Source organism: Delphinus delphis, chromosome 5 (assembly GCF_949987515.2).
Source record: "Delphinus delphis chromosome 5, mDelDel1.2, whole genome shotgun sequence".
NCBI lineage: Eukaryota > Metazoa > Chordata > Mammalia > Artiodactyla > Delphinidae > Delphinus > Delphinus delphis.
The window spans coordinates 53,028,933-53,101,021 of record NC_082687.1 but is presented as its reverse complement, the minus strand read 5'-3'; the positions used below and the strand labels follow the sequence as shown (position 1 = coordinate 53,101,021).

The following is a 72,089-nucleotide window of genomic DNA, read 5'->3' as shown; positions in this document are numbered from 1 at the left end:
CTGATCTTAGTAGAAATCATTTCAGTTTTCACCATTGAGAATGATGTTGGCTGTGGGTTTGTCATATATGCCCTTTATCATGTTGAGGTTAGTTCCCTCTATGCCTACTTCCTGGAGAGATTTTATCATCAATCGGTGTTGAATTTTGTTGAAAGCTTTTTCTGCATCTATTGAGATGATCATATGATTTTTCTCCTTCATTTTGTGAATATGGTGTATCACATTGATTGATTTGCATATGTTGAAGAATCCTTGCATTCCTGGGATAAACCCCACTTGATCATGGTGTATGATTTTTTCAGTGTGCTCTTGGATTCTGTTAGTTAGTATTTTGTTGAGGATTTTTGCATCTATGTTCATCAGTGATATTCGTTTGTAGTTTTATTTTCCTGTGACATCTTTATCTGGTTTGGGTATGAGGGTGATGGTGGCCTTGTAGAATGAGTTTGGGTGTGTTCTTCCCCCTGCTATATTTTGGAAGAGTTTGAGAAGGATAGGTGTTATCTCTTCTCTAAATGTTTGATAGAAATTGCCTGTGAAGCCATCTGGTCCTGGGCTTTAGTTTGTTGGAAGATTTTTACTCACAGTTTCAATTTCAGTGCTTGTGATTGGTTTGTTTATATTTTCTATTTCTTCCTGGTTCAGTCTCAGAAGGTTGTGCTTTTCTAAGAATTTGTCCATTTATTCCATGTTGTCCTTTTTATTGGCATATAGTTGCCTGTAGTAATCTCTCATGATCCCTTGTATTTCTGCAGTGTCCATTGTTATTTCTCCATTTGCATTTCTAATTCTGTTGATTTGAATCATCTCCCTTTTTTTCTTGATGAGTCTGGCTAATGGTTTATCAATTTTGTTTATCTTCTCAAAGAACCAACTTTTAGTTTTATTGATCTTTGTTATTGCTTCTTTCATTTCTTTTTGATTTACTTCTGATCTGATCTTTATGATTTCTTTCCTTCTGTTAACCTTGGGTTTTTTTTTGTTCTTCTTTCCCCAGTTGCTTTAGGTGTGAGGTTAGGGTGTTTATTTGAGATATTTCCTGTTTCTTGAGATAGGATTGTATTGCTATAAACTTCTCTCTTAGAACTGCTTTTGGTGCATCCCATAGGTTTTGGGCCTTTGTGTTTTCATTGTCATTTGTTTCAAGGTTTTTTTTTTTTTATTTCCTCTGATTGCTTCAGTGATCCCTTGGTTATTTAGTAGTGTATTATTTAGCCTCCAGGTGTTTGTATTTTTTACAGTTTTTTTTTCCTGTAATTGATATCTAGTCTCATAGAGCTGTGGTAAGAAAAGATACTTGATATGATCTCAATTATCTTAAATTTACCAGGGCTTGATTTGTGACTCATGATATGATCTATCCTGGAGAATGTTCCATGAGCACTTGAAAAGTGTATTCTGTTGGTTTTGGATGGAATGTCCTATAAATATCAATTAAGTCCATCTTGTTTAATGTATCATTTAAAGCTTGTGTTTCCTTATTTATTTTCATTTAGGATGATTTGTCCATTGGTGATAGTTGGGTGTTAAAGTCCCATACTATTATTGTGTTACTGTCGATTTTCCATTTTATGGCTGTTGGCATTTGCCTTATGTATTGAGGTGCTCCTACTTTGGGTGCATAAATATTTACAATTGTTATATCTTCTTCTTGGATTGATCCCTTGATCATTATGTAGTTTCCTTCTTTGTCTCTGGTAATAGTCTTTATTTTAAAGTCTACTTTGTCTGACATGAGAATTGCTACACCAGCTTTCTTTTGATTTCCATTCCATGGAATATCTTTTTCCATCCCTTCACTTTCAGTTAGTATGTGTCCCTAAGTCTGAAGTGGGTCTTTTGTAGACAGCATATATGTGGGTCTTGTTTTTGTATCCATTCAGCCAGACTATTTTTTTTTTGGTTGGAGCATTTAATCTATTTACATTTAATGTAGTTATCAATATGTATGTTCCTATTACCATTTTCTTAATTGTTTTGGTTTTTTATTGTAATTTTTTTCCTTCTCTTGTGTTTCCTGCCTTTAGTATTTGCTTTAAAGCTGGTTTGGTGGTGCTGAATTCTCTTAGCTTTTACTTGTCTGTAAGGGTTTTAATTTCTCCATTGAATCTGCATAAACTCCTTGCTGGTTAGAGTTATCTTGGTTGTAGTTTTTTCCCTTTCAACACTTTAAATATGTCCTGCCACTCCCTTCTGGCTTGCAGAGTTTCTGCTGAAAGATCAGCTGTTAACCTTATGGGGATTCCCTTTTAAGTTATTTGTTGCTTTTCCCTTGCTGCTTTTAATATTTTTTCTTTGTATTTAATTTTTGATTGTTTGATTAATGTGTCTCTTGGCATATTTTTCCTTGGATTTATCCTGTATGGGACTCTCTGCACTTCCTGGACTTGATTGACTATTTCCTTTCCCATATTAGGGACGTTCAAATGTAATCTCTTTAAATATTTTTTCAGTTCCTTTCTTTTTCTCTTCTTTTTCTGGGATCCTTATAATTTGAATGTTGGTGTGTTTTATTGTTGTCCCAGAGTTCTCTGAGACTGTGCTCAATTCTTTTCATTCTTTTTTCTTTATTCTGCTCTGTGGTAATTACTTCCACTATTTTGTTTTCCAGGTCACTTATCCGTTGTTCTGCCTCAGTTATTCTGCTATTGATTCCTTGTAGAGAATTTTTAATTTCATTTATTGTGCTGCTCATCTTTGTTTGCTGTTTATTTCTTCTAAGTCTATGTTAAACGTTTCTTGTATTTTTTCCATTCTATTTCCAAGATTTTGGATCATTTTTACTATCATTACTCTGAATTCTTTTCTCTTAGACTGCCTGTTTCCTCTTCATTTGTTTGGTCTGGTAGGTTTTTACCTTGCTCCTTCATCTGCTGTGTTTTTATGTGTCTTCTCATTTTGTTTAACTTACTGTGTTTGGCATCTACTTTTCACAGGCTGCAGGTTCATACTTCCCATTGTTTTTGGTGTCTGCCCCCAGTGGGTATGGTTGGTTCTGTGGGTTGTGTAGGAATCCTGGTGGAAGGGATTTGTGCCTGTGTTCTGCAGGATGAGGCTGGATCTTGTCTTTCTGGTGGGCAGGACCACGTCCAGTGGTGTGTTGTGGGGTGTCTGTGAACTTATTACCATTTTAGGTAGCCTCTCTGCTAATGGGTGGTGTTGTGTTCCTGTCTTGCTAGATTTTTGGCATGGCGTGTCCAGCACTGGAGCTTGCTGGTTGTTGAGTGGAGCTTGGTCTTGGTGCTGAGATGATCTCTGGGAGAGCTTTCACCAATTTATATTACCTGGGGCTGGGAGGTATCTGGTGGACCAATGTCCTGAACTCAGAGCCCCCACCTCAGAGGCTTAGTCCTGACACCTGGCCCAAGCACCAAGACCCTGTCAGCCACATGGCTCAGAAGAGAGTGGAGAAAGTAAAAGAAAGAAAGAAAAAATAATAAATAAAATAAAATAAAGTTATTAAATTAAAAATTATTAAAATTAAAAATAGTAATAAAAAAAGAGTAGAGAGCAACCAAACCAATAAACAAATCCACCAATGATAACAAGTGCTAAACACTAAACTAAGATAAACATATAAATCAGAAACTAGTCAGTCACATACAGCAAAACCCAAGTCTACCGTTGCTCCCAAAGTCCACTTCCTCAATTTTGGGGTGATTCATTGTCTATTCAGTATTCCACAGGTGCAGGGTACATCAAGTTGATCGTGGAGATTTAATCCGTTGCTCCTAATGCTGCATGGAAAAGTTTTCCTTTCTCTTCTTTTTTCGCACAGCTCCTGGTGTTCAGCTTTGGATTTGGCCCTGCCTGTGAATGTAGGTTCCTCTCTGGCATCTGTTCTTCCCCCAGACAGGAGGGAGCTAACAGAGTGCCTGATTAGGGGGCTCTCACTCACTCAGGCTCTGGGGAGGGAGGGGTACCGAATGTGGGGTGAGTCTGTGGTGGCAGAGTTCAGCATGATGTTGCAACAGCCTGAGGCATGCTGTGTGTCCTCCCGTGGAAGTTGTCCCTGGCTCATGGGACCCTGGCAGTGGCATGCTGCACAGGCTCCCAGGAGGGAGGCCTTGATAGTGACTTGTGCTTGTACACAGGATTCTTGGTGGCTGCAGCAACAGCGTTAGCATTTCATGCCGGTCTCTAGGGTCCGCACTTATAGCTGCGGCTAGCTCCCGTCTCTGAAGCTAGTTTAGGCGGTGTTCTACCTTCTGTGGGCAGACAGGGAAGGAATCTCCTCTCCTCACGCACCCCAAAGCAGTGGTCTCTTGCCTCTTAGGCAGTTCCAGACTTTCTCCTGGACTCCCCCCCAGCTAGCTATGGCACACTAGCCCCCTTCAGGCTGTGTTCACACAGCCAACCCCTGTTCTCTCCCTGGGATCTGACCTCCGAAGCCCGAGGCTGGTGAGTGCTGGTTGGCACCGATCCTCTGTGTGGGAATCTCTCCACTTTGCTCTCTGCACCCCTGTTACTGCGTTCTCCTCCGTGGTTCTGAAGTTTCCTCCCCCACACCTGCTCACCCCCTTTCTCCACCAGTGAAGGGGCTTCCTAGTGTGTGGAAACCTTTCCCCCTTCACAGCTCCCTTCCAGACGCGCAGGTCCCGTCCCTCTTCTTTTGTCTCTGTTTTTCCTTTTGCCGTACCCAGGTACGTGGGGAGTTTCTTGCCTTTTAGGAAGTCTGAGGTCTTCTGCCAGCATTCAGTAGGTGTTCTGTAGGAGTTGTTCCACATGTAGATATATTTCTGATGTATTTGTGGGGAGGAAGGGGATCTCCACATCTTATTCCTCTACCACCTTGATGGTCCTGTCTAAATTCTCCTTTCTGAAATTGTATACTGAAATCAGAAGTTGTTTAAATTTACTGCAAAATATTTCTAAACATAATCATAAAATATGTTTGAAATAATAAAATATTTTACAAAATATGTTTAAAATATTAAAATAAGCAAAATATTTAAACATTAAAACATATAGAATGTTTGGCACTTCCCTGGTCATCCAGTGCTTAAGACCCTGCACTTCCTCTGCAGGGGGAGCGGGTTCGATCCCTGGTTGATGAACTAAGATCCCACATGCAAGATCCTGCATGCCACATGTGGCTAAAAAAAAAAAAAGTATAGAAAGTTTATATGTGTATATATACTCTAATGTAAATCCTTTATATAGGCAGTTTAAAATTTTTTTATTTGACTTTAAAAAGAAAAGACAATTGCATTAATTTTCCCTCAGATATAGCCTCCATCTGATTGCAGACTTTTCAAAATAAGAAGTGAGTTTTTGTGATTTAAGATAAAAAGTCCCACAACTGCTACATGTGTTCACTTATCAAGTGATCTGCATGTCAGTGGGCTTACATATATGGATCAGTAACTAATCAGCTAGTACAAACAAGTGAAAACATCTTACCAGTTTGGGATAGGTGGAGATCAGAAGTTCATCTGGTCAGCTTTCAAATGACTCCACCTGGGACCACTTCTCAACAGTGCTGCAAAAGAGGGGGACACCCTGAACGTCCACTAAATCTGACCTGAAGATACCCATCCAGCTTGCTGTCCATTTTTGAAACACTAGATTTTTTCTTTTTTGCTTTCAATTTTATATTTTTAACATCTTTTTCGGAGTATAATTGCTTTACAATGGTGTGTTAGTTTCTGCTGTATAACAAAGTGAATCAGCTATATGTATACATATATCCCCATATTCCCTCCCTCTTGCGTCTCTCTCCCACCCTCCCTATCCCACACCTCTAGGTGGTCCCAAAACACTGAGCTGATCTCCCTGTGCAATGCGGCTGCTTCCCACTAGCTATCTATTTTACATTTGGTAGTGTATATATGTCCATACCACTCTCTCACTTCGTCCCAGCTTACCCTTCATCCTCCCCGTGTCCTCAAGTTCATTCTCTACATCTGCATTTTTATTCCTGTCCTGCCCCTAGGTTTTTCAGAACCATTTTTTTTTTTTAGATTCCATATATATGTGTTAGCATACAGTATTTGTTTTTCTCTTTCTGACTTACTTCAGTCTGTATGACAGACTCTAAGTCCATCCACCTTACTACAAATAACTCAATTTTGTTTCTTTTTATAGCTAATATTCCATTGTATATGTGTGCCACATCTTCTTTATCCATTCATCTGTCAGTGGACACGTAGGTTGCTTCCACGTCCTGGCTATTGTAAATAGTGCTGCAATGAATATTGTGGTACATGACAATTTTTGAATTATGGTTTTCTCAGGGTATATGCCCAGTAGTGGGATTGCTGGGTCATATGGTAGTTCTATTTTTAGTTTTTTAAGGAACCTCCATACTTTTCTCCATAGAAAATATCTGCAAATGAAGCAACTGACAAAAGATTAATCTCCAAAATATACAAGCAGCTCATGCAGCTCAATATCAAAAAAACAAACAACCCAGTCCAAAAATGGGCAAAAGACCTAAACAGGCATTTCTCCAAAGAAGATATACAGATTGCCAACAAACAAATGAAAGGATGCTCAATATCACTAATCATTAGAGAAATGCAAATCAAAACTACAGTGAGGTATCACCTCACACCAGTCAGAGTGGGCATCATCAAAAAGTCTACAAACAATAAATGTTGGAAAGGGTGTGGAGAAAAGGGAACCCTCTTGCACTGTTGGTGGGAGAGACTAGATTTTAAACAAAGGGGAACAGGTTAAATGGTCTTTATTTTAATAGTATCAATCAAATTAAAAATCAATTTATATTGTATCAAATAAAGTAACACTTCATTACTCTAGATCTAGCAGCCTAGATCACAGTACTGTGCATTATGAATCAGTGGAAAAAGAAGGTATTATAAAAACTAAAGAGGTATTGCACAATTCATTTCATTTATGTGCTATGTTAAATAATAGTTACTGAACTTTGGAGTAGGAGAAATTGTCTTTACAACAGTGCTCCAGTGCATCACAATGGACATTTGAACAAGCCCCTTAACTGCACTGGACCTTTTTAACTGTAAAATCAGGAGTGACCTAAGTTAGTACTTCCATCCCCTTAGATTACAGAGTGGATTGGTAAATTATTCTATCTAAGCTCATACATACTGATATAAAGAACACTGTCATGAAAGCAAAATAAATTAATTAAAAATTTATTGAATATTACTATTGAATATTATTATTTAATATCTGGCAGTCACTGTGCACTGGAGAATCTAATGATGAGGGGGAAAAATGTGGCTGTCTTCATGGTGCTTAGAAAAGTGGGTGGGAAAGATAAATACTTATCAAACAATCATGCCAATAAATTGAAATTTTCATCAGTGGTAACTGCTATGAGGCAGAGGTGTATCCACAAATTGAGGGAAATTGACAGAGTCAAGCTGCTTAGAAATGTTTCCCCTGAGTAATGAGCAAGAGTTAATTTGGAAAAGAGAACTTTCCAGCCAGGAAATAGCATGTGCAAAGACCCTGTGAGGGGAAAGAGAGTAGTAAGGTCTGTGTGCCTGGAGTATACAAAGTGAGGAGTAGTGTGTGAATACTTTGCCAAATTATGTAGTAAGAAACTAGAAATTTCAGGGTGATTAAGAGTGTCTGGGATATACTAAGTTTCTGGTTAGAATCTGCCAGAATAGGGATGTCCACTAACCTGCCATTATGCATAGTTTCAACAGCAGTTTTGTCTTCGTGTAAGAGCCTGGTGATATGCAACTGATTCTGGGATGTTTCTGAACATCACTGGGAGAGGAATATATAATTAGGTATTAGTGATATAAGTTGGTTTTTTTTAACCAAAATGTTTGGGGATTTATAAAAACCATATAGTTTCAATACCAGTAGATAATGAAAAGTTACTTTTTGTGTTTGTTATACCTCGAAAGTAAATTTATGACAACATTGGGGTATGGTTTAATCATACTGGTACTGTAATATTTCTTGTCAATTTTGGCTAAGTTTCATGAATTCCTAACTGTGAAAAGAAAGCATAAGAAATGTAAAGTTTAAAAAGTGCACAGTTAGAAGTTGTTTCTTTCCCGTCCTGTCAAAATAACACATTTTGATATATTTATTTAATAGTATTTGCTGGAAACTACTGGATACCAAATACTATTTCCAGGCACTGGTGATAGAACAGGGGCTGGGGCAGGAAAAGTGCTTTGCATTCACAGCACTTTTATCTCTTTCTGAGCATAAAGACTATGTTTCAGTCTCCCTCGCAGTTAGATTGGGAGGATGTGACTGAGTTCTAGCTGATGGGCTGTGGATGATGTAAAACCATTCCTCCACCCTGCGGTCCTCTCTTTCACTGCCATGGAGCCCTTGGAGAGTGTGTGTTCGAATGCTTAGGTACAAGATTGAGATGATCTTCCTCATACTGTGGCAGTGAAAAATAATTATTTAATATGTTAAACCATTGATATTTTGCTGTTTGTTTGTTTGTTTTGCAGTAGTATAGCCAAACATATTGTGGATAATATAGGACCACTGTCACATTGATCTCCCATCTCTTTGTTTATTCTCAATTTCCAAAAAAATATTTCTACCTATTTAGGTCAGAAGTATTGTTTTTCCTTTGAGTCCCATGGTTGACTTCCTTATTTTACTCTTTTCCATGGTTTGAACAACCACCTGTAAGCTGATGCCTCCAGAAGATAATCTTTTTTTTAAATTTTCTGATCTGAGCTCCAGACCTATATATCCAACTGCTACTGCTACTGCCTGTCTTTCCCCAGAGTTCCTCAGCCAAGTCTAATTCAGTAATTACAAATTTAACTCATTAGCCTTGCTCTCCAGTGAACAAGTTCTTGTCCTAGATTCCCTACATACCTCATATTTTGGTGATACCACATTCACTCCACCACTTAAGTCAGAAAGCTGGAAGTCATCTTAGATTCTGCCTTCTCCTTGACTCTTCCAAATCCAATTGGCTCATAAATCTGATTGTTTTTATCTTTCAAGTATCCCTGGGAAAAGCAGCTTCTCTTCATGAGCTTAGTGGTTAAGACTAAGATCTCTAGATTCAGAATTCTATGCCAAATCTGTCATTTACTATCAGTGGGACTCTGGACAAATCATAAACTTAAGCTCAACTTCCCAATCTTAAAACAGAGGTAATGACTTATTTACTTTATAGAGCTATTGTGATGGAGAAATCAGAAGATGGATGTAACATGAATGTTCATAAAACATGGTGGGTGTATTTGGTAAATGGTAGCCATTATTAATATTATCATTATTATTATCCCCCACAATCTGCCTTAATTTATGTCCTTATCATCATTCACCCTGTACTCAGGCAATAGTCTTAAAATTAGTCTCCTTATCTCTAAGCTCACTTCCTCCCTTTCACCTGCTAACTATCATGATCTCTGTAACACCTGATCACAACCCCACGTTGAAAGGATAAAGTTTAAAGAGCTTTGCCATAGTTTTTCCAATTAAACTTCTCTGACCCTCTCTAGTTTTTTAAAATGATAGACCCACCCCCTTACATCTAGGTGTTGCATGTGCATGTTTCTGTCTTTGAGCTGATACTCTTATTTCTCTTGTCTATCCAGGTAACTCATTCTTTTCTCAAATTCTTGTACAAGTTTCACATCCTCTGAAAAGCTCTCCTGGTGACCTAAAGAAAAATTAATTACTCTTTCTTCTCCATTTCCATATACTAAATATACTGATATTATTTTATATATTTTAGTATGTTGTTATTATCTGTTTACAACGTGTTTCCCTGATTAGAATTTAGGTTCCTTGTCCGTAGATTGAAATATATATTTGACTTTGTAATTCCAAGGCCTTTACTGTAATGAGGTTAATAAATGTATATTGAAATGAAATGAAGTTTCTCTAATATTCTAGGTGGAATAATCAGGGTTTTAATTCTTTTATCTTCCCATTATAATTTTGATTATCAAGTTAGCACTTTGGGATATACTGGGACGTATCAGTAGGTCATAGACCCAATCAACAAGGAGTTTACATTCTAATTCGTTATTCAAAATACATACACATTCACACACACATTTATATACACACACAACCCTGCTTTCAGTGCATGTATTATGTTATTCAATCATTGAAAAAATCTTCTAATTTAAGTTCTATTATCCCTATTTTACCAAGAGGAAAATCAGTATAGAGAAAGCTTAAGTAATTTGCCCAGGTCTCATTATCAGTTAGTGGCAGGACTGGGTTTGAACCTACATAGTCTGACTACAGGGCCAGCAATCTTAATCACTATTGTACACTACCTTCTAAATATAAACATTGAAATTTTAATACAACATGATATAGGAGAAGTGCCAAGTTATGGTAAGGTGGTTGGTTGGTAGATCTCTAGAACAAGCTGTGATTTGATTTTGACCGCAACGTTTGGCTAATTAGAGATTCAAAAAATATTCAAGGTAGAAAAAATAAAGAAACAGTATTCTTTTTTGCTCAATATCACACACACTAAAGTGCTTCATATATATGGAAAAGACTACTAAAGTGCATAGGAAATTACTTTTAGAAAAACTGGATCACACTAATGATTTCTTTTAATAATATTTGTTTTCCTTTAATACTCATATATTTTTACCTGATTATATATAATTTCATTCAGAACCATTTCTAAAGGGAGATATTATGCATTTTAACCTTGTTTCATGTATGAAAACTGTACAATGAAATGTTTTAATTTAATTTATACACAGGTTTTTGTAACTTTTGGAATATTTGTGTTTTTTCCAATATCTGGTTATTATGGATCATACATTGAAGGTGAACTAATCACATCAGTGTATTTTAATAATTCCTGAACTGGATTCAAATTTTGCATGAGTTTAATATTCTAAAGCAACATTATGACTCTTAAAAAACTGAAAAGTATTATTAGAATAAGTACAGTCAAATTTAACTTACCTTTAAACTCCTGAGAGCTCTTTTTTTTTCTTTGCCGTACGCGGGCCTCGCAGGGAAGCCCCTCCTGGGAGCTTTAAATGAATATCCTCAAGTTAAGAATCAGGGCCAGGGCTTCCCTCGTGGCGCAGTGGTTGAGAGTCTGCCTGCCGATGTAGGGAACACGGGTTCGTGCCCCGCTCCGGGAAGTATTCCACAGGCCGCGGAGCGGCTGGTCTCGTGAGCCATGGCCGCTGAGCCTGAGCGTCTGGAGCCTGTGCTCCGCAACGGGAGAGGCCACAACAGTGAGAGGCCCGCGTACCGCAAAAAAACAAACAAACAAAAAAACCTGAAGGTCCAGATTTTGTTTCTACTGCAATTGGTTAATGGAAGCTTTCACTCTATATGTTGTTTCAGTCAACTGAGATAATCCATCCTATGCATTAGGAAGGCAAAAAAAGGAAGTCTATAGAACTGTATGAAGTTGATGACTAAACTGTAAAAACGTCTGTTGTTATTTTAAGCATTAAAAGCTTACCAGAAGGCTTTTTTGTTGTCTCTTGTGGTGGTAAATAAAATGAAACAAAGAGCCCATGGAAATCTACTAAGTTTAGCAACTGTAATTAACTGCTCTCAGATGATTATGTGCAGTAAGTGAAGGCCCTTTACTTTTGCTTTGACTTTTGCTTCTGATTTCAACAATAAAGACCAAGTAAAATACAGATGCTCTTTCATGGCTTCAGGGCTTCTATTAAAAACCCTCACTTAGGGCTGCCCTGGTGGCGCAGTGGTTGAGAGTCTGCCTGCCGATGCAGGGGACACGAGTTCGAGCCCTGGCCCGCGAAGATCCCACGTGCTGCGGAGCGGCTGGGCCCGTGGGCCATGGCCGCTGGGCCTGCGCGTCCGGAGCCTGTGCTCTGCAACGGGAGAGGCCGCAGCGGTGAGAGGCCCGCGTACCGCAAAAAAAAAAACAAAAACACGAAAACCCAAAATCCTCACTTAAACGTGATTTATCCTTACCTCTAGAAGTGCCAGCATAAATTCAACAAGCAAGAGCATGCTCCCTGTGTAGGATCAAAGGGAAAAGGAAATGCAGCCAAGAAAATGTGGAGCATAGTGTGCATATTAGATAAGGCCTGTACCATCTAGAGGCAGGTCTCTATATCACCTTTCTTAGCCACCTAGTAATAGTGGTGACTGTGGTAAAAAACACCTGATTCAAAATAGAAAAAAAACTTGTTTGAAACTCTTGTCATTTTCCATATGACCAAAATATTTTCTATTACTTGGTTCCTTTTTGTCTCTAGATACTGAAATCATGATACTGACAAAGGACAAAGTTTTTAAAATCTTTGAGTTTTTAGATCTGTACAATAATGGAATTTGAAGTTGAAACCTCTCATTCAACAAAATATGAAGATGTAAATATTTTTTATTGTCATCTTCTGTGAACATCCTATACAAATATTTTATTTGAATCCCTTGGAGAAAATCTAGATTAAGATATTTTCTGTCCTGTGATTCAGGGAAGAAAACAAGAAACAACTTGAATGTCAAGCTGCTACAGAGTTACAGAAAGGCAGAACAACTAGAGGCAATTAGATGCTTTTACAGTTTAGTCTGAAAAGCAAGGGAAAAGCATTCCTAGTTTGCCTGTCTACATGCCTTGTAACCAGAAAATGATCCTCAGGTTCTCAGCATGCCCCATGTCTGCCCCATTTCTCTCATTGCAGGAGACTGGGGATTTATAGTCTAGAAAAATGGCAGTGTAGGGATTCAGGCATTAGGATCACTAGATATAGCCAAGGAAAAATGTGTCATAATGAAAACAAGGGAATTGTGGTAATATTACTGAACATGAGGGAAAACTAATATTTAGTTTGTCCCTTATTTTCTTTCGCATTTAGAAACAACCAGCTCTAGGACAAAATTACTCTCTTTTTCTCTTAACAAAAATATTTCCACTTTTTAGATTGTATTTTTGCAGACAACATATATCTTACATTTTTCATATATTGAAATACTATTATTTTTAGCAGCTTTCCTAATTATATATGTATTACAATTTTTAACCTTTAAAAACTTTAATCTCTAATGCAAACAAAGAACTGTTTGTTATATTAGCATTTTTTGATTGGCAAAGTTATGAACAGATCTTAAAACCTCTAAAAATATGTATAGTTTCACAGCATAATTTCTCTCTTTAATGTGATACAAGATGTCCGTTTAACAAATCCAAATATCTTTTTTTTTAATTGAAGTATATAGTTGATTTACAATATTGTGTTTGTTTCAGGTGTACAGCGAAGTGATTCAGTTTTATATACATATGTATTTTTTCAGATTATTTTCCATTGTAGGTTATTATAAGATATTGAATATAGTTCCCTGTGCTATACAGTAAATCCTGTTGTTTATCTATTTTATGTATAGTAGTTTGTATCTGTTAATCTCATACTGAAACTGCACTCCTTCTCTGGTGGGACTCGAAACCAACCAAAACTCAGATTGGGACTTGAACCCATGATCACTGAATTAGGAGAGGACTCAAACTCATTGTTTTTTTTAATTGAAACTGCTCATCTGGTGTCAGGACTTGTGGAAGCTCAGGTTCTTTTGTCTCAGCACAGAAAGATTCTAGCCAGTGGCAAAGTGGCAGGCAAAGATTGAGTTTATTAGCATTCAGGACGCATGTGAGAAATACTAGCCTGCAGGCGAGAAGGCTCTGCCCTTAGGTCTGAGAGGACTTTATTTTTATAAACAAAAGAAAAATGGGGAGGGGGAGAAGACCACCTCCTTCCTTATTCTTTGGCAGACATCAAGGCTTACATCATTAGCTCCTCCTTTGACCTTATAAGGTTTAACCAAGACTGTCATGGTGCTATTTAAGTCATATGCATATTTAGCTGAAGGGTGGTAACCTATACTGATATATAGTAATTCATCTCAGGTTTCAGTACAATGTCCCCTTTCACCTAGTTTTTTTTTTTTTTCCCCCTTTCACCTATATTCCTGTCTTGGCTATATACAGAAATGCTACTCTTCAAGGACTATTAACTCCCTGACTTACCATGTAAGAAGATTCAGACCCCTTACCTATCGTTTATCAGGATTTGTGGTTTGAGTGTGTCTGGTGATTGGTTGCACCTGGTGTTCCTGCAAGGTAATGTAAATTGTTTCTAGGTTACTGGATTCTTTTCTTGAGTGGTCATTAAATTACAAGTCTCCCAAACCCCCTTAAAATTCCCTTTCTTTAATATGTTAGTGTGATTTCTAAACTATTTAATTATCCTACTCTATTCTTATAAATATTCTTAATTCATCCCTCCTCCCCCTCCCTGTCCCCTTTGGTAAGCATAAATTTGTTTTCTATGTCTGTGAGTCTATTTCTGTTTTGTATATAGATTCATTTGTACTATCTTTTAGGTTCCACATATAAGTGATGTCATATAATATTTGTCTTCTCTATCTAAGTTACTTCACTAAGTATAATATTCTCTGGGTCCATCCATGTTGCTGCAAATGGCAATATTTCATTCTTCTTTATGGCTGAGAAATATTCCATTGTATACATACCAAATCTTCTTAAGCCAATCATCTGTTGATGGGCGCTTGGATTGTTTCCATTTCTTGGTTATTGAAAATAGTGCTGCTATGAACATTGGGATTGCATGTATCTTTTTGAAGTAGAGTTTTTGTATTTTCTGTATACATACCCAGGAATTGGATTGCTGGATCATATGGTAGCTCTATTTTTAGTATTTTTAAAGAACTTCCATACCATTTTCCACAGTGTCTGCACCAATTTACATTCCCACCAACAGTGTTGGAGCGAACTCATCTGAACATACTAATTACTAGTAGTGAAGTTGAATTTGTAATAAACAAATTATAAATATATACACACAAGACAACAAAGTCCCCAAAATATATGAAGCAAACCCCTGCAGGGTCCTTCTCCATTTTAGTAAGACTTTTCCAGTTAATTTGATTGAAGTATGCAGCTCAATTAATTTGACTTCATGGGAAAGAGTCAAGAATTAATCAACTTGACTTCACCATCTTTATTCCCTCAGATGTCCGGGCAAATAGAAACCAGAGGGCCCAGAATCCTGTTGATGTAATCCATATGCATCAGCCTCCAGTGCACAGAACAGGATGAAAAAAAAGTGGGGAATGAATCTGGAGGGATGAACTAAAGATATACAGCATGGCAAACTTGTCCCATTTTTCAGAGGGAAAACCCTAACAAAACTATAATTATTATTTTCCTAAAAAGCATTGTCAATTTGATTGGTGAAAAAATGTGTTAAATATTTTTCTGTATGGATACATTTTGTAACTAAATATTCTCTCTAGGAATAAATCTTATAAGTTTGCGTCTCCCTAGGAACATATATATGTGTATAACAGATTCACTTTGTTATAAAGCAGAAACTAACACACCATTGTAAAGCAGTTATACTCCAATAGAGATGTTAAAAAAAAACAAAATAACTAACTAAATAAATCTTATAAGTTTGCAGATCATATGTGTGTGTGTATAGAAATCAAGATTGAAATAAATGAAAATACATACTTAAAGATGAATTATTCATAGCATAAGACTGTGAGTTTTTGAGAGAGAGTATCATATCAGTGGATTTTATCAACACTATCCTAGATTTGATAAGGCTGAACCTAAGGGTAAGATTATCTCAAAGCATAGATCTCTAGCTTCTCATCACTAGATTTTATTTCAAATCACTAGATTTGTCATTATGTACTATGGATGATTTTTTTTTTTTTTACACTGGATAGATTGCCACAGAGATGATCATCTCATGGCAAGTTGACTAACGTGACCTTAGCCCAGCTAATACCTCCCTTGTTTAATTTGCTTTCTCTTTTTTTAAAAATTGAAGTATAGTTGGCTTACAATATTATATTAGTTTTAGTTGTACAACATAGTGATTCAATATTTTTATAGATTATACTCCATTGAAAGTTATTACAAAACAATGGCTATATTTCCCAGTACTGTGCAATGTGATATAGAGAACAAACTAGTGGTTACCAGTGGGGATAAGGAAGAAGATAGAGGTATGGTTTTAAGAGTTACAAATTAGTATGTATAAAATAGATAAGCAACAAGGATGATCTTTAAGGTGTGGATCAATTTGATGTTTTCACTGTGGCCCAAGAGTCACAAATGGTTCTTACACTTTGGGCCAAATATTGGGAGACTCAGAGGCCTTAATGTGAGTACTGTGTGATAAATTCAGCATTTTCTTAACAGGAAAATAAATAACTGAATTTTAGGGATGGCAGGGGGTTAAGAATGAAACTACAAAGTGCTTGAACTCTTGATAATGCAATTCTTCCTGTAGAATATCAGATAGATAGCAACAGTTCTGATTATGAAGGCTATAAAAAGGTAAGAGAAGATTGTGGAAGTTGATGTTAACCTTGGCAAATATTCACTGTCCTCCACTTTGCTGGGAAAGGAGTATATACTTTCCTGCCCAATAACTTTGGACTTGGCCATGATATCTTTGCCCAATTAATTGTGAGCAGAAGTGAGAACACGCCAATGATGCTTTAAGAGGCATTGCATTTTACAACGGATCTCTTGTTCTTTACTGTGTCTAACTTGAGAATGAACATGTACCCCAAGGGGGCTGCTTCTTCAGCTTGGGTCCCAGAATGAAAAACATGTATCAGAGTCTCAGCCTGTCTAAATCCTGGAAATACATGGCAGTATAAAGGTAATATGAACTAGGACTAGCCCTCTGTTATTGTAGGTAATGAGAGATTTCAGATTGTTTTGTTTTTTTAGTAAAGCTGGCTAACATAATTGCTTCTCACAGACCTTCCCTAAAATAGTTGCTAAGTTGGAGACTGGTTTAACATTTTTCCTATAAGTAGTTGTTCGAAAATATGTACAATTAATCTTTCCCTTTATAGACAACTTTGGTCTTAATATTTAGAGATTTGAACAAAAGTACTATATAATTCAGTTAAAATTAATGTTCGATGGTTTCAAGAGTTGATATAAATGAGAAAAATGACATTTTCACTGGTATAAGTAAGGAATTTATTTTTTAAACTCTTTTTAATAACAGAGATGTACATATGTACCTGGGTAGACATTCATTCATTCATTCATCTAATATTCATGAATATATACTGTACACAAGTCACCGTACACAAGGCTTTGTATTGATCAGTGAATAAAACATAGTCCCTGCCTTCGTGGAGTTTAACTGTATTTAGATTGGAGAGAGACAAAATAAATGTTATCTTTGATTATTGATCAAGTTGGAGTCTGATAGGTTATGTGCATCTTAATGTCACCTTTCTCTCTTTGTAATTGATTAGCATTGTCTGGAGAGGTACACTTAGTATCTGCGATATCCAGTTCTACATTGGATTCGTTATATACTATAGTGTAACAAATTACATACACTAAAATCTAGTAGCATAAAGCAACAAACATTTATTATCTTACGCAGTTTCTAAGGGTTTGGAATATGGGAATGACTTAGCAAGATAGTTCTGGCTCTGGGTCTCTCACAAGGTTATAGTCAAATTGTTGGTTGGGGTTCCAGTCATCCAATGGCTTGACTAGGATTGGAGAATTCAGTTTTAAGTTCTTTGACTTGCATGGCTGTTGACAGGAAGGCTTAGTTCCATTCCAGTTATTGACAAATGACCTAATTTCTTTGTCATGAAGGAATGTCCACAAGGTTGCTGAGTATACTCATGACATGGTAGCTCTCTTTCTTCCTTTGCAATCTGTGTGCTATTTATTTATTTATTTATTTATTTATTTATTTTTGCCTTATTACAGTGGCCAGAGCTTCTACTACCAGGTTTAATAAGAATGATGAGAACAGGTATTCTTGCCTTGTTCCTGATTTTAAGATGAAAGGATTCAGTCTTTTCACAATTGAGTGTGATATTAGCTGTAGGCCTTTTACAGATAGTCTGTATCAAGTTGGTATAGTTTTCCTCTATTCTCAAATTGCTGAGAGTTTTTTTCAATGAATTCTATAAAATGATTTTCCTACATCAATTCATATGGTCATATGATAACTCTTCTTTAGCTTATTAATATGGTGATCTATATAGATTGATTTTCAAATGTTGAAAACTCCTTACATATCTAATATGAATTTCAATTGGTCATATTGTGTGTTTTGTTAATATATATATTGCTAGATTCAGTTCACTAGTACTTTTGTTGAGGATTTTTGTGTTTAAGTTCATTATGGATATTGACCTATGGTTTTCTTTTTTGTACTATGTTTGTCTGGTTTTAGTATCAGGATAATATTGGTTTTATGAGTTGGAAAGCATTCTTTTCTTTTTTGTATCCTAGAAGAGATTGTGTAAAATTGGTCTTAACTCTTCTTTAAATGTTTGGTAAAATTCTGCACTGAAGTGACGTAGGAATGGCTATTTCTTTTTCAAGAGTATTTTAATTAAAATTCAATTTTTAATAGTCACAGGACTATTCAGGTTATATATTTCATCTGGTCTGAGTTTTGATAGCTTGTAGTTTTTAAGTAATTGGTTCATCTTTTTCTAAGTTGTCAAATTTATGTGCATAAAATTGTTTATAGTATTTTCTTATTATCTTTTTATTGGCTATGTAATCTATGGTAACATCTCTTCTTTCCATTCCTGATATTGATGATTTACATCTTGTATCCTTTAATCTTTGCCACTCTTGCTAGAGGATTGTCAATTTTATTGACTTTTTTTTAAGAACTAGTTTTTAGTTTATTAATTTTCTCTATTTTTTTTTTCTGTATTCAATTTCACTTATTTATGATTTAAACTTTTATCATTTCTTTCCTTCTGCTTCTTTGGGGCTTATTTTACTTTGGTGAAATAATGAAAATACTGTTCCATAAATCCAGAAGAAACAGAAATCTAGAGAATCGAACCCTACTAATCCCATAAAGACTTCTGATTTCCTGAAAGGTGGCTGAGAAGCTGAGCATAGCTTTTGACAGCCCTATCGGTTTAGGAAGATAAAAGTTGGATTCTAGGCCCCAGAAAAAGATAGGGGAGAGGCCTTGTATAACCACTGTGTTTTCAATTGAATCCTGAAGACCACATAAGTTCAAATTCATATTTCTTTTCTTCATATTTCTTTTCCTTGAAAGTGGTAACATTACTAAGGGCTAAAGAGTTACTGGGGTCTAGCGGGCAACAGCATGCCTGGGTGAGGAAAAAGTGGCAGTGAATCTAGGGGTCAAGTAGGTGGCAGGCAAGAGCAGATAGTAGCATAAGCATGAGGTTGGTTACTATGGGGAAAGAGGGGTGTGATTAAGCAAAAAATAAGTACATTAAAGATAATGGGAAATAATTTAGAAATTTGGAAAATGAAAAGATTGTATAGTATTATTGAAGTTATAGGTGTAGATGTAAACTTGTATTTTTCATAGTATATATACTTTGATTCAAATTACATATATATATATAGATTTATCTATTCATTTACCCCTATGTATCTATATGTCTATCTATCTATAGAGAAAGATATTGAGAAATGAAGAGTGACATAGCTGTGCACTAAGGTGACTCAGAAGCAATGACAGTCTAGAAACAATGAGCACACAAAATACTCAAATCTTGATTTCTAAATGGTATCTTCCACTAAATTAACTCAAATTCCTTGGAAAAAATAGCTTGTTCCAAGGCCGATGGAAGGAAAATACATAAGTCAGATAATAAGTTCTCAAAAGATGAAAAGGGAATGTCAAGAAGGCACAGAGCCAGTTTGAAGGGACTCCCACTGGCCAGAACTGAGATAATTTGAGTATCAAATAAATTTTGATATGACATATAATAACTTTTGAATTAAATGGGAAGTCATGAGTTCATATTGATATGAATAAATAAATGAGGGGAAAGAAAAATTCCTTTCTTATAATATAATGCCATGCAATAAATTAAGAATGATAGAAATAGAAACTATTGACAGAATTTGCAATCATTTTAGTGGTGAAAGATTTAGGCTAAATAATCAATGGATGCCAAATGCAAGGGAGTGAATTATAGCCTTAGATTATCTCCCCACAAAATACTAATCAATCACAAAGATAGAAAAGCTGACATTATGTTAGAGAAAAAGGGCAGACACCAATTTAACCAAATGATCAAGTTTGACAACACCAGTGTGCAACAGGCTGGTATTGCATGCCCTCTGATGTGATGTGCTGAGAGAGCCACAATTTTTCTGTATGTCCTGAGAGTTGAGATGGGCAAGATTGGAAGATATTGTGCAAAATTAAAAGTCTATATTCTAAAACTGCAAAGGTCATGAAACACAGAAAATACTGAGCAGCTGTTGAGACTGAAAGAAATCTGAATTATGATAATAAAATGCAACATGTTATCTCAGATTGGATCCGGGACCAGAAGGAAAAAACAAAAAGCCTTTGATGAAGCAGTTGGGATGGATGTGATTGCAATATATGGATTGGACGGTAGTACTGTGTCAATATTGATTTCCTGATTTGGATAGTTGTGATTATACAGGAAAGTGCTTTATTTGGGGGAAATAGACACTGGCATATTTAAGGGTGATTATGTCTTTATCTCAGATGGTTCAGAGAAAGAATAATGATAATGAATGAGTCTGAATGTGTGTATAGGTATATTCATGTGTGTATGTATGTAACAGCTGTTCCCTCCAGAGACTGAGATTCTAATTACCACCTCAACCCAAACAAAATCTTAAAAGTTTTCAAGACTCTTCAATTTTTGTATAATGCATAGAAATATTACACTAAAAATTAGCTTTTATTCTGAAAATCATAATTATTAAATAGGGGGCTGAGAAGTTCCTAGCCTTTCCCCCAAAGAATAAGAAAACATATATCACTTTCTCCCTAGATTTGATCTTTGAGTTTAGGAAGTAATGACATTCTATTCTACTAAAGACCCATAGTGAATTTTTTAAGATCTTGTGTGTCTTCTGATTTAGAGAAAGGAAGCACTGACTGTTAAAAGAAACATGCTATAGAAAAAAATGATCAAGAGAATAGAGAAAAATAGGAGACATAAGCCAAAACAACATTGTTTAAATAAAAAAAAATAATTCTTCTTTTACTTTTGTTTGTATTTTATTTTACCGGCATATATCACGTTCTTTAAAACTTTACAGAGCTTAATTTTATTATCTTGTGTATATGACAGAAATAATACTAAAGCATAACTATATCAAATTAGCTAAAGACAGTCAAGCATAAATAACACTCGTTGGGATTATTTATAAAGGTCTGGAAATCAGTTCTGTTATGCCCCAAATTTACATTAAACTAAGGTAAATTCCAAATTAAGCCATTTTGCAGAAAGTGAAAGAAAATATCAGGAAGGAAATAACAGATCTATTTATACCCTCATATTTATTTATTCTTTAGTTCTTTCTGTCAAGGTTTTCAAATTCCATGTAAATATATATATTTATGCATATATGTATATAAATGTATATATATATATATATATATATATATATATATATATATATATATATATATATACTAAATGTACTAACGAATGGAAAAAAGTAACAACAAAGTTAAAGAATTTGGAATGTTTGGTTATTTTTGATGAGGCTTTAACAACTTCAAAAATTTGTGTGTTCCTACATCATTCTCATAGGTTATAGATTTGTGTAATAATTTGTAATAAAGAAAGAAAAGGAAAAACATTTTAAAGATAACAGCAGGGAAAAAAATCTTTCTTGCTTTTTTATATGAAGATCTCAATAATCATGTGAACCTGATCATGATCTTTCACATGACTCGCTCTCTACCAGTCTAAAATAAAAGAGGTAAGGAATGATGAGAAGAACACTTTAATCTCAGATGTGTCAAGAAAACCCTTCCTAGATCTCGGTTCGTAACTTCAGTGTAGACCCCTTCATTTGCTGCTCATAGTGCATGTCAAATTTCTCATTTAGGGCTACTGTAAAGTAATTCTTCCAGTCTCCTGCAATCCCTGTAACAAAAGAGAAAAAAAACAATAAATATTATGTCTTCCAGCCAGAATAATGAAATTTTCTAATATTCATCACTTTCATTAACACTAATCAAATTTTATTCTTGTAATCCTTAATTATAGAAATAAAATATATACCATAAATACTATATATTTGAGAGTGCAAGCAAGGATTTGTCCTGATTGTTAAAACAAAACAAAACAAAACAAACAGCAAATTTATTTCTCTGAACTTCCCTGTTATGCTATCAATACTTCACTTAATTTTTCTTCTCCAATTTCCTCTGAAATGCTGGGGCTCCTGAGATCCATGTTTTACCTACTCCCAAGATATTAAATATCATCTTCATGCTGATAATATTAAAATGCAGACTTACGTCTTCATATCCAAGTGCCTACCTGATATGACCACTTTCATTCCATACGAGCATCTCAAATTCACCCAGTTTAAAAATAAATTCATTTCCTTCCCTACAAAATTGCATTTTATTGGTGACCTTTTCCATAACCTGGTTAATGGCAACAGCAGGTATCCACTGCATAAACTTAACAGTTATCCTTCAACCACAATATCTAATTCTTTATTTATATTCAGACTTTCTTCATAGCCATTGCCTTCTCTCCATTTCTGCTGCCAGCTACAGAGAAGCTCCTCAGCGTTTCCCACCTGTGTGTTACAATAGCCTAGCAGGCTCTTCTTTTTGCTTTTCATCACATCCAACCCTCCCCTGACAGAAGGAAGTCACCTTGTATTTTAAGTTAATCAATTGTTCAATTGCCCCGTTAGCTCAAGGAGATCTAAACTTTCCCAATGACAAGACCCAAAAAGCAGAAGATAGAAAATGTGTCTTGAGAATCATGTGGGGTCTGAAGGTATAACAGTACAAAGCCCTTTACAAACATGGCCATTATTTTAAGTTTGTTGTTTTATCTTAAAAATATATGAGGACATTATGGGAAAAGAAACTGAGATAATCTGAGGATTCAATAATTTAAATATACTCTGCATGTTAACTCTCTTTCATGTGTGCCCTATTTTCACCCAGTGGCAGGTTTGTTATTCCAATTGTTTAAAAAATCCCTGACCCTCTCAATGACAATTTGGTTCCAAGAGCAAGATTTTCTCTGTTCTGTTTCTGCTTCACATATCAGTAAGACTGGATGTCCCAATACTCTGCATATCCTACATGCCTTTGGATTTATAAACTGACTATATCTCATCAAGACCACCATGCCTCCTCCCAATAGATGTCACTTCATTGTATTTTGATATTTTTGCTAAGCCAAGCTGTATTTACCACTAAGTGTTTTGAAACTTAGTCTTTTTTAAAACAACTTTATTGAGGTATAATTTATATACAGAGAACTGTACATATTTAAAGTATACAATTTGATAAGTTTGGAAATTTGCCATTTAGTCTTGAAAAATGCCTTCCACTTGGTTAAGGAAAAGCTGACTAATTGTTCTAAGCTTGTTTCTTCATCTCAAAATTAGATTATAATAGAATTTTCTCTTAACTCTTGCATTAGAATTTTTAAAAAATTAGAATTTACAATTTATATGATGTATGTGATGCAGCACCAAGGCCCAAAGACTTAATAAGTAATAGCTAGTAGAGTGTGGTATTAGTGCTAGTACTGAGGCTGGGTGGCTGCTGGTCATTCTTAATATAATTTGCTGCATATACAAAGTAATCAACAAGTAATAGTAATTTATTAGTAGTAGTACTAATATTTTATGCTTCTGCAGAACTGGTCACTCAAATGTGAAACATCTCTGAAGAAAACAAGCAGGGTCCACAGGCATGAATAGACCTTAATAGATGTTTGCCTATAACTATTTCAACTTATGATTTCCTACAGCAATGGAGGCAAATAACATGACTATCTCACCCTTTCTCATGAAGGGAGATACTTTTTGGTTCATGACTTCATCCGGTAGCATTGTGTAATTGGTAGATGGATTGTTCTTCATCTCCTGGAATGAAGTGTGTTTTATAATCTTGTCCACAAGCTCGTCTGATGCCTTCCTTCCCAGAAATTCTATCAATTTCATCACCTCTTTTCTGATATTCTAAGAAGAAAAAAATATTTTGAAGACTCAGTTACTAAAATTGAATACATTACTTTGTGGATAAAAAAGGACACAGAAAGAAAACTTTTCTTCCCTCCTCTTCCCCCCACTGATATTGGAATTAGGATTCTAGTGAGCAAAAACATTTCTTGGGGAAGTGGTATTTTTTAACTTCTCTAAGCATAATTTTCCTCATTCATAAAATGAACATAAAAGAAACTTCAAAGATTTTTAGAACACTAAATGAGATGCTGTTTATAAAATATTTATTTTAGTCATTTATGCATAATACATGCTCAATAAATACTATCTATGAATATAATATACACTCTTAAAAACTACAGTCCCCTTTGACAGATCAAGTTTGAGGTTGAAAATATGCAGACAGCTTTCAATTTTCTTTTAATTTATTGATGTAACTAGTGAGAAGCAAAGGAACCAGAAAGATTAAGAAAGGGTGTAAAAAGTCAAATACTCAACATGGAACAATATCAGATTTTCATGAACCATAGCTACAAACATCCCCATCTCTAGTCACTTCTATAGCATACCCTATTATTCGGCTTAATCATTCAATGCAACGATTCTCAAAACCAACTATAATGCTTATTCTGGTGTATAGTTCCCTTTACACAGAATGCTGTTCTCTAATTCTCTGTTCTACAAATTACAGCTTGCCTGTCAAACTTCAGCTTAAGTATCACCTTCTTTGGGATAATTTCCTCGACTATTCCAATTTGAGTTAGATAACTCTATTTTTGCTCCCATAAATCCCTATATAAATCCATTGTACCATATACGTATTCTCACGTTTTTTATTTACTTGTTTTCCACAAAAAAAGGTAGTATCTCTACATAACAAGGTTACTGTCTTTTTCTCTTTCTACTTGATATGTTGTAGAAACAAGAGAAAACATTTATTCTTCTGTTCCTCATTCACTCAAATAGAGAAGAAACATAAACACGGCCATTTTTGACCAAAATAGGGAGTAAATGGACATGAACAATTTGCAAGGGTGAAATGGTTGGATTAACTAATACATTTTTTTCGTGTGCCTTTTAAATTTACTGTCTTCAATATTCTCGTTACAGAACACAAATTTAAGTAATAAAATAAACTATAGATCATGGCTGCTTCTCATTCCAATTTGTTCTGTGTTAAATTCTATCAAGAAGTAATAATTCAGTTTCTAAAATAATACTTATGATTTTATTTTAAATTTGTCCTCATCAAAACAACTCTAGAATTACTGCCACATGAATCTTAATAATTGTGCAAAGATGTGGATAAGACATGGATATCAATTGCTTTCTTGGTACTAATAAAGAATAAATAAAGAAAGAAAGAAAGAAGATATTTCTTACCCTTTAATAAAAAGACCCAGTAATTTGTCTTTCATTTTAAAATTATTTGATATGTGCACATATGTGCTTTAAAGAATAAAAATCAATATAGCACCCTTACCTACTACCGAATGTATGCAATAAGACATTCATAATTGGTTGAGTTTTTCCATTTGCAAGTTTCCAACTTCATTCTTTTCATTCTCCATTCCAATTTCCACAAACAACAACAAACTTGCTATCCTGAAATTGACCTAATCAATCCTGTGCTTTACTCTGTAGATTTGAGGCTCATGTATGTAACCCTAGACAACATATGGTTTGGTTTTACCCAATTGATGTGCACATTTGAAATGTATTCCTTTTCATTGCAATATAATATTTAATTGTAGAATAATAGTATATATCGTGTATTGATTCCTGAATATATGTATATTTGGGTTGTTTCCAATTTTTATGGTCATGGGGAATGCTGCTATGAAGGTTGCTCTATATATAAACTACTACACACAAGTCAGTGTTTCTCAAGAGCATATATCTACTAGTGGAATTCCTGAGTCTTAAATTATGTGCATGTTTGCCCTCCCTAGGTAACACGTTGTTTCCATAGTGTTTGTATATTTTTATACTCTTAACAGAAATGTGTTACTTCTCACTAACATACATCCTGACTGGTATTTATTATTGTCAGACTTTTTAATTGCTGTCAAGCTGGTGGATGTGAAAAGGCATCCTAGTAATTTTTATTTTGAATTACCCTGATTATTAAAAAAGCTGGAAAAAAACCAGATTATGAAGAAATTGTGATGTCCTCACTCTTTTTCATATTGTTGTTCCAGCATTCTCTTTACTCTCTTCTTCTGGAAGTTTGAGTTGATATATGTGAGACCTTGTTAATCTATCTTATATATTCATTACCTCTTCTGAAGTATTCTGTTTATCTCACTGTGGTACATCCTGTGGACTTTCCTCAGCATCATCTTCTACATTAATAATTCACTATTTAGCCATGTCTTATCTGTTATTTAAACTATGTTTTAATTTTCTAATTTTAGTTTTTAAAATTTATTTTAGAAATTCTATTTTGCTGGGGGTTTTTCAAAATCTGCTTTATCAATTTTAGTAATCTCTTGTTTCTTTGTAAAATTTTTAATTTCTTCTTTTGTTTCTTTAAATATGTTCAGCATAGTTATTTTATGGTCCTTGTCTGATAATTCCTACCTCTATGGATTTGGAGACCAGTTAACTCTTCTTGCCCATTGTGATTCCTTGTGTGCATATGTGTGTGCGTGTTGTTGTTGTTTTGTTTTATGAACTCAAATTCCTTCTTTTATCTTTGGTAAATTTTTGAGACTTGGGTTTATATGTATTCACTTACAGAAGGTTTTTATTTACTAGCTTCAAACCTGTGCTAAAGTATCTGGATTATTTTAACTTTTGGAGTTGGCTGCATCATTTATTTAAAGGCAGAATTTTGTATTTACCATGGTGTCAAATTCTAACATTTTGAGAATTACTAAGTTGCCATATGTTTTGAGTTTCTCACCTCCTTCATGTCTTCATAGAAAAGAAATAGCACTTGTGGATTCTCTCTCTTTTCCCACCAAGATTTTGTGTGTTCATACCAGGAACCATAAGGAACTAAAATTAGAGAGAAAAATAATGTGAGGACATAGCATCATCTTTATATAGCTTGAAAATGAGTCTTCAGACAAAGAAATATAAATAAATGATCATGGAATGAAAACTAGAGATCAGCTGCACATCTGAAGCAAATTTCTCTGCAGCAAAAGCAGCACAGTATGTTGAATAAACTATATACAGAAACATATTCCCAACTTTCATTATTATGACATGGTTTATGACTCAGAGGAAAAGTGAAGGAAGACTCCATCCATTTGATTCAGAGCTTATGAAAGCATTTTTGAAAATGGTGTGTGTGTGTGTGTGTGTGTGTGTGTGTGTGTGTGTGTGTTTGTGAAATCAGGTTGTTAGTGAAATGAGTTGAGTAGTGGAATTATCAACATTATTATGATCAGAATTCAGTCCAGGTCTCATATGTACCATTTAAAAACTAGCTTTGGGGCTTCCCTGGTGGCGCAATGGTTGAGAGTCCGCCTGCCGATGCAGGGGACACGAGTTCGTGTCCCGATCCGGGAAGATCCCACATGCCGCGGAGCGGCTGGGCCCGTGAGCCATGGCTGCTGAGCCTGCGCGTCCGGAGCCTGTGCTCCGCAACGGGAGAGGCCACAGCAGTGAGAGGCCTGCGTACCGCAAAAACAAACAAACAAACAAAAAAAACTAGCTTTGGTAACTGAAGCTAGCAGCTATATAATTTTTGTTACACCACTCACAGTTTAAATGGTAAGAGGTGCCCTCTTAGGGACGCTTAGTATCATTCTCACTCTAAAAAATTAGAAGATTTTGGAGATGATGTGGTATGACCATATACGGTTTCTTCCTTTCTCTTCCCTCATCTTCTCTCACATATATCCAAGTATTTTACCCAGTAAAAAGCTGACATGATAATATAATGATGTGTGAGTCAAAGTACTCTGCTTTGCATTAAATCGTTACATACCTCTTCTGTTCTTTGATTCTACCGACAATTTATTTATTTATTTATTTATTTATTTATTTAGTATAGTTGGCTTACAATATTATAGTGGTTGTACAACATAGTGATTCAATATTTTAATAGATTATACACCGTAAAGTTATAATAAAATATTGACTATATTCCCTATGTTGCCCATTACTTCCCTGTGACTTATTTATTTTATAACTAGCAGCTTGTACCTCATAATCCCCTTCATCTATTTTGCCCCTCCCTATCCCCCTCCCCTGTGGTAAACACTAGTTTGTTTTCTGTATATGTAGGTAGGTCTGTTTCTGTTTTGTTACATTTATTTCTTTACAGAAAAAGTCATATAATGATTTTTATAGTGATCTTATTCGTTCATTTTGCAGAGGTACATTATCTTTCTCTTCCTTATAACACCTGTTTGATAATCTTGAGGCATGTATTTTATTCATGATGCTTTAGCATAAAATTTTCCAAATGTAGAGATAAGCATAATGCACATATACCACATTTTCATTGAGTCAATATTAAATTTTGTGGATATAAAAATGGTGTTATTATCTTTTTTCCTTACAATTATTACTACAGGATTAGAATGGCCTTCTTTAGTTAATACTAGATTCTCCTGAACCCTTTATTTCTCAAATTTGAATACTCAAGTTGCTTTAGTTGGGAGTTAAATAAAAAGACAAAATTTCCCAGAATTTCTGCTCAGGTAACTCTTACACTGTTCTGAGAAATCTAGTTGAATTATTCAGACTGCACAGTAGTTAGAATGAGTAAGAACTTTGTAGATATTCAGACTTCTTTGTGAATTCTGGCCCCATGTAGTATCTGAAATTTTTCTTAGAAACAAATGAACATTTTCTCTCCTCTGTCTTTTTCCCCTCTTGTTCAATGAAGTTGAAATAACACACTGTGAAGTGCTTCTGTAATAAAAAGAGATGAGAGAGAATTGGACACACATACATCTGTATACTTATTTGTAGGCACCAAACTAGAGTATCCAGGTTCTGCAATTTTCCATCCGCATCTGGAAACTCTATGCTTGTTCTAAAGTTCAAGGCCTTCTAGAATTTCTGTGTTTTAATTAAGGACTAGGAAGGATAACAGACCAGAACGGACAATAAAAATTTTTGCCCAGAGATGCCATTTGTCTTGTATCATTTACCTTGAAAGAATTCAGAAAAAGAAACTGTTCATACCTTCTCCATCCATGAATTTTTCCACAAAATCTTGAAAAGAACCAGGATCTGGATTAGCAGTCACCATTAAAAAGAAATAATAATAAGAAACAACCACATCCTTGGCATTCCGGCAAACATAGATGATCTAAGAAGATGAAATTAGACATTAAATCAGCTAATATTTTTCAAATATAGTCTCACCAAGATTTAAAAAGGAAATGTTTATGTTTTCAACTATAAACATAACACATATTTATTGTAGAAATATATAAAATATATAAAATTATAAAGAAGAAAACTCCTTAAATAATCTAAAGTGACAGCATCTTTTGCATTGTTGTTCAATGTTAGCTCTCACTTTTCATTTTTGTGCCATATTCATTTTTATTTCACATATTTCATTTGAGTGTCTCAAATTCCATTGATATAAAATGGATGAGGCAGATTATTATCCCCAATTTATAAGTACAGAAACTAAACTGAAGCTTAGTCAGAATACATGGTTGAGAATAAATGTACCCAATGAGAGTAAAAAGTCTTCTGGCCTTTATGCTACACCACTATTCCTTATAGCAATAAAAAAAAAAAAGTCCTGTTATTTTCTTGCTTGCAATCTTGAAGAAAAAATCATGTTTATGAGGTTCTTTTTAAGTGCATGTTGCTGTCAGTGAAAAAATATAATCTTCACTCACACCTTGTTTAGTTTCCATTTTATATAGCAAGGAAACATCAATAAATGAACAGACAGGAAGCCTTGGTTTTAGACGCTGGTTCTGGCACTAATTTCTACCATCTTGTGCAAAGCACCAATCATTTTGGACCTACATTTTCTATCTACTAAACAAATGAGTTACATCAGATCGTTACAGTCTTTTCTAGGTCAGACACTCAGTGCTGCCAGAAAAGAGCTGCAAAAGTAAACTTCATCTCTCTGGTCTTCCACTTCCTCCTTCAGGCACCTGAGAAATGCCATTGGGAATGGCTGCTCTTGACTCTCCACTCTTTCCTGGATATGATTAGGCTCATAACCTGTCTTACTAAAGTTAATACATTTTCAAACAATTTTAAAGAAATCTTTTTGTTTACTCTAAGAAGTATGGTTTTCATTTTTAAGGTCCCACTATAAAACGCTCCAAATGCTACAGTAAATAAAGCGAACTTTCTTTTCTCATCAAAGCTATCATTAGCCATATTGAACTTTTCCAACCTTACTTAAAACTCTCCCTAGTCCTTTTTGCCTATTAGCTGAATGGAACTCTTTGCCACTATTTCCAATACTTTACTTCATAATTTTCATCCCTTTTTTTATTTATGCTTTTCCCTCTGTCTTGAATATTCTCTGCATCTCAAAATACTATCCATGGATTGGTTTAAGATGGAGGAGTACAAAGATGTGTTCTTACTCTCTCTTCCAAGAGCACCAGAATCACAACTAACTGCTGCACAATCATTGACAGGAAGACAGAAAGACAAAGAAAGATACCCCACCTCAAAAGACAAAGAAGCTGAAATGAGATGGTTGGAGGGGAGCAATCATAATAAGATCAAATCCCATAAATGGGGGGTGGGTGACTCACAAACTGGAGAAAAATTATACCATAGAAGTCCACCCACTGGAGTGAAGGTCATGAGCCCCACGTCAGGCTTCCCAACCTGGGGGTCTGGCAAAAGGAGGAGGAATTCCCAGAGAATCAGACTTTGAAGGCTAGTGGGATTTGATTGCAAGACTTAAACAGAACTGGGGGAAACAAAGACTCCACTCTTGAAGGGCACACACAAAGTAGTGTGCACATCAAGACTCAGGGGGAAGGAGCACTGACCCCACAGGAGACTGAACCAGACCTACCTGCTAGTGTTGGAGGGTCTCCTGCAGAGGTGGGGGGCATCTGTGGCTCACTGTAGGTACAAGGACACTGGCAACAGAAGTACTCCTTGGCATGAGCCTTCCTGAAGTACACCATTAGCCCCACCAAAGGACCTGTAGGCTTCAGTCCTGGGTCACCTCAGGCCTCACAACCAACAGGGAGGCAACCCAGCCCCACCGATCAGCAGACAAATGGATTAAAGTTTTACTGAGCTCTGCCCACCAGAGCAACACCCGGCTCTACCTACCACCAGTCCCTCCCATCAGGAAGCTTGCACAACCCTCTTAGATAGCCTCATCTACCAGAGGGCAGACAGCAAAAGCAAGAAAAACAGCAATCCTGAGCCTGTGGAAAGAAAACTACATTCACAGAAACACAGACAAAATGAAAAGGCGGAGGACTATGTACCAGATTAAAGAACAAGATAAAACCCCAGATAAACAACTAAATGAAGTGGAAATAGGCAACTTTCCAGAAAAAGAATTCAGAATAATGATAGTGAAGATGAGCCAGGACCATGGAAAAAGAATGGAGGCAAATATTGAGAATATACAAGAAATGTTTAACCAAGACCTAGAAGAATTAAAGAACAAACAAACAGAGAAGAACAATACAATAACTGAAATGAAAAATACACTAGAAGGAATCAATAACAAAATAACTGAGGCAGAAGAACGGATAAGTGACCTGGAAGACAGAATGGTGGAATTCACTGCTGCGGAACAGAATAAAGAAAAAAGAATGAAAATAAATGAAGACAGCCTAAGAGACCTCTGGGACAACATTAAATGCACCAACATTCGAATTATAGGGGTCTCAGAAGGAGAAGAGTGAGAGAAACGATCCAAGAAAATTCTTGAAGAGCTTATAGTCGAAAACTTCCCTAACATGGGAAAAGAAATAGCCACCCAAGTCCAGTAAGTGTAGAGAGTCCCAGGCAAGATAAACCCATGGAGAAACATGCAGAGACACATAGTAATCAAATCAACAAAAATTAAAGACAAAGAAAAATTATAAAAACATTAGGGGAAAAATGACAAATAACATACAAGGGAACTACCATAAGGTTAACAGCTGATTTCTTAGCAGAAACGCTACAAATCAGAAGGGAGTGACATGATATACTTAAAGTGATGAAACAGAAGAAACTACAACCAAGATTACTCTACCTGGCAAGCATCTCATTAAAATTTGATGGAGAAATCAAAAGCTTTACAGACAAGCAAAAACTAAGAGAATTAAGCACCACCAAAACAACTCTACAACAAATGCTAAAGGAACTTCTCTAAGTGGAAAACACAAGAGAATAAAAGGATCTACAAAACAAACCCAAAACAATTAAGAAAATGGTAATAGGAACATACATATTGATAATTACCGTAAATATGAATGGATTAAGTGCTCCAACCAAAAGACACAGGCTCACTAAATGGATGCAAAAACAAGACCCATCTATATGCTTTCTACAAGAGACCCAATTCAGATCTAGGGACACATACAGACTGAAAGTGAGGGAATGGAAAAAGATATTCCATGCAAATGGAAATCAAAAGAGAGCTGGAGTAGCAATACTCATATCAGATAAAATGGACTCTAAAATAAAGAATGTTACAAGAGACAAGAAAGGACACTACATAATGATCAAGTTATCGATCCAAGAAGAAGATATAACAATTGAAAATATTTATGCACCCAAACAAAGGAGCACCTCAATACAAAAGGCAAATGCTAACAGCTATAAAAGAGGAAATTGACAGTAACACAACAATAGTGGGGGACTTTAACGCCTCACTTTCACCCATGGACAGATCATCCAGACAGAAAATTAATAAGGAAACACAAGCTTTAAATGACACAATAGACCAGATAGATTAAATTGATATTTATAGGACATTCCATTCAAAAACAGCTGATTACACTTTCTTCTCAAGTGCACATGGAACATTCTCCAGGATAGATAACATCTTGGGTCACAAATCAAGCCTTGATAAATTTAAGAAAATTGAAATCACATCAAGCATCTTTTCCAACCACAGTGCAATGAGATTAGGAATCAATTACATGGAAAAAAACATAAAAAACACAAACACATGGAAGCTAAGCAATACGTTACTAAATAACCAAGAGATCACTGAAGTAATCAAAGAGGAAATCAAAAAATACCTAGAGACAAATGACAATGGAAACACGACAATCCAAAATGTATGGGATGCAGCAAAAGCAGTTCTAAGAAGGAAGTTTATAGCAATACATTCCTACATCAAGAAACAAGAAAAATCTCAAAACACAATGTAACCTTACACCTAAAGTAACTAGAGAAAGAAAACAAACAAAACCCAAAGTTAGTAGAAGGAAAGAAATCATAAAAATCAAAGCAAAAATAAATGAAATAGAAACAAAGAAAACAATAGCAAAGATCAATAAAACTAAAACGTGGTTCTTTGAGAACATAAACAAGATTGATAAAACTTTAGCCAGACTCATCAAAGAAAAGAGGGAGAGGACTCAAATCAATAAAATTAGAAATGAAAAAGGAGAAGTTACAATGGACACCACAGAAATACAAAGCATCATGAGACTACTGCAAGGAACTCTGTGCCAATAAAATGGACAACCTGGAAGAAATGGACAAATTCTTAGAAAGGTATAGCCTTCCAAGACTGAACCAGGAAGAAATAGAAAATATGAACAGAACAGGCACAAGTAATGAAATTGAAAATGTGATTTTAAATCTTCCAACAAACAAAAGTCCAGGACCAGATGGCTTCATGGGTGAATTCTATCAAAGATTTAGAGAACAGCTAATACCCATCCTTCTCAAAGTCTTCCAACAAATTTCAGAGGAAGGGACATTCCCAAGCTCATTCTATGAGGCCACCATCACGCTGATACCAAAACCAGACAAAGATATTACAAAAAAAAGAAAATTAAAGACCAATAACACTGATGAATATAGAGGCAAAAATCCTCAACAATATACTAGCAAACAGAATCCAACAATACATTAAAAGGATCATATACCACGATCAAGTGGGATTTATCCCAGGGAGGCAAGGATACTTCAATATACACAAATCAATCAATGTGATACATCATATTAACAAGCTGGAGAATAAAAACCATATGATCATATCAATAGATGCAGACAAAGCTTTTGACAAAATTCAACACCAATTTATGATTAAAAAAAAACTCTCCAGAAAATGGGCATAGAGGGAACCTACCTCAACAAAACAAAGGCCATATATGGCAAACACATAGCAAACATCATACACAATGGTGAAAAACTGAAAGCATTTCCTCTAAGATCAGGAACAAGACAAGGATATCCACTCTTGCCACCATTATTCAACATAGTTTTGGAAGTCCTAGCCATGGCAATCAGAGAAGGAAAAGAAATAAAAGGAATACAAATTGGAATAGAAGAAGTAAAATTGTCACTGTTTACAGATGACATGATATTATACGTTTAGAATCCTAAAGATGCCACCAGAAAACTACTAGAGCTAATCAATTAATTTGGTAAAGTAGCAGGATACAAAATTAATGCACAGGGCTTCACTGGTGGTGCAGTGGTTGAGAGTCCGCCTGCCAATGCAGGGGACACAGGTTCATGCTCTGGTCCGGGAAGACCCCACATGCCATGGATCGGTAAGGCCCATGAGCCATGGAAGCTGAGCCTGCGCCTCTGGAGCCTGTGCTCTGCAACGGGAGAGGCCACAGCAGTGAGAGGCCCGCATACCAAAAAAAAAAAAAAAAAAAATTAATGCACAGAAATCTCTTGCATTCCTACACACTAACAATGAAAGATCAGAAAGAGAAATCAAGAAAATAATATCATTCACCATTGCAACAAAAAGAATAAAATACCTAGGAATACACCTACCTAAGGAGGCAAAAGATCTGTGCTCAGAAAACTATAAGAAACTGATGAAAGAAATCAAAGATGACACAAACAGATGGAGAGATATAGTATGTTCTTGGATTGGAAGAATCAATATTGTGAAAATAGCTATACTACCCAAAGCAATCTACAGATTCAATGCAATTCCTATCAAATTACCAATGGCATTTTTTACAGAACTAGAACAAAAAATCTTAAAATTTGTATGGAGACACAAAGGACCCCATATAGCCAAAGTAGTCTTGAGGGAAAAAAAACGGAGCCGGAGGAAGCAGATCCCTGAGTTCAGACTATACTACAAAGCTACACTAATCAAGACAATATGGTACTGGCACAAAAACAGAAATATAGATCAGTGGAACAGGATAGAAAGCACAGAGATAAACCCATGCACCTATGGTCAACTAATCTATGACAAAAGAAGCAAGGATATACAATGGAGAAAAGACAGTCTCTTCAATAAGTGGTGCTGGGAAAACTGGACAGCTACATGTAAAAGAATGAAATTAGAGCACTCCCTAACACCATACACAAATAAACTAAATAAATAAAACAAAATGGATTAAAGACCTAAATGTAAGCCTGGACACTATAAAACTCTTAGAGGAAAACATAGGAAGAACACTCTTTGACATAAATCACAGCAAGATCTTTTTTGACCCATCTCCTAGAGTAATGGAAATAAAAACAAAAATAAACAAATGGGACCTAATGAAATTTAAAAGCTTTTGTGCAGCAAAGGAAACTATAAACAAGACAAAAAGACAATCCTCTGAATGGAAGAAAGTATTTGCAAATGAATCAATGGACAAAGGATTAATCTCCAATATATATAAACAGCTCATTCAGCTCAATATTAAAAAAAACAAAAACCCAATCAAAAAATGGGCAGAAGGCCTAAATAGACATTTCTCCAAAGAAGACATACAGATGGCCAAAAGGCACATGAAAAGCTGCTCAACATCACTAATTATTAGATAAATGTAAATCAAAACTACAGTGAGGTATTACCTCACACTGGTTAGAATGGCATCATCAGAAAATCTACAAACAATAATTGTGGAGAAAAGGGAACCCTCTTGCACCGTTGGTGGGAATATAAATTGATGCAGCCACTATGGAGAGCAGCATGGACGTTCCTTAAAATACTAAAAATAGAATTACCATATGACCCAGCAATCCCACTAGTGGGTGTATACCCAGAGAAAACCATAATTCAAAGAGACACATGCACCCCAATGTTCATTGCAGCACTATTTGCATTAGACAGGTCATGGAAACAACCTAAATGCCCATCAACAGATGAATGGAAAAAGATGTGGTACAATGGAATATTACTCAGCCATAAAAAGGAACGAAACTGGGTCATTTGTAGAGACATGGATGGACCTATAGACTGTCATACAGAGTGAAGTATGTCAGAAAGAGAGAAACAAATATCCTATATTAACGCATATATGTGGAATCTTGAAAAAATGGTACAGATGAACCGGTTTGCAAGGCAGAAATGGAGACACAGATGTAGAGAATAAACATATGGACACCAAGAGGGGTAAGCAGGGTGCGGGTGGTGGTGGGATGAATTGGGAGATTGGGATTGACTTATATATACTAATATGTATAAAATAGACAACTAATAAGAACCTGCTGTATAAATAAATTAATTAAATTAAATAAAAAAATGCTATCCATATTTAAACCTTTGCTCCAAGTCCTCCATAAAAGTTTTTATTCTCCAGGATGTGGGGCGGGGGAAGGTGGGAAGTTAAAGCAATTCCTCTTTCCTTAAACTTCCATCAGTTTGTCTTATCTCTTTTTTGGAAGATCCTATTCTCTTCCCTAACTTTTCACTGCACATGCTCTTCCTGCCTTCGAGGTAAATCTAGGTCTTTCCACTCACTTCTCTCAAGTCAAAGTTTCTAGTTTGCCCACAATTCACTTGGGATCATAATCTATCTTAAAATTCCTACACTTGAAAACCCCCGGATCACTCACTTCTCTCAAGTCAAAGTTTCTAGTTTGCCCACAATTCACTTGGGATCATAATCTATCTTAAAATTCCTACGCTTGAAAACCCCCTGATCCTATAATAATTCATACTTCAACCAGCTGTGACATTTTTAAGCTTGTGGTCATTGCCTTGTTTTAACTGAAGATTTGAACACCTGCCTTATAGTGTTACTCTCCATACCAAAACTTTTCACCACACTGTATAATTTTAGTGTCTGTATGCATGAACCATCTGATTCTCTAGGTTCATGTGGTCATTGATCATTACCTCTATTTTACTTCAACTAACAATATTTTTAGCCAAATCTTGAAACTTGTCAGTACCCTAAAGTTTCTGAAGGCTTGTCCTTGAGCACCATGTTTTCTTCCAAGACAGTCCTGTTTCTTTATTCTTTCTTTCTTATCAGGAATATACCTCTTCTGCAACAACTCCAAGTTCTCAAGTTTATTGGCCTCAATTGTTTCTTTTATCTATTAGCCTGTTCCCTTTCTTTTTTACTTTCTTCTTTTTTATCACTTAAAGTTTCTAGTCCAACACTCCAAACACACTTTTACTAAGAGTCTCAATCCACTTCTCTTCTTGTCTACCAGTGAATCACCCTGGAAGTACTCAGGATGTGAATCCATCCAGTTGTCTCCTAGTCTTTGATGATCTCTGAGATGATCAGCAGTTTTGTGAAGACTGAGGCTATTATAAAGGTACAGTATGTATTTTCATTTAAAAGTAAAGGGGGGGAGTTCCCTGGTGGCACGGTGGTTAAGAATCCACCTGCCAATGCAGGGGACATGGGCTGAAGCCCTCGTCTGGGAAGATCCCGCATGCCATGGAACAACTAAGCCCATGTGCCATAGCTACTGAGCCTACATGCCACAACTACTGAAGCCTGCGAGCCTAGAGCCCATGCTCTGCAACAAGAGAAGCCACTGCAATGAAAAGTGGTCCCCGCTCGCTGCAACTAGAGAAAGCCTGCGCACAGAAATGAAGACCCAACACAGCCAAAGATAAATAAATTTATAAAAAATATACTTTTTTAATTTTTAAAAATAAATAAATAAAGGGGTACCATCAAGGCTTCATCCCATTCTCAAAAGAAAAAAAGTAACTTGGCCAAATCTCTTGAAAAAATAGTAATCACATGTTTCCCAAAAAATACATGAATAATGTTTATTAAAGAGAGAGCTCTTGTGTATGGAATGATTTCAGCAGCATGTATGTGATCTTTCTAAGATTGCCTATGATAAAAACAAACAAACAAACAAACAAAAACTATTGGAATCTTCAAAATTTTGCACCATGGATCTCCAGAAAATGTCATATATGCCCTGTTACGTCAGTGTACAAAATGGAAATGTTTCATGACTCAGATCCCCTTTTTGTCAATAATGACTACGCATAGTACTTTAATATCTTATATGTTTAGTATGGGTCATAGTGTGTCCTAATAAAGCTAGTAAGGTCTTGAGAAATGGCTTCAGTGTTTTAAGACAATGTTTTGCCTGTACTTTAGGATTCCATGTATTATTCTTTCTAAAAAGCAAAATTGATCATATAAATCAGCAGCTTAATATGGCTGTAACTCCTCATTATCATCAAAGTGGAACCCAAACTTTCTAAATTGGCTTCCATATCTGTTATAAACAAACCCAGCTTATCTCCCTTCACTCACCCAGCCAGTATGGACACTCAGCTTTCCAGCTAAATTGAACTGGTTTCACATCCCGCCTTGGGTTGCCTCTGGGATTATATAGACTAATTCCTATACATCCTTCATATATCAACTGAGATGTTACTTGCTCCTGGATAACTTCTCTGCCCTCAATGTCTGGGCTAGAATTCTTCTCTTACTTGACTTATAGTACCTTATGTATTGTTTCTTTATTTGTCACTTTCCCCCTGTGGACCATGTGCCCATGAAGACAAGGATTGCATGCATCTTATTAATTGTCATATTGCTGGCTCAGGATAGGCACTCAGTAAATAATTATTATGTTATTTTTGTCTGGTTTGTCCTTGTCTAGTTCATTTGCATACCTCACAATGCCAAGCACAATAATTTTCAAAAAGAGTATATTGAATGCAATTACTAATAACAGCAAATACAAAAGTAGCTACCATATATTATTTATAACATGCTAGGTACTATGTTAAGCACTTTACAAGAATTATTTTAGTTAATCCTTATAACAACTCAATGCAAAATGCAATTATTATCTCTCTTTTATAGATGAGGAAACTGAAGCTTAGATAGTTTACCTGTTTTTCTCAGAATTACCTCTGGAGTTAGAACTGAAATCTAAACTCTTTGACTATACTGACTATGATCCACACTTTAAAAATGTCTATAGATTCAATGAAGGAATAAGTAAACAAGTGTGTATAAGACACAGTTAGGATGTTACATAACTTTATCATTGTAAAATTCTTTGAGTTCAGTGAAGTTCTAATAACACTTTACTCTGGTTACCTTACAGTTCTTTTCCCAAAATGAGGCTGGAAGAAGCTCAGGTGGCAGATGAGACTTCACTATTCTAGGAGATGCCATCTGTTTTAATTGTTTTACTCCTAATTTTTTAAAAAAACAAAAGTTAGACAACTTCAAAAATTATAAATATTTATATGGATTTTCATAGATTAAAAAAATAAAAGTAACTATATACTCTATATTGTTTTCATAATAATAATACATATTCACTATGACAGAAGTTTAGGTAGAGAAAATTATAGAGAAAAAATAGATCAAATAAAATTTCACCTTTGAAAAAAATCATTATTAACGTTTTGGTAAGCATCCTTCCATACAAAGATGTCTATACGCCCAGACTCACAGCCATACAAATACCACACACACAGATGAAATATTTAATATCTTCTGATCGCATTTTTCTTTTCTTTTAAGATTTTTTTCATGTGGACCATTTTTGTAAGTCTTTAATTTGTTATAATATTGCTTCTGTTTTATGTTTTGGTTTTTTGGCCGTGAAGCATGTGGGATCTTAGCTCCCTGACCAGGGATCAAACCCACACCCTCTGCATTGGAAGGTGAAGTCTTAACCGCTGGACAGACAAGGAAGTCCCCTAATTGCATTTTTCTCGATATATTATAGTAACACTTCAATGTCAAGAAATATATGTCATTGTAACATGTTTAATGATTTCATATCACTTTTAACTCTTCTTTTGTTGATTAACATATATATTGTTTCTAATTTTTCGTAATATTAAAAGAATCTGTGATAAAAATATTTTTGCATATATCCTTGAAAATTTTATGGATATCTTCCTGGCATTTAAAGTACTGTTGCATACATCCCATAAAGAGATAAATGCTCACATATTACTAGGCTCTGCTGAAAGCATGTCAGAGCTATCCTATTCTCTCTATTCCAGGCATATGCTATACCATAAACTCTGTCAAGATTTAAAATTAAATTTACATTCTTTCTTATGTAGAAGACATAATACTAATTGCCACTTTTGCTTATAGTCTCTTTCCTTGCACCATTTACATCCACACTTAAAATATGTGTATATAGCTTTTAAAATTAACTTAAGCATTACCATTCATCACCTTTTCGGTTCTGCATTCCAGGTAAGGAATTCGATTAAAAATGGCATCTTCTTTGCACTTTTCCACATCACCCTCTGTATAAATCATGTATACAATTTCACTAACCCATGTTGTGCCTGAAAAAATTAAACAAATCTGAGTCTCCCACTGATGATGCATAGCTGATGATGCAGGGAGTGATAGATTTATAGTTGGATAAAGTAGGAAGTTACCAATGCAATAGTATTTGAAAGATGCCAGAATAACCACAGGACTCAAGAAATATTTCCTCTAAAATTTAATCTTATAGGATCTTAACATAGCATCAATAAATAAAGAACATTGTAATAAGATACACCTGTGGTAGAAATCTGAATGTGTCGATGATGAATTGTGACATTGTACAATCTGATAACAGTCTTGGAACTAAATTTTTACATCTAAAAAGTAACCATGCTTTCATCCACAAATTTTCTAGATAGCTTCTATGCCTCAGGTTGAGTCCTACTACAGAGTATATAGAAAAGAATAAATCTGGTCCTTGTCCTGTGATGTTCAAAGGCCCTCTGAAAAGTCAGAAAGAATGCTCAAAAATTACAACACTTCTTTTTCCTTAAGATGTTGTAATACAGATGGTCACAGGGATTCAAAGGACTTTAAAGGAGGAACTTTGTGTGCTTCTGCTGCTTCCGTGATGTTTCCACAAGAAATGCCTTCAAGATACCATGATAATTGAGCTTAGCTTTAACAAACAATTGGCATAAATTCACAAGTTTTGTAAGGTAGGAAAGTGGTCTACCAGACAGAAAATCTGTTTGTTTGTTTTTCTTAATCAAAGGCCAGATACTTACAAATAGTAAAGAGGCAAGGAAACAAATTGGATGTAGATTATAAAGACTAAATCAGAGGCTACCTGAAGGGATGTGTGGAGATGAGCTTACAGCAGCAACCAGACACTGAGCCTAAAAAGCCTTCATACTAGAGTTCATACTAGAGTTCAAGTTGTTTTCTAAAAGTTTTTCAAAGGCATTAGCATACATTAAGCAAGAAAGCAAGATTATCATGGTTATATTTTGGAAGAATTCCTCTAGAGCCAAAGTAAATAAAACAATGGAGTGAGGAGTCAATAAGAAAGGTGACAAGAGACCTGTAAGAGACTGACTGTGAGGCATATCTAAGAGACTAAAAGGGCAAAACACATTGATTGACTGAATATGGGAGATGCAGAAGTAAGAGAAATTGACTCTGGAGTAGCTCTCAGGTGTCCTCTTCATGTGACTGGTTTTGTGCTGACATAGATCTAGACAAGAAAGAGAAATGCAGGAGCTCTTTACAGTCAGAGTAGTCAAAGACATATTTAGTGTTTGACATACTTGTGTTAATTGGAACAGTTAGAGAAGATAGAGATAGAGAAGACAGAGAAGAAGTCTGTACTGGACCTTTCTAATTTCTAAAGATCTAGGATTGTAAGACTCCAGAGTTATGACTAACAAGCTAATTTCAGGAAAAAAGACATTGCTTGCAAATAGAGTTTCAGAGATGGACTTTATAAAGAGGAGCTCGTTAGCTGAAAAAGTGTTAAGTTTTAAAAAATCTGTGAAAATTGCTTATACTTTGTCTATACAACGACAATAATGAAATAAGGTAAACACAGTGGGTAGTTTTAAATTTTAATTATGGTTCCATATTCATCCATCTATATTATGTGATTTTCTAAAGTGGTCAACAATACCCATTTGTCAATGTGCTGCTCAAATTATAGGTACAGATTGTGGTCTTAGAATAGAGCTATCGTATGCCACTTTTTGTATGTCTATACCAAAACTGCTATATTTGTCCTTATTTAATATAGAGAATGAGTGTGGGAGGGGTGAATGGCTCAATATTTACCAGTCAAGGTGGGTTTGTCATTTCTAGGTGAAAAGGGAAAAACTTTGACCTAACAAAGAGACTTACCAGATTTGGGATAGGTGACAATGACAAGGTCATCTGGCCTTGCCTCAAATGCCTCCACATCATGCCAATATTGGATAAATTCTTTATACAGTAGAATTCCATGGATTCTGCCAAAGTAATCTAAATAGGCAGGTTTGGAAGAATTCATCATAGAGTGGTACACTGAAAGAAAAAAAGGTATGCTTTCTACTTTGTATGTACTTTAAAATGTTTTAACATTAATAATAGCCCTGTACATTGAGTTTCTCTTGGGTGTCTAGCATTTCTTAGCTGTTGAGCATATGGGGTAAATGCATATTAAAGAAGGATATAACATAGCCCTGGTGTTTTAAGAGTTTCTAATCCTATTAATAAGTCTAACATATGAAAGAATAAGTACAAAGCACAATAAAGTAAGATGTTTCAAAACTATGTACAAAATGTGTGATACATTCAACAGAGCCTTCGATTTCTCTGTCAAAATTGATGGAGCATATAAAAAAGCTAAGAGATTGAGAAAATACAACAATACTTTGGCAAATAATCACTTTGATTAATTCTGTATACATTAAGTAACAATAAAGATTGATGGTCACATTTGATAGCTATTGCCAAATAACAAAGTCAGAGCTTCCTTAGTTCCTGAATATGTTTCATTTAATGAAAAAAAAATCAAATGCTTGGTGAGTGTATTAAAAAGAAGATGAAATTAATGACACTGTAATGGATACGTCTAAGACGGCTTCTTGAGGGTAGAGAAGATTCCTGTGTGATCCCTAGCATTATTTATACTTTTCTCTCTCACTTGATCAGTAAAGAAGTCGACACTCCCATTGAGTGACTTGTGTGACAATTATAAGGTTAAACAACATGGTTATCATTGACAGTTCCTCTCCTGATCCCATGTTAAATCATTTCATGTTCAGAGTTAGCCTTAAAATTTTTAATTAAGCACACTTTCCTTTATTGGCTTTCAACTTCTTTCACTACATTTTTACTCCCCAAACTTACCCCGTTCTGAGTTTGTGATATAGTATCTCAACAAATGTTGTCCTTCTTTGATATTAGCATTACAGCTAATATCCACCCTTGCCCAAAAAACTGCCAGATAAGTTGTTATACCCCTATACATTTGTGACTGCTGTGGCTTTTAGTGTCTTTTTCAGAAAGTTCATACCGTAACAGGAGCCTCTTGGAGGCAGTAGTTCTTTTAGTCACCTAATGTGTTTCCTTTAATACAGAGCATCCCAAACTATGAGAAGTACACTCTAAAGAGGAAGTGAAATTAGCAGATATTGTAACAAATGCATTAACCCAAAGGAAGAAATAACTGATGGTAAAATTTTAGAAAGATGTGACCTACAAATCAAACCAAGTATTTAGACCACTGACTTACACTGAAAGCTCCTTCTGGTAGTGTTTCCCCTACTACATTTCAGGCTAAACAGTGGAGATGAAAACTTTCAGATGTTACTTCCCATCTCTCCCCCACTAGCACCAGGCACTCAAACCCATTGATTCCATCTCCATTATTTTCTTCTTTTTTCTATCTTCATGGTCACTGCCCTAGTTAGGAAGCTCAACAACTACTGACTGAATATGAAAATAGCCTTCCAGCTGGCCTCACTGTAAGAAGTGCCTATTTTTTTTCTACAACCACCCTAGGAAAGAAAATAGATGTTATTTATTAGACACTTTTTGCCAGACATGAAAAGTTTTATTTTAAAACGTTATGCATATGTCATAAGGTTCTATGAAAAAGCAGACATCATTATAGATTAGGTTAAGTTTGTCCTGCAGGAGACTCTTTGAGGATTGAACCATATCCATTTTACACAAGGAAGGATAAATTCGCACACATTCATGCATCCATGTAAACATGCACATATAAATATCCTTATTTTTGACATGTTGAAAACATTAAGTGATATAGAGAAAATGAAAGTGCTCTCTTTATTCTACACATAAGACATGATCATTCCTAATAATGCTGTTTTTATGTTTCTAAATATTTAAGTATATATAAAATCTATACACTTATGAATGTAGTTTAATTTGTATTCTATTTTACATTCATTTGTAATCTATTTTTATACTGAACTGTATGATGTGAACATATTTTGCTGCTGGTACATAAATTCTGTTTTTATTCTTATAAATAACACATAGCAATCCATAGTATGGATGTAACATAGATGATACAACTCTTTATTGTTGGGAATCCCTGTTGTTCCTTTTTTCCAATATAAATGGTACTGCAACAAATTTCTTCGAGCATATGTCTTTTCACACTTATCTTTGCAGTGATGATGGAATTGCCAAAGTAAAAGGTATACACACTTAAGAAATTGGCAATTGTCTTTAACAAATCACTAAAGGAGTGTGCACATTTGCACGGTATATGAAATTGCCTATTTTCTCACTGCATCATCAGTATTGGAAATTTAATTGTTTCAATCTTTCATAATTGAATATATATTATTTAAAATCTGTATTTCATAGATATTTTATAATTTTTCATATTTCTTAAGTTTATTGGTTCTTTTAATCATTTTGATCAATTTTGCCCATCAGGAGTGTTGTTTTGTCCTAACTGATGTATAGCTAGTAATTTATTATTTATTTATAAATTGAAGATATCTGCAGTTTTCCCATCATGTATTTCCAATTGTCTTTAACTTTCTTACTGGCTTGCATAGAAGTCTATTGTTCACATAATCACTAGAAAAAACTGTGTGAGGAAGGCATCCCTTGCCCTGTCTGTTGATTTGTTTATTCATGTGAACAACTTTCTTGATGTTCTGCCAAGTTTGTAAGAATTGGCTTATAGTCAATCGGGAGTAGCTGATTTATTATCAAACAGTTGACTGACTTCTGGCTGACCCTTCATGGTCAATTTGAATCTGAGTTAAACTAGGTGGCATATAATAAAATCTCTTTCTTTGTTTACCTAACTTCTTTTAGTAAATTATCTCACATCACAATGTATAGATTCACCTCTAGCTGCTTTTTTCTTTCTCAAAAGACCTATTTCAGTTAGAAACTGTCAATTTCATTTCCTAACTGAGTATGTAGGTTACTGGTGTCTAGAAACACCAACAAAAATTATTAAAACTGTGATTCATAAATTCAGTTGAAGGAAGAAATATTTCTTCTTTCTCTTTTATTTCTTCTTTCCTTCCTCTTTTTCTTTCTGTGTTTCTCCATCCTCCCCTCCTCCACTCTCAATCTGCCTTTAATTCAGCAAGTACTCTCTGTCTGAGTTCCTCTGTTGTTACCAAACCCAGTGATAAGTGCTGAATACCAGGGTGAGTGTAGATGCAAAGAGCTCACTTCAGCCTCACCTTCTTCGACTTACTTGGATTTGAGCAAAGTGGCTGAAAGTAGAGAATATCCTCTTGTACATCATTCTATCCAGAACCTCAGCACTGTGTCACAAAATAGATGCTAAAAAATCCTCATTAAATTCAATTATTTAATTGTTAGATCAAATCTCTTCGGGCTCTCTAGGTTCCACTAAAGTCTCCTAGATAAAATAAGTACTATCCTGACAATGGTCTACCTGTCAACAACTTACCAAGGACTTGGATTTCTGCTCTTGTGTATCTGATATCTCTCACTTAAAAGTGATAGTAATATTTTCAAGGCCTCTAGTGGTAATAGACTTCTGATATATTTCACAGAAGTAAACACCTGACTAGAATTCAGTCTCCCCTCTAACTTTTCTACTCTGTTGCTTTGTTTTCTTATCAGTAAAATAGAGAACATGTCCAACATGCAGGACTTACAAGGCAATTAGGATACTGTAGTTTTATGTTAAAACTCTTTAAACAGCAAAGCATTATATAAATACAAGATATTATTTTTAATGATAAATAAGTGATTTAATAAAGCTTTACATGTTGTACATTATTAAGTGACTAAAGTATTGATTAAAAACTTCATTATCTCTATATTTCCTTTTTAAAACAGTTTTGTAATAAATAATTTGCATTCTGTATTTGCTATATCTAAAATCTAAATATTAATGTCAGCAATAATGAGATAAAACCTGTCCAGACGGTCCTGTGAAAGAAACTTGGTGATCCAATCCAGTTTTCTTCAAATCTCCACTCAGGTTTCAAGCTGCAAAAAAAGATGAGAACTACTGTGCATTTGGAATGTTTCTGGTGAGCTTTTATTCTGAATGCCAGAGAAGGAGGCGGAGATTAATCTGCAGGACTAGGCTTTCTGGAGTTTGTGTTGCAACGGAGTAATACAAATATGGAATCATACCTGCAGATGCAGTGAGCCACACAGAGTCATGTTTATTCATACAGAGATGTAGAAATTCTTCTGTTATTTTTCATTCTTGGTTCATTATCAAATTTCTATCTGCCAATAGCCATCTGTGGGTTGAGGAGAAGGAGGGAGAGGAAGTGAAGGCAAAGAAGAGGGAGAAAAATGTAAACATGATGCAACAGAGTATAAGAGAGCTTGGAAGACAGCGTCCCTTACTCATTCACTGATGAATAATCAAATAGGCGCGCTTGATCTTTGAGAGAATAAACTTACTAGGGGAGTAAGAAACAGAGAAGAAACAGGAGGGCATCGAGGACCCTGGATCAGGAGACCTAGATTAGTTTAGGGAGACCTGTCAAAGAAGGCATTGTAGTACTTGCTTGTGTCCTAAGTCACTTGGAAAACACCTTCTATTTAAATATCTTTGCCTTTAACTCTTAAGCATCCCTGAAAATCAAAAACAGGTGACAGCTAAGGAAAGAATGTAAACGGCACTCACCTTTGGATTATTATTATTTTATTTTTATTTATTTATTATTATTATTATTTTTTTGCGGTACGCCGGCCTCTCACTGTTGTGACCTCTCCCGTTGCAGAGCACAAGCTCCGGACGCGCAGGCTCAGTGGCCATGGCTCACGGGCCCAGCTGCTCCGCGGCATGTGGGATCTTCCCGGACCGGGTCACGAACCCGTGTCTCCTGCATCGGCAGGCGGACTCTCAACCACTGTGCCACCAGGGAAGCCCCTGGATTATTATTTTTAAAATCTCACTTCTCTCTGCTCCCAGTCACATGTTCAATGATGTAGTGTGAAATTTCCAGGTAGTTAGCCATTGGCACCATTGGCACCATCGGAATTTAGATAAGAGAATGAGAAAAATGGACTTGGAGTGCATTATGCTAAGTAAAGTAAGTCAGACAGAAAGACAAATCCTGTATGACATCACTTATATGTGGAATCTAAAGAAATACAACAAACTAGTGAATATAACAAAAAAAAAGCAGACTCACAGATATAGAGAACAAACTAGCTGTTACCAGTGGGGAGAGGGAAGGAGGGAGGGGAAAGATAGGCATAGAAGCTTAAGAGTTACAAATTGTTAGGTATAAAATAAGCTACAAGGATATATTGTACAACACCAGGAATATTGCCAATATTTCATGATAACTATAAATGGAGTATAACCCTTAAAATTGTGACTCACTATATTGTACACCTGTACTTATATAATATTTACCTCAACTATACTTCAATTCAAAAAAAGTCCAAGGGTTTTGGAACGCATGAATCCTTCACATTTTTTTCTTTTCATGTCTCTGCACCTACTCTGTCTTCCGCTGAGGATATTCTCCTTTGCTCCCACCTTATACCCCCATCAATACCTCCAACCCAGTTAGTTCAAAGCCTGATTAGTTCTCCTTTGTCTCTTGACTCTAATTTGATTGCACTGTCTTTGAGAGGCTTTTCCTGACTCTTGCAAGACTGAATATCCCTCCAAGTGACCTTTGAAACCTTGCACCGCATCTTATTTAGCATTTACCTCATTGTGCCATAATTAAAATTTACTTGTCCAACTCCCTTATTAGTCTGTGTATACATTTAAAACAGAGTGCTATTCTGTAATTAGCTCACTGCATGGCATTTAGCAGGCTGGGCATTGAATGCATATTAACTGAATGAAAGTGGCTCATGTGTTCAAGAAAAAAAAGAGTTAAGAGAACTGTGGTTGTTAATTGTAAAAGGCATTAATATCCAGCCCTACGACATAAATACACTACCATGTATAAAATAGATAGCTAGTGGGAACCTGCTGTATAGCACAGGTAGCTCAGCTCGGTGCTCTGTGACCACCTAGATGGGTGGGATGGGGGAGTGGAGGTGGGAGGGAGGTCCAAGAGGGAGGGGATATAGGTATACATATAGCTGATTCACTTCACTGTACAGCAGAAAGTAACACAACATTGTAAAGCAATTTTACTCCAATAAAAAAAGGCAAAAAAACAAACAAAAAATAAAACCAAAAAAACCCAAACAAACAAAAAAAATAAAATAAAATGAACAGTTAGGTGGTTTTTGAAAAATGATAATTTTTCATGATAGAAAATCAAAGTAGAGCAGGCTTAACCAGGGGCTTATTTTTAGATTGTATATTATTTGGTCTTATGTAGTTGGTGATTTTATTTTTTATATTTATTTGAGTTGAATAAAATGTGTTAAAACATTTAATTGTTAAAAATACAAATTTCATTTGGCCTGTATTATTTAACACTATTGTGTAGCTTAACTTAATTTTTAAATTATCATTATTTAATGATAAGGATCTGTGATGTTTCCTTCATTGTTTACCAAGATATTCTTTGATCTAAAAAGTCAGGGTATGAGCAAAGGCTAATATGAACAAATTTAACCTTCTCTCTTGTCTTTCAAGCCATCTCTCTTGTCTTTCACTCTCTTGTCTTTTCTTTCTGTATGACACACTTACTTCTTTTAGATCTAATTTGAGGGGGTCCTAACATTTGTTTTATAAATGACAAGATTTCGATATTTATAGTGAAAAACTGTGGCAGTGTGACGGAGTGGTTTTTATTGTTATTATTAGTAGTAGACTTTATTTTTCAGAACAGTTTTAGGTTTACAAAAATGAGCAGGTAGGGGCTTCCCTGGTGGCACAGTGGTTGAGAGTCCTCCTGCTGATGCAAGAGACACGGGTTCGTGCCCTGGTCCGGGAAGATCCCACATGCCGATCCGCGGCTGGGCCCGTGAGCCATGGCCACTGAGCCTGCGCGTCCGGAGCCTGTGCTCCACAACGGGAGAGGTCACAACAGTGAGAGGCCCGCGTACCGAAAGAAAAAAAAAAAAAGAGCAGATAGTATAGAGAGGTCTGATATATCTCTTATCCCCTGTTTGCTTTCTCCTATTTATTAACATCTTACATCAATGTGGTATATCCGTTATAATTGAAGAACCGTTGTTGAAACATTAGTATTAAATGAAGTCCATAGTTTACATTAGGTTTCAATTTTTTGAATTGTACATTTCTGTGGGTGTTGACAAATGCTTAATGTCAAGCATCCACCATTATGGTGTCATACAGAATAGTTTCAACGCCACCCCTCACCCCCGACACAAAAGAATATCTATTCATCCTGATTCCCCTCCTGTGAACTGAAAATCAGTGATTCTTTTACTGTATCTGTAGTTTTGTCTTTTCCAGAATGCCATATAGTTGAAGTCAAACAGCATGTGTAGCCTTTTTAGATCAGCTTCTTTGACTTAACAATGTACATTCAAAGTTCCTCCACGTCTTTTGGTGCCTTGATAGCTGATTTATTTTAATTGCTGAATGATATTCTATTGTCTGAAGGTACCAAAATTTGTTTAACCATTCACCTCTCGAGGGACTTCTTGGCTGCTTCCAATTTTCACGAGTATCTATAAAGCTGCTATTAAGATTCATGTGCAGGTTTTTGTGTGGAAATAAGTTTGCTCCTCATGTGAGTAAATATGTAGAAGTATTATTGTGAGATTGAATGATTAAGACTATGTTTAACTTTGTAAGAAACTGTCACTGTTGCTGTACCATTTTGCACTCCCACCAGTGGTGAATCAGAGTTCCTACTGCTCTAAAGCCTCACCAGCATTTGGTATCGTAAGAATTTTGGATATTATCTGACTAAGAGTTGGGCTGTATTTTATGTTTGCTATAGTGTCACATACTTGAATTTCCTCTAGTGTCCTTGCTTTGGTCTCCTCTGTTATATTTTTCCTCCCCTTTATGAGACAGGAAGCCCAGAGGGGGCTGTAGTTGAGTATTTCCCTTCTGCCGCGTGAGATAAGATTATGGTAAGATCTTTTTCTTTAACGAGTAGGCCCTTATTGTGGAGGACACTCTAGGTTTTTTTTTTATTTTTATGTTTTCCTTCAGCAAAACATGTTGGTTATAAAGTTTATTAGGAAAACACAGAGCAAAAATAGCCATTAAAATTCTGAAAAGAAGAACTCTAGGAAACACTTCCTTAAATATTTAAATTTTTCAATGAATTTTGAAGGGTGAAGAAAATGAGACAATTACCTTTCAACAGAACAAATACTAGACAGAATATTTAGCTACATTTTTCTTTTTGTTTATCTCCAACTCTTTCTCATAGATGGAACTTTTATTTATAAGCAGATTTAGGTTTCAAAATATCCTCTAACATTCAGGAAGACTTTATTAAGTAGACAAATCTATGCTTTTTTTTCCGTGACCCTCAAGTTTGAAGAGATTTCTCATATTTGAACTAGGCCTAAATGTATTTCAAAAATAAACACAGACTCAAATCAAATACGTTGACATTGTCTCTGTACATATTAATCATGAAGACATTATGAGCTTTGCATAGAAAGTAAGCCTAATATTGATGAAATAATGTTCCTCTTGGAAAATCTGTGTAACTGTAATTAAGAAGGCAGGACGAAGGATAAGAGCTCCTTTAATATGTGGCTGGATATACCCAATATCAAACATCTAAATAAATGATCCAAAGTTCAATTTATCATCTGTATCTCTATGACTATAATTTTTACTTTCATCTGTTTATATTAAGATACTAATGACTATAGACACTTTTCAAAACCTTTTAATTTCAGGTACTTTTGAAATTTGCATTCTGATTTTTTCCCTTTAGTTTTTTTTTTTTTTTTTTTTTTTTTAGATTGTTATTCTTCCCCTCTCACTGTCTGAACTCAGGGGATTTTTCTCCATTTGTTCTTCAACATGATAACCTGGTGAGACTCTTGGAAATAAAACTCACAAAAGCCTGGGGTTTTTCTCTGACTGGGCCCTCAGGAGTTTTTAACTCTTAAACTAAGCCACACTGAGCCTCCAGCATTTCTTCAGTTCCTACCGGTTACTGGCTCCACTGGCTTTCACTCTCATTGGCTCTCATTCTATGTATTCTCCTGTTTCTCCCATTTTGGGGACTGCAGTTTGCCCTGTGACCTCATTTCTCTGATGGATCTAAGACACATTGTTGATTTCCCGTTGTTTTGGTTTTTTTTCTTGTTGTGAGGATGTGATTGACTATTTACATGCTCTTTATATGTCAGAGCAAATCCAGTAGTCTGACAGCACTTTAATGCATCTATGTGGCTTCACTTTTTGATAGTCTGTGAGCCTAAAAATGTAAAGTGACTACAGTCTTCTCCCACTTGTGAAAAGTCCCCTGAGAGTCTTATCAGGAAAGAAAGACATAACCACTAACTTTTCAGTAGTGTTCATTAGAGCAGATAGCTTCTTTGAAATGCCTGATACTTGGAACGCCAGAAATTTTTAAATGATTTACAAAACTCGACATCTTTGTTTATCTTAGTAAAAGAAGCACAAACCCGTGTCCCCTGCATCGGCAGGCGGACTCTCAACCACTGCGCCACCAGGGAAGCCCAAGAAAATCTTTTTGAACTCAGATTTTTTCAACATCAAATTTCGTACTTTATTTTTCAGTCCTATCAGATATATACCTGCTATCCACTTGATAGTTACCTTTAAAGCTCAAACAGTAGTTGTTGGCCTCTAAATTGTACTGTGAATTCCAAATTAGTCTTATCCAATTATTTTAACGATGTTGTACATTTGAAAGTAATAAACTACATATAAAATAGACTATAATTCATAGTATTTTGCTACATGTGTCATGACATTATTAGTGTAATATTGCTGTACTTTAAATACAGCACTGGTAATTTTGTAAATACTTTAAAAATCCTTACATTATAGTCCTATTTTTCATGGATTTCTTTATTTTGTAAGGATTTTTTACCTTAAGTTCAAGCAAGTATCAGCTTCCAGGAAGATTATGAAATCATATGTTCCTCTTACTGTTTTGATTCCATTCCCCTTGATGGCTCTAATTCTCAAACATGATATCAATATGCAGGTTCAAGTTTCCTCATTTTACCATTCCACTCCCAATTCTTGGAAAATTAAAAATTATTTTGAAAAAATATTAATACTATACTTCTTTTATGGTAAGTCAGCCCTGTTACTGGTCTAATGTTAGCCTGTATCTAGTAATTGGGCTCTTTCTTTACTCATGTGTCTGCAGCAGCAACAATGACAAGAAGAAGAGGACATAGTAAAATTTATAGAATTTATATACCATTCAGTTTGTGTACAGTTATCTGTTATCTTCATATTTATCCAGTGGAAGTATGTCCTACAACTATGTCCTGAGATATGCAGGTGGGAGGACACACCTGTGATATTGGAAACGAACTACACAAAGACGCATCATGGTGAAGAGAGAGTGAGAGAAACCTGGGCTAATCTTAAACCCTTTCCAGAAGTCATGGTCTTCATCTTTAAAATGATTCAGATTTGAGTTAGATTTCTTGATCAAAAAAAAAACACGTTATCACAGAACAGATAGGCAGAAAGTGCTAGGACAATGGAATTCAGAGAACATGCGGTAGTAGGTAATAGAAAGGTGGGTATTAAGAGTCAGGAATTGGAGAACAGGGTCAGAAAGAGCTGAGCAGATGAAAGAAGTCTTGCTATAAACCTGGAGCTCAGGAGCAGGACTAATTCCCAGAGAGAAAGAAAAAAACAAGTCTGAATCCTATATAAGAGGAGCTTAAAGTACCGAGATAAAGATTCAGATGTGGAAGAAAAGTGAGAAACCTGGGATATAATGGAATATAATGCAGGTTTTATCATAAGACAGAATTCCTCACCTGATTTGTAAAACTGCTAAAATTATCTCAAGTTTCATGAGGGCTTATTTCATCCCAGGAACTATGCTGAGTACTTTTCATAGATTATCTCTTTTTTTCCTCACATCAATTAGTGCTTTTATTCTCATTTTAAGACAAAAGAAAAGAAGTTCAGTTAGGTTAGGTAAGTAGCAAAAATTTACAGCCACTAAGTGGCTGACTTGGGATTTGAACCCAAGCCAACTGATTCAAAAGCTCATTCAAAGAACCCTGTGGCAAAGGACTGTAGCAGTTAAGTACACCTCACTTCCCTGCACCACCTCTATCTTCATCTTCTCATTGCATCCTCATTCTTAGCAGGATTGGCTTCAGGGCATGAGGAGATGCCTCAGCTGTGGAAACCAGAAAGATTTTGGGGGAGTGAGAAGAGATGGATTTTTAGATATCCCCCAATTGCTTAGTCAAGTCCAGTAATTCTCTAATCTTTAATCAGCATATTGAATTCCTACTTTATTTTCATCTTTTTTTTCACTAGCTCCCAATAGTTCTGTCTCTGATGAGATTACCTAGCTAGAGTTGAGCCAATTCTGAAAGGGATAATCATTCTAACCTACCTAAGGGCTTCTGCCTCTGTGCATAGAGAATCAGGTGTAATTTCCATATTCCTTTTGCTCACAGGAATCTCATAGTCAACTACACCAGGGAACTGGTGAACTGGGGCAATTCCTGAAGATCTGAAGCCACAGAAATAGCTTGCACCTATGCTGGTCCACTGCAACTGTAGGTTTCTGCTCTGATCTCCACTCTGTAGTCAGTCTACTTTCTACTATTTTGGCCATCTTCTAAGAAAGAATTCCATCTTGATCCATTCCTCTATTTCCTCAATTTCGGATGTAACTGAGGTAACTGTTATAGTGTATACTCTTGAAATGTTACGAACAGGGAGAAAAGAAGAAAAATGGTGGCAGATTTATAATTTGTAAGAATGAGTTCCCTCTTTGCTTGTTATGGGTTGAATTATGTCCCCTCAAAATATATGTTAAAATCTTAACCCCTGGTACCTCAGAATATTAGTTAAGAGGAGCCTTAATCCAATATAATGATATCCTTATAGTTGACAGTGTAAAGATATAAGGGAAAAACTCCATGTGAAGATGGAGGTAGAGATTGGAGTTATGCATCTACAATCCAAGGAACACCAAGGACTGACAGATACCATCAAACCCAGGAAGAAGCAAGGAAGGATTCTACCTACAGTCTCAAAGGAAATATGGCTCTGCTGACATCTTGATTTTGGACTTCTAACCTCCACAACCATGAGAAATTAAATTTCTGTTGTTTTAAGCCTCCTAATTTGTGGTACTGTGGCAGCCTTAGGAAACAAATACACAGCCACTGTTACCTGAAGGTGAAGTATAGTTCTCTACTACAATAATCTTACAATTGACCATGTAACTTGCTTTGTCCAATAGAATATGAAAGGACATGACATAGGCCATGTCTGAGCAAAATCTTGGAATGTCTTTGTGTGTTTTGGCTGTCATTCTTGTTGTTATCCTCCACCAAGAGAACATAATGTACCAGATAATACCTCCTCCTTCATCTTCAGTCTTTGAACGAGAAGACAAATGAAGCTCAGCAGAGCCCAACTACACCATAACTGAGTTGTAGCCTTTAAGTGGCATGAGCAAGAAATTAACTTTTCTTATTATAAGTCACTGATATTTTGCAGTTGTCTGTTCTTTCAATAAATGCCAAAGGAGCAAATCCTAGAAAATAAAGCTGTATCTTTCTAAATGAACCAATCTGATCAAACAAATAATGGTCAAATTAATTCATGCCATGATATATATGATACTATATATGATACTGATTAATATAAGGGAGGTACACTGCATTTTAGAAAAATATTACAGAGCACAGTAAAGTAATCTAGTATTATGGGCCTTTGCACAGATTTAAGGAAAAAATATGATTTTATAATACAATAAAGATATCTTGTTTTATCTAGGACATAAGGCATATGTAATTAGAAGTGAAGAGCTATACAAGGCTTTAAAAATTAGGGTTGGTATTATGAAGAGAATTGGACAATACCTAGAGCTAAGAACATGGGAATATCTGACCTTGGATAAGGATAAGGTCAGATTACTGTTTCAAAAGAACATTTACTCTGACTGTGAAATGGAGAATGTCCCTTATAGATTGCAATATTGTAGTTTTAAAAAAACAAACAAATCTGGACTTAATAGAAAGAAACTTTATTTAAAAGAATTAAACTATTTCAAGATGACAGGGGATTGGGGGTGTGTGGAGGAAGAACCACTGCAATAGGGAGAACATTCTGACTGATAGATCAGCAAGCATCTTAAGAGTCAGGCAAGGTATATATTATGTGATCTCACTTATGTGTGGAATCTAAGAAGTCAAACTTGTAGAAGCAGAGAGTAGAAAGGTGGTTACCAGGGAGCTGGTGGGTGGGAGAATGGGGAGATATTGGTTAAAGCGTACAAATTTCCAGCCATAAGATGAATAAGTTCTGGGGATCTAATGTAAAGCATGGTGACTATAGTTAATAATACTCAAAAAGAAAAATACTCTATTGTATACTTGAAATTTGCTGAGAGTACATCTTCAGTGTTCTCACCACACAGACAAAGTTAGCCTTACGAGATGATAGACATGTTATTTAACTTGATCATGGTAATCATTTCACAAAGCCTGCTTATATCAAATCATCACATTACACAACTTAAATGTACACAGTTTTTATTTGTCGGTTATACCTTAGGAAAGCTGGGGGTGGGAGAGCTAGGCAAAAGGTTTTTTCTTTCATATGGAGAAGTCAACAAGGTTAGAAAGAACCATGAATGGAGAAGTGGGATGAAGGGTGATGTGATGGAATAGACAATCAGAGAATGTCTCACCCTGAGGCCAGCCTATTCTCAGATGGGCTGTTAAAAGGGGTTGTTACTACTCAGCCATGTAAAAAGATGAAATATTGTCATTTTTAACAACATAGATAGATCTTAAGGATATTATGATAAGTGGAATAAGTCAGACAGAGAAAGACAAATACTGTATGATTTAATTCATATGTGGAATCTAAAAAAACAAACTAACAAAAACACAAAATAAATGAACAAACCAAACCAAACGAAAATGAACACAGATACAGAGGACAGAGTAATGGTTACCAAAGGGGAATGGGTGGGGGAAGAGGGGAAAATGGATAAAGAGGCTAACTGTATGGTAATAGATGGAAACTAAATTTTTGGTGGTGAGCACGGTGTAGTCTATACAGAAGTAGAAATATAATGTTGTACACATGAAACATATAATGTTCTAAACCAATGTTACCTCAATAAAAAAATAAATTTTATAAAATGGGGTTGTTTATTGATTCAGGCAGATGGTAGGACAAAGTTCAGGCTTCTGGGGGAAGGAAAGAATCATAACCAAAGTTTAGTCAACAAACATTTTGTTCAGTTAATCATTTACAAGGCAAGAATGGAAATGTGGAGGGTAACTGTGTCTGTGTTACCGGTAAACAAGGGGGCATCTGTGACTCTTACCAAAGTCATATAGGAAAGGGTGTTTCTTTGCAATAATCCCTTTTCCAGAGGACAACAGGTGAAGTTCAATGTTGTCAGCATAATTGTAAATTCACTGAGATGAGAAATCAAATGTAATTTTTTCCCTTGAAGTTCATGGTGCCCTCCATAGAATATCAAACAAGATAGTGAATGAAAATAGACCTGATAGTGAGGCTACCTGGTCTCCTTGTGATGAACTGAGCAATACAAGGGAATTATTTTAACTACTATTTCTTAATATAAAAGAGAATAACACATCTTCTCTTACTATAAGGAATGGGGCAAATATGAAAATCTTTGGAAATGCTTTGTAAATTGCAAAACATCAGACATGAGTTTAATATGTGTAAAATGAATATTGGCTGAACAAATGAGTGTGTGCAGAGGTGCAAGGGGACAGAAGGAGCCCAGTGTTCTCTCTGCTAGTTTGTTAGAACATACTGCTTCCTCGGCCCTAGTTTGCCTCCACATCTTTCTTAAGTAGGAAAGAGTAAATTAGGTTTAGCTTGCCAGAGATAGCAACTTTGAATTCTATGCTGTCCAGCACATATCAAAAGCCAGGTTATGAAAAACAATATTTATAGAGAGCTGTTTGAAGGAGCGAATTCTATCTGTTTCTCTGGATATTTTAAAATGCTACTTTTGGATTAAGGCAGGCCGTCAAAGAGCTATGTACTTTACGCTCACTTATTTTGTTTTCTCATAGAATAATTTCATTGAGCCAAGACTTGATACAGGAGTTTGATGGAGTGGCTTAGAGCTCCGACTCTAGACTTGGTGCAGACCTGAATTTAAATACCAGTTCTGTCACTTAATTGTTGTGACCTTGAACAATTGATTGACGCTTCTTGAGGTTTATCTATAAATTGTGTTCATATAGTAACTTCCTTATAGGGTTTCTGGAAGATTATATGAAATTATATATTCAAAAAGATGATCACCTTTTCTGGAAATAATAAACATTTTTGGATATGTTTCCAGCAAAAAATGATGTTCTGAACTCTACAGCTTTAGAACCCCAAAAGTCAATTTTGTAAAAGTGACCCTTTTGGTCACAGACGATCAAGAAGGAATTAGATATTCCCCCAGGTAGGGCTAATCAGATTATGACCGGGAATCTAAAACCTAGAGGTTCTATAGGATTTGGGGTTGGGCTCTTAAACAATTCAGTTATGGCACCAGAGTAGCAAAGTTCTGTTTGCATTGCAAATTGAAGAGTAGATAGAGCCATACAGGGAGAGAAGAAAAGAGAAGATGTGAGAAAAAGATAAAACCTTGGGAGCTTTTCTCTTTGGTCTCAAGTATCTTTCTGAATGCTGCACCCCTGGCCTTAGGATCCAAGATTACCCTCATGGGAAAACTGTGTGTCTAGTTTCAGAAGCTGTATATTTCTATCACAAACTTCTTCAATTATTTATTCTATTTTTATTTTTTTAAAGATTTATTATTTACTTATTTTATTTATTTTTGGCTGCATTGGGTCTTGGTTGTGGCACATGGGCTCTTCCTTGCAGAGTTTGGGCTTCTCTCTAGTTGTGGTGTGCAGGCTCCAGGGTGCGTGGGCTCTGTAGTTGTGGCACATGGGTTCCAGAGAGCATGGGCTCTGTAGTTTGCAGCACTCAGGCTCTCTAGTTGAGGCACATGAGCTCAGTAGTTGTGGCGCGTGGGCTTAGCTGCCCCACGGCATGTGGGATTTCAGTTCCCTGACCAGGGATCAGACCCACATCCCCTGCATTGTAAGGCAGATTCTCTACCATTGGACCACCAGGGAAGTCCCCTTTTTTATTTTTAGAAAGGAAAATTGAAAATTGGATCAGAATAAGATTAAATGAAAAGGAGAGATTTTATATATGATCTGTGCATGCATGTAAGGAGTGTACTTTATTGATGAAACCAGCATCCTATACTGCTTTAGTATTTAATTAATTTAAATGGAAATCAAGACATACTCAATTATTACTAAATTTAAATATTCTCTCAATAGTTTTTTCTCATCCAGCATAAACTCATCAATACAAGTTGAACCCTCATTTGAAAAAATCTCTAATTGCAAAAGTCAATTTATAATTGTTGGGGAAGGAAAAAACTTTATTCTTCTAGGTTCTTCTGACTGAACTAACACTTAAATTGACATGAAGCATTAACAGAAGAAAAATCAAATTTAACTGCATATGCATAGAGCTTCCATAAGACTATGAGGCCCAAGGACAAGTTAGGCAATCGAGGCTTATATGCCATCTGAGAGAAGAAGGGGGTAAGGGTTTGAGGCTTCAGAGAGGAGGAAGTCAATTCACATGGAGATGGAAAAACAAATTTTTGGTAAACAAATGTTTGCTACACCATAGAGACAGTGGGACACAGAGTGGACTTTGGTCTCCAGGCCCTGCTGAGTTTCCCTACCACAGTAGCCCATGTTCTCTGCAGATATCTCTGGTGAGAGGGCTCTTCCTGGACAGGGTCCCTTATCTAAATTCTTTTAGGCAGTTAAGGGGGAGGAAAAAAGAAAGACTTCCTGAGCCTTTTGATTCTTCAAAACTATCAGCTCAAACTAACTGTCAAGCCAAGGTGACACATTTTGGGGTGGCAAGTTTTGTTTTACCACCTAACCACTCAAAAAACTGGATTGTAGCTAAGCAAGAATAATTCCACTCAAGAGGATTTGACTAAAATGAGTTTCATGAGGTTATTTTCAAAGATGCAGGCAAGATTAAGGGACCTGAACTAATAAGGAATAATGAGGCACCCAGAGACTGGCTTCAGTAGAAAGCGATCACCACTTTGGCCTGAAGGGGCTAGGGAAAAGGAGATTACGAGAACCCAGTGAGAGCTGGAGAAGAGGCCACCTCACAGGAGTTGACTTTTCTATATGACTTTCCTTAGAATCAGCATATCTAATTAAACTGTAAAACAAACCCTGTATTTTTATCACTTTTGTTTTATTAACTAACTTAGGAAGAATTCTTAACTGTATGAATTTTTGTCTATGTAAAATCACAGAATCTTTCAATTACTCAAGTCTTAGTTTGTATCCCTCTGTAGGTTTCATGATTTTTTTCATTTAAGTCTTATGTGAATCCAGCTTTATGGGGAAGGGTGTTTCATCTTTGTTGCTGTTATTGCTGTTCTTGTTATTACTGCTGCTTTTGTAAATCGTTTTCTTCATTATCTCTTCTATCAAGTGATTCCCTTATTAATTGCAAGCTCTTGGAGTTGCATTTCAGAGGGGGCTTTTCACCACTTTGATGGTGGTTACTAAGTGGTCACTAGTTAGTACTCTTCCTGCCCTTCTTCTTTTCACTTCTTCACTATCAGATTTGGCCAATCTCAACTCAAGGGAACAAGTTGGCACCAAATGCCTTAAATGTTTTCCCCACATTTACATTTTAATTTAAAAAGACATATATAGGGGCTTACCTGGTGGCGCAGTGGTTGAGAGTCCTCCTGCCGATACAGGGGACATGGGTTCATGCCCCGGTCCGGGAAGATCCCACGTGCCATGGAGCGGCTAGGCCCGTGAGCCATGGCCGCTGAGCCTGCACGTCCGGAGACTGTGCTCCGCGACGGGAGAGGCCACAACAGTGAGAGGCCCACGTATACAGCCATTGTACCAAGAAAAAAACAAACTATAAAACCAAAAATATTGTAATAGATGAAATGAATATTAAGTATCAATTACACTTCCTAGAAATAATCACATTAATTTTCCTTTTTTTGTCGTATATGTATATATTTGTTTATTTTAGAATAGCCTCAAATATATTGTAGAAAAAGAAGGCATATGAATAAATAAATATAAGTCCTTTCAAACTTTAGATATTCAGGGTTCTTGTTTAAATCTCACTATCTGGGAAATGTTTGAGCAAAATTGATGCAATGTCAATGCAAAAAGAAAATTTCACTTATTAATTGTAGAAATATCAGCTCTTTGAGGGCAAAAACTGTGTCTTTTCATTATTTGAATTTTTTTTTATAAAGTGCATTTCTATATAAAGAAGTAGAGTAACTTACTGTAGAAGACTTTATACCAGCTGATCAACCTCAGAATTTTCTGAGGTTTTAGACTATGCTTGTGTTAAAGAAAACATTATTCATGACACTTCTTAGAGATTGAAGGTAGACTTTATTCAGGACTGCTGCAATTTGTATAGGGATTATTGCAATGGAATTGTGCAGTAGGGGAGAGCTATTTGGCTGAGCTTTGAATACAGCAAAGAAATGTGGAAATTTATAGTCAAGGAGCAAATAAGAGGGGGCATGGTGGAAATAAATGGAAAATTAGTAAGAGGGAAAGGTGTTATTCTTGCTAAACTGACCTAACAAGGTTCTTGCTGAAGGTAGGCCAGGATGATCAGATATTACCTGGGGGATAGTAGAGGATAAAGGAATTTGGGCAGATATTGAGGGTGATCAGACATTAATCATGGGGGATTCTGGCTAAATGGACTTAGCAAGATTCTGCCAAAACTAGACTCTCCAAGTATTAAGATAATCCCAAGATCAGGCCTAGTTGAGCAGAGGGCTCAGAGAAGCCCGACTAAAGTTTTGTCCTGGAAAGAATTCTTGTGCTACTAGCAGTAAAGGGTCATGCTGCTCTCTACTGGCACATATCAATATCTGCTGCTAGACTGACTGCAGCATTAGTTCATTTTTAGATTTCTGGCCTGGAGCACGGTGAATATCAAAGATAATCCGAAAGTTTAAAGATAATCAATTCTACTAATTTTCTGCTGTTTTATTAAGTTCTGTAAGAGTAAATAAATTTTTGTTTCATTTTTTGAAGCAATTCAAATAGTGATTTAAAAATTAATTCGAGAAGCAATGTCTTAGCATCAACTAAGTGCCAGGTATTATGTTAGCCACTGAACACACATAGTTCAACCATAGGTAAATCTTACCTTCAAGGAACTCACACTATTTTAACTATCAGAAAGTGTCATTAAAGATAACAGTAACATACAAAGGAAGTACATAGAGAAAGAGTATGTGCCTTCACTCTCCCATCCATAATCAATTTCAGAAAAAAACATTTTTTTCTAGCGTCATTCCCTCAAGTTCTTAAACCAAACCTGATAGAGCCTGGTAGGAAAGAAGGATTTAAAATTATTTTTCTTATTTTAAGATCATTCCTCAGAAAAGTTCTTTATTCATGTTGTTACTACAACCTTTTCCATTAATTTCAAAAGTGTGCTAATCCACATGAAACCATTTCTTCCATAGTCCCTTAGTGGGACTGGAATTCTATGCTGAACTTCAGGCAAACTGGAAGAGATCCAGACACAGACCCCAATTCTATCTCCTTGAGGATCAGATGCTTTCCTTGGTCACTCTAATCAGTAGAAAAAAATTCTATGTCAAAAAAGGAAAATATCTAGAACCCCAGTACAAATCTTCCTCCTCTTGCCCACTGATTTGTAAATATTACCCTTTTCGCCCATAGATATGAATACTGCCCACAATTACACTCCAGCTCATCCCGCTCCACTGGACCTTGTGCTTTAATTTATGATACCCCTCCAAGGGGATGAACCCTACACATGGGTCAGGTCCTTTAATTCAGGGGTTATTCCTCTTCTCCTCCCAGCCTTTCGGGCCATCAGAACAGAAGTTAACGTACCCTGAATGGTAAGGAAATGTTTCATACAAGAGGTAATATTTGAGCTAAGTTTTAAAGGATGAGTCAAATTTCTCTTAAGAACAAAATGGAAGAGAAGAAATAACATTCTAATTAGAGAGAAGAGCAGGTGTAAGACATCTAATCACTTAGTACTTAAAAATAATGATGTGTATATATTGATATGAAATTATCTCTAAGACATTCTTGAGTGACAAAAACTGGGAGAAAAACAATTCATAAAGTGTCATCTCTTTAAAGTAAAATGAACAATTATATATTTCTTAATATATGTATACATATATGATTGTATATATATATATATATATATATATATATATATATATATATATATATATATATATATATATATATATATATACAGGCAAAATGCTTGCAAACTGATTTGGAAGAATCTCTGAAAAAGAATATGAGATTGGGTGGTACAAAAGAGAGACTTTGCTTTCTCTAATCATTTGAATTTATAAAATGTGATGGTGTAGGATTGTGTGTATTAGTGTATTACTTGGGAAATTAAAAACTTGTTGAGAAGAAAGAATAAGAATGCTCAATAGAAGAAAAAGAGCATAGATAAAAAGGTGACTGGATGGCAGGACTGCAGAGAAAATATTTTTTAATTTTTGTATAGTTAAGTCTTTCTGAACAAAGAAATCTGGGACCTAGGTTAAGAAACAAGCCTTGGCAGTTAAAAGATGACTGAGATTTACTCTCTGGGAGGTATGTGTTTACATTTGGAATCCAGGAAACTTTCCTGGGCTTGCAAAACTGGAGGTATTTGACACATTCTAACTCTTCTGTAGACATTCATTTACATTCCAAAGGATAGGAACCTTGAAACCCTCTCCTTCATTTCCCAATTATAATTTGTTTAAATTAGGGAAATTTAGCTTTCCTTCCTCTCTCTGGACCAGAGGAAGGCAACATGTATATAAACTCATATTTATATTTTTCAGGTTCCACTCCTGTAATGCAAAAACAGTGTTCGTACTTGCAGGCGTGTCCATCTGGCTATCACATTACTTCAGAGAAAGAATTAGGGTAAAAAGGAATTAGTAAAGTTATGACAGTGAGTAATAATACCTCTGATCTCTGCTCCAGAAATTTTATGTTTACTTTCAGATAATATGAACAAATATAGGTATTAAAAACTTAACACAGCACTGATATTCAATTTCATTGAGCGTCATACTTTTGTGTCAGCGTTGAAGGTGGCTGTCTCCCTGGTGTTTTCTTTTTAAATTCCACCATTTTCAGAACAGAGATTGAAAGACATTATTTTTCCTTTTTTCGTTTCACACATATCTATTGAGGGCCTAGTAGGCACCAAAGTACAACAGTGGATAAGAGCAGATATAATTCCCCACAATCTGTTGAGATGAAGCAGGCAATAGACAAAATAAATGAGACTTATAGAATTCCAAATAATGATTAGCACTAATTTCTAATAAGTAAAGCAAGATGATAGGATAAGGAGTAGTTTATTTTAAATATGGTGATCAAGAAATTCATTTTTGAGTAGGTAGCATTTGAACAGAGATCTGAATAAGGAAAGTGAGTGAGCCATAAAGATATTTTAGGGAAGAGCATTCCAGAAAAGAGGGCACAGCAGGTGCAAATGTGCCAAGTATGTTTGGGGAATAATAAGGCTGTTAGTATGGAAGGAGGAGAAAAATGGATAAGTAGGAGGATAAGAGGTTAACAGCAGTGGAGAGCCAGATTACAGAGGGGTTTGCAGTCTACTGTAACATCTCTGGTTGTTCTGGGAGAACTCATCACAGAGATCTGGGCAGAGGACTGAGAGATCTAATTTCTATTTTAAAAGATTTACCCTGGTGACTGCACTGAAAATAAATGTGAGGTTGGAGGTCAGGCAAGAGTAGAGCAGAAAGAATTGTTGGGGTTTCAACTAAAAAACATACACACACAACAGTGTGAGAGCTGTGAGTTCAGTTTTATTTGGGGCTTACTGAGGACTATAGCCTGGGAGACAGCCTCTCAGATAGCTGTGAGGAACTTCTCTGAAGAGGTAGTGGGGAGGTCAGTATATATACATGATTTTCATGAAGAGGGTATGTGAAACCAAGTCCACATCTCTGTAGAAGGCTGCTGCTAGTCACAGGGAGCAGAAGTCTCCGTTAATGATTTTAGTACCTCTCTAGGTATGAGAAGATGCAAGATTTTGGGCTCAAGAATTTCTCCTGAAGATACCTAACTATCTGAAGTTTTGTTCTGCCAGTTTTCCCAGAGCACAGAGTGTCTCATTCCTAATCTCCACCCCGAACTCCTTTCAGGGTGTGTTAAAGGTCAGCAATCACAGTGGCTAATGACCCAATCCTTGTAGAGCCAGATGGCAAGCAACATTCTTTAGTTGGCAGGAGCTTTTGCAGCTATCCAGGCAATGGCCCATGCTGACTTGGATGAAAATGAAAGTGATGGATTTGGTAAGAAGTAGCCATAGACTCTACAGGATTTGGGAATGGTAAATGAGAGAGTAAAGTAAAGGATGATTCCAAGGTTTGGGGGCTGAGCAAGTCAAAGAATGTTTTATTTGGAATTCACTCCCTTGGATACAAGCTACAGGAAAGGGAGGATAAGAGTTCAGTTTTGGACTCATTAATTTTGAGAGGTCAAATAGATATTTACATGGAGATGGGTAGTAAATGTTGATTTTTAGGGGAGAATTCCAGCATAGAGATAACACTCTATATCCTATAAATGGTTTATTCTGTTCTCCACGAAGTATAATTTTCACTCAGTTTTTTGCTCAAGTATCACTTTCATAGCCATTTCTAGATCAGTTTAAATAGCAACCTTCCCCCAAACTTTAGTCCTTTACTCTTCATTATGATAATTCATAGGATTTATCTCTACATGGCATATTACACATTTGTAAGAATATGTTTGTTTGCTTGTTTGCCTGTTTTCTCTCTCCCTCCATCAGAATAAAATATAGGCTTCATGAAAGTAGAAGATATATTAGTCATAGCAGTTTCTCTGGTAATTACCTAGCACATAATAGTTGATCAATAAATACTTTTGAATCAAAGCATAAATAATGTTCATTTTGATACTTATATGTTTCACATGTTAATATTTTTTGAGTAAAATAATTGTGATTATTCATATATTTTTTCCCAAAACACCTACCCAGGCGTCTAACATTATTAGGTATTAACCTATTTATTTAATTAGTAAATAAAGAACTGAATGATTCATCATTGACTTTTATTGAATACAATTTTATTTTAACAACTTATTTTGCATATTTGTAGATAAGGATGCTAAAAGCCTAGGGGGGCTGTCAAACAGAGAGCTTTCTGAGTATTCTGAGTGAGAGATTATGTAGGCTATACAGATACTTCCTTATACCTGGTGTTCCTCTCCTTCCTGGACATTTAGAAAACCGCATTTCTTAGCCACTTTGTCTTTGTCCTTGTCACTGTTGCTCAGAGGGCAGTCCTATTGATGATTGCTCATTCAGACAAAACATGTGTCCCTGGAAAGGGACCCCAGAACATGGTCTCTGACCCAACACTACAACTTAACCTATACACTGAAAATTGGAAGAGCCAGAACAATGGAAAGTTTGAGTGTAGTTAAATATCTGTGGTGGTAGAAGGCTCTTGTGGTCTCCTATCAAAAAAGGAACATTCTTTCAGTATTAGCTAGATGCCCCATATTGATTTTGTGCAATAAAACATTGCTGTTGCAAGGGGTTAGAGATTAGGTAGAGGGAAAATGCACTTGAATTCATCAGTTGAGATAGTAGACTATACATCTTTAACTTATTTAGGTAAATCTCTAGGAGCGTGACTGCTGGGTCATATAGTAAGGCAATGTTTAGTTTTGTAAGAAATTGCAGGCTGTTTTCCAAAATGTCCATATTATTTTGCATTCTCACTAGCAATGAATGAAAGTTCCTGTTGCTTTGGACCTTACTGAAAAAGAGATAAAAGCTTGATTTTTCAGGGAGTCAATAAACTAAAAACTACACTGTGCCTTTTAGTAAATCACTTTTACAAGAATAATTACTGAATTACTCAGGAGGTAGAACAGTGGATCAGTAGCTGTTTTTAACACTTACTGCCTCACTCCTTATCATCTACCAAAGAAACTTTTCCAGTATAAATTCGGTCTGTACCAGAATCCATCCGGCCACAAAAATTATGGAAAGCTTTGTTCTACCTGAGGACTCAAAAGAAGACAGCTTCGACCTTGGATTCAATGCGTTGGGAAGTGACCAGAATCTTTTGAATACATGATGAAGAAGCAAAATGCAGCTGGTTTCAATGTCCATTGGAGGACTTGGTCTGTTGGCCCGTGTCTGTAGAATTCTGAATCCCTTAAGCATCTGATTATACTTTGTAATGTATAAGGCGTAATGTATGTTTAATTCCTAAAATATTTTTTCTTCTTGCCGTGTGTTTAATTATCTTCAAACTATTGACTCTATAAGTTGAAGAGCTACCACTTGCTTGATAATTTCCTATCAACTCCAGCTTCAGATCCCACTGCCACAAAGTAGTATAAACTGAATTCATTTCCTATCATTACTTTTGGAAAATACTCCTCCCAGTTTCCTGTCTTTTTTCTCTCATTTTAAGGATTATCATCATCTCTTGGATATCCTCATAGAGCAGAAAAAAGATACCATGATCATCCTCCCTGCAACCTTTTTCATGGCCATGTCAGGCACCATGATACACTAAAAGGAAAAACAAAACAACTTTGACGGTGGTTTCTAGCCTGACTGCCTTTGGTGTCTGTTTTATTTAGTTCTGAAAAGAATACTTACTATTTTATAAATAATTCCATGTTCAACAAAGAATCCATGTACATTCGACTTCACTTCCCCTAGCAGTATAATTTATTAATTTATTCCATAATTGACAAACAAATGAATGAATATATCTGTGAATTATATAAATATTTTGCTATATGAAGGAACATAAAACAAGAAGGGAAATATAAAACAGAGCTCTGAGAGTTATAGGTATAAGACATGCAAAAACTATTGTGAAAAAATAAACTTGAGATGCCCTTGATAGATGAGTAGAACTTTGGCAGGACAAGAGTGGAAAAATAATTATGGCCAAAGAAAACAGGGTGAACAAATGCAGAAATGAAAGGTTAGCAGACATTTGGTCCTATCCAAAACCATTTGGCAGGAACCAAATATGCTCATGGATGTTTTGGATAGAACCAAATATCAAGGACCTTTTGCAGTAGACCAAATGTCTTATGGACCAAATGTCTTACAGACATTTTGGGCAGGACCAAACATTCTGCAAGGAAATAAAACATCAAGGGCATTTTCCTAAAACAATAATCAGTAGAGAATCATAGAATACAAGCTGCTAAATACTAAGTAGGAGATAATATTTGAGAGATAAATGGAAACTTATTGTGAATGGCTTTTTAAAAATAAAGTTATTTGTTTTATTTATTTATTTTTGGCTGCGTTAGGTGTTCATTGCTACAAGTGGGCTTTCTTTAGTTGCGGTGAGTGGGGGCTACTCTTCATTGTAGTGCACGGGCTTCTCATTGTGGCGGCTTCTTTTGTTGCAGAGCATGGGCTCTAGGCATGTGGGCTTCAGTAGTTGTGGCTCAAGGGATCTAGAGCACAGGCTCAGTAGTTGTGGCACACAGGTGGATTTTTAACCACTGCACCACCAGGGAAGTCCCTGAATGGCTTTTTTTGCTTGACTCAGGAGATTTTACTTAATTTAGTAGATAGATATCTGTGAGTAATTAGTGGAGAAGATTGAGACTGAAAAAGTGGAGAAAACACACATTCTGAGCTTAGGACACTTCCAAAGAAGGAAAAGAAACATAGGAATTAAGACAATTTAGGACAGCATAAGGGCATGAAATATATGAAAATCTATATGTGGACTTGTGGAAATATGGAAAGACACTGCTCCATAAAGAAGAAAAAGGTTACCAAAAAAGGAAATGAGAAGGTTCTTTAGTTTTATCTCAAGCTAGTTCAAGAAATACCAAGATTCAAATTGCTCAAACCTATCTCAATACTTCCTATACACACTCCTCTTTCTCTCGTCCAACTGGTACTCAATCCAAGATCACATTGTCTTAAAATTCATAACTTGGTCATAAACAGTGTAAGATGATAGAATTAATTTGCATTTGATTTAAAATATTAATGGCTTTTAACTGGTAGCTTAGTCAAATAATTTCCTGTGTTTTCTTCTAGGCTTTGATCTCAATTTCTACCAAATTGTTCTAAGCACTTCAGAAAGGGGAACAGCTTTGGTCGCTTGCATGTATCCTGTCTTTTCGGTGTGAACTGGATTTCAGAGTCTTTAAAGATTTAGTGCATGAGGGAAAGTTTGTCTTTACAGGAAATTTTTCATAATAAACGCAGTATGAATGGTGGAATAAGAAAAATCAATATTTCTCAAATCAGCCTAAATCAAGGCTAAGATTTTTCAGAGGAAAGCAACACCATTATGTAAACAGAATATCTGTCATCCCCTGAACCCATATCAATAGTATCACCAAATGTGAGAGAACCAGATAATATTAGTCATCTGATGTGGTACAATTTGACATACATAATTATGTATGAAGTATTATTGAAAAAAATAATAAACTTGAATTTAAACTTTAGATCTAACTTCTAGTCTACAAGATAAGTGGGAGATAAAAGAACAATTTAACATCACCAGGAAGCAACTAGAATGCAGTTTTTAGAATGCAAGATTTCAAAATTCAGAAAGACTAAGGTTTTCTTCAGCACATCAATGACATGGAAAAATTGCAGGGAGCACCAGAAGCCAGCCCTGCACTACACCCCAGGCTGTTAAGTGGTAGGCGCCCTGTAACCATGGCCTTGGCTTGTGCCTGGCTACTTCAGCTCCCCGTTGGCGGCTTCTCCTGTAATGCTACAGGCATCTACTGGCTGCATGCCTTGTTGGTATTTTATGTGCTCTGAGCTGTTCTTCAAAAGGACAGACTTAGGATTGTATAAAGAGAATGATGCAATTACAATTCAAATCTTTCCCTATGGTACAATTCAGTTTATGAAATTTGAGCATTATAAAAAGTTTAACTACCGCAAAGCTGGGGGTTTCTTGTCACGTGAACAGATTAATAACTGTCTTTTCCTTGCTGTATATTCTTGGCTCCTTTGTCAAAAATTAATTGACCATATAAGCATGGGTTTTTTTCTGGGCTCTCTATACTGTTCCACCAATCTCTCTATTTTCTTACCAGTATCATACAGTTTTGATTATTATAACTTTGTACTGTAGTCTGAAATCAGGGAGAATAATCCTTCCAGCTTCTTTCTTAAGATCACTTTGGCTATTCAAGATCTTTTGTGATTTCAGGCAAATTTCATAATTATTTGTTTTAGTTCTGTGAAAAATGCCATTGTTATTTGATAAGGATTGCACTGAATTTGTAGGTTGCTTTGGGTAATATAGACATTTTAACATTCTTCCAATCTATGAGCATGGTATATCTTCCCATTTATTTGTGTCATCTTCAATTTCTTTCATCAATGTCTTAGAGTTTTCAAAGTATAGGTCTTTTGCTTTCTGGATTAAACCTATTCCTGGGTATTTTATTCTTTTAGATGCAATTGTAAATGGGATTTTTTTCTTAATTCCTCTTTCTAATAGTTTGTTATTAGTGTAAAGAAATGCAACAGATTTCTGTATATTGATTTTGTATGCTGTAACTTTATTGAATTCATTTATTAGCTCTAATTTATTTTTCTGGTGAACTTTTTAGTGTTTTCTATATATAGTATCATGCCATCTGCAAATAGTGACAATTCTACTTCTTTCTGTCCAATTTGGAAACCTTTTATTTCTTTCTCTTGTCTGACTGGTGTGATTAGGACTTCCTATACTATGTTGAATAAAAGCAATGAGAGTGGACATTCTTGTCTTGTTTCTGATCTTAGGAGGAAAAGCTTCCAGCTTTTCAACATTGACTATTATTAGCTGTGGGTTTATCATACATGGTCTTTATTATGTTGAGGTATGTTCTTTCTATACCAACTTTGTTGAGGGTTTTGAATTTTGTCAAAAGCTTCTTCTGCATCTAGGATCACACGATTTTTATCCTTTGTCTTATTAATGTGGTATATCATGTTGGTTGATTTGCAAATATTGAATCATATTTGCATCTCTGGGGTAAATCCCATTTAATCATGGTGTATGGCCCTTTTAATATTTGTTAAATTTTGTTTGTTAATATTTATTAAGGATTTTTGCATCTATGTTCATCAGGGTTATTGACCTGTAATTTTCTTTTCTTTTCTTTTTTTTTTTTTTAGTTTCTTTTTCTGATTTTGGTATCAGAGTAATTGTAACTTTATAGAATGAGTTTGGAAGTGATCTTTCCTTTTCAAATTTTTGCAATAGTTTCAGAAGGATAGATATTAAGTCTTCTTTAAATGCTTTAAAGCTATTTTTTTTTTTTTTTTTTTGTGGTATGCGGGCCTCTCACTGTTGTGGCCTCTCCCGTTGCGGAGCACAGGCTCTGGACGCGCAGGCTCAGCGGCCATGGCTCACGGGCCCAGCCACTCCGTTGCATGTGGGATCTTCCCAGACCAGGTCACGAACCCATGTCCCCCGCATTGGCAGGCAGACTCTCAACCACTGCGCCACTAGGGAAGCCCTTTAAAGCTATTTTGTACTAAATTTTTTTTGTTGGGATTTTTGGTTTTGATTCACTTTCATTACTAGTGATTTGGAAGATTGTACATTTCTAGGAATTTATCCATTTTTTTCTAAGTTACCCAATTTGTTGGCATATAATTATTCATAATAATCTCATAATTTTTTGCATTTCTGTGGTGTTAGTTGTAACTTCTTGCCTTTCATTTCTGATTTTATTTATTTGGGCCCCTTCTCTTTATTTCTTGATGAGTCTGGCTAAATGTTTATCAATTTAGTTTATCTTTTCAAAGAACTAACTCTTAGTTTTATTGATCTTTTCTATTTATGTTATTCTCTGTTTTATTTATTTCTGTTCTGATCTTTATTTTTTTTCCTTCCTTCTACTATGTTCATTGTTTCTTCTTTTTCTAATTCCTTTAGTGTAAGGTTAGATTGTTTATTTGAGAGTTTTCTTGTTTCCTGAGGTAGGCCTAGAACTGCTTTTGCTGCATCCCATAGATTTTAGAAAGTTTGTGATTCCATTTTCATTTGTCTCTTTGATTTCTTCTTTATTGAACCATTGGTTGTTTAGATACATGTTGTTCAGCTTCCATGTGTTTGTGTTTTTTCCAGTTTTATTTCTTTGTAACTGATTCATCTTGTTTGGGACTCTCTGTGTTTCCTGCACTTGGATACTGGTTTCCTTCACCAGGTTAGGGAGGTTTTCAGCCATCAATTTTTTTTTTTTAAATAAATTTTCTGTTCCTTTCTCTCTGGTCTCCTCTGGGACCCCTATAATGTGAATGTTAGTATGCTTGCTGTTGTTCCAAAGGTCCCTTAAACTATTCTCATTTTTTAATTTATTTTTTTATTTATTTTATCCAATGTGATTTCCACATTACCCTGTTCACTGATCTAGTTCACTGATCTGTTCTTCTGCATTCTCTTATCTACTGTTGATTC

The 72,089-nt window shown here is 35.6% G+C and overlaps 1 protein-coding gene across 3 annotated transcripts; it reads right to left on the bottom strand.

The window, feature by feature from the left end:
- Positions 1 to 20,959: 20,959 nt before the first annotated feature.
- Positions 20,960 to 46,431, bottom strand: SULT1E1 (sulfotransferase family 1E member 1). Of its 3 annotated transcripts, none has more exons than XM_060012433.1 (9): positions 46,346 to 46,431; positions 45,653 to 45,722; positions 42,316 to 42,477; positions 40,371 to 40,496; positions 39,277 to 39,374; positions 29,051 to 29,177; positions 26,808 to 26,902; positions 23,737 to 23,917; positions 20,960 to 21,843 (listed from the first exon to the last, which is right to left on the bottom strand). In XM_060012433.1, coding segments are annotated over exons 2-9 (903 nt in total). In that variant the 5' UTR covers positions 45,654 to 45,722; positions 46,346 to 46,431; the 3' UTR covers positions 20,960 to 21,730. The 3 variants fall into 3 exon arrangements, with proteins under 3 accessions (XP_059868416.1, XP_059868417.1, XP_059868419.1); XM_060012434.1 differs by having other exon boundaries at positions 45,653 to 45,741; positions 46,346 to 46,405; XM_060012436.2 differs by lacking the exon at positions 45,653 to 45,722 and having other exon boundaries at positions 46,346 to 46,428.
- Between the last annotated feature and the right edge of the window lie 25,658 nt (positions 46,432 to 72,089).

Coding starts and splice junctions, on each gene's coding strand:
- SULT1E1 (XM_060012433.1), bottom strand. Junction 39,375..40,370: donor AACCGAAAAGGTGATGAATG/GTAATGCTTAAG, acceptor TTAAAAAATTAG/GAGTAAAACAATTAAAACAG. Junction 26,903..29,050: donor AAAATTCATGGATGGAGAAG/GTATGAACAGTT, acceptor CTCTAATTTTAG/TTCCTTATGGTTCCTGGTAT.